General features: G+C 40.3%; 1 protein-coding gene across 3 annotated transcripts; it reads right to left on the minus strand.

The window, feature by feature from the left end:
* Positions 1-2,256: 2,256 nt before the first annotated feature.
* On the minus strand, positions 2,257-36,187 carry LOC124252788 (growth hormone-regulated TBC protein 1-A-like). Of its 3 annotated transcripts, none has more exons than XM_046686444.1 (10): positions 36,072-36,187; positions 19,854-20,008; positions 17,644-17,690; positions 17,049-17,166; positions 12,531-12,658; positions 11,700-11,796; positions 10,141-10,204; positions 9,588-9,696; positions 7,908-8,093; positions 2,257-3,079 (listed from the first exon to the last, which is right to left on the minus strand). In XM_046686444.1, the coding sequence occupies exons 1-10, from the start codon at positions 36,101-36,103 to the stop codon at positions 2,999-3,001; spliced, it is 1,017 nt and encodes a 338-aa protein (XP_046542400.1). In that variant the 5' UTR covers positions 36,104-36,187; the 3' UTR covers positions 2,257-2,998. The 3 variants fall into 3 exon arrangements, with proteins under 3 accessions (XP_046542400.1, XP_046542399.1, XP_046542401.1); XM_046686443.1 differs by lacking the exon at positions 7,908-8,093 and adding an exon at positions 8,853-9,038; XM_046686445.1 differs by lacking the exons at positions 7,908-8,093; positions 19,854-20,008 and adding an exon at positions 8,853-9,038 and having other exon boundaries at positions 36,072-36,159.
* Between the last annotated feature and the right edge of the window lie 27,729 nt (positions 36,188-63,916).

Here is a 63,916-nt window from a genome sequence, read left to right on the forward strand (position 1 = left end):
ACGATTGGTGATTATAAATAAAATCAAAACTGCATCAAATAAAACCTTGGACAAAACACAAGTGAATATATTGCACAAAATAAATCTCAAGTAATATGGGAAATGGACTGAGCAATCAACAATATGTGAAGAAGTACATGTTTCATACAGCTTTGACCAGAGATTTAGCTATTCTGTTTTGTCTGTTTAACACCACACTCAGCAATATTCCAGCTATATGGCGATGGTCTGTAAATATTTGTGTCTGTAAAACAATGTTGACATGACTATATTCACTGAATCTTATTCAGTAGATCACTAGCAGAGTGAGTGAGTTTAGTCTTACGCTGCTTTTAGCAATATTCCAGCAATATCACAGCTGGGGACACCACAAATGGGCTTCACACATTGTACCCATGTGGGGAATCAAGCCCAGATGTCCACCATGATGAGCGGAACCCTTCAATCCCTTTGCTAGCCCAACGCCCAGATCACAAGGATATATCGATGTAAATGTTGCCGCCCACTGGTTAATGCATTTTCATATTTCACCAAGTAAGGACACAAACATTAGATACATTTTCACAATAACCAACAAAATCAATGACACAACCATTTCTGTCTCAACACTCTGGTGAATTCATCAGAAAATGTTGAGAGGAAGTAACCAAAACGAAAAACATGTGAATAATTTCGATCAAATTAATATTCAACACCTTATAAAATAAGATATGCATATGAAATGTACACAGAAACATGTCCTTTGTTCATTGCATATTTCACACCAAAATGATTTGAGTACAGTGAAGAGTGAGTGAGCGAGCGAGCAGTGAGCGAGCGAGCGAGTTGGGTTTTACGTGGCTTTTAGCAATACTCCAGCAATATCATGGCAGGGGACACCACAAATGGGTTTCACACATTGTACCCATGTGGGGAATTGAACCCGGTTCTTCAAGCAAATGAGTCAATGCTTTAACCACTAGCCTCCCCATTACCCGTACATTGCAAGTAAAGTGAATAATTATAACAGATACTGTTGTCTATATACCTGTAACATGAAGAGTCTTGAAATTTGAAAACAATCATGTTCTCATGATCAGTGACTGAATGTTGTTCAAGCTGCCCTCTGCGATATTCAGGCAGTGTCATGATGATATGTAAATATTCAAGTCTGGACTAGCAACTCCAGTGACCAAAATCAATCTGCAGCTGACACATCGATCGGCTAAGATAGAGAGACCTTCATCTGTCTCATTCAGTCTTCATTAACATCCAGGAGCCAGTTGCATCAACGCGTAATTATGTAATCATCAATTAAACACTGCTCATCTATTGAATTCTTAATGTTTACCCTTATTTACACACCCATTAACTAAGTATGCCTCTAATAAAGGTCCCGTCATTAAACCATGATTAACTTAGGGGAATCCCCTAATTATTATCCATAATGCATTGCAGGTAAACACTCAGGACTGAACGTTAAACTAGTTGAGCATCCGGGCTATTCCCTCTTTCACCGCCTTCCAGCGTGTGTCTGTGGGGGGTAGTTTCGAAGCAGGGACTGGCCAGAATACTGGGGTCACCTGATAAATCGCGTGGAGGCGGGGCCTACTTGCCAAACTGTGTCCATTTGCTTGTCAAAAGTTGCGGCTGAAAACCACACTAATTCGGGAGCGCCCACTCCCTAGAGTTTTTGTGCTGTGTAAGCCAAGGGGTTATCTGCAGCAACCCATCACAAGTTGGAGTTAGCATAACGGGGGTTGGTGCTGTCTCCTGGCCTCCTTGTGCTATGCGTCCTCACGGTTGTAGAATAGACAGGGTAATCTGCGGCCCACCTGCCAACCGTACTTATCCTCTCTCACGCGAATGCCCACCCGACCTGCCCCACATCTCGGATTACAGGAAGCTCCAAGACCAGAATGACAGGCACAGGATGTCACGTGATCATCTGAGCGATATGCACGCTTATAGAGATGATTGACAGGTGCCGATGTCAGAGTGGGGGCAGAGGTCAGGTGGTTAGAGGCCAGAAAGATTCAATTCAACTTAGCTATAGCACGTTTCCACACATGGTCGAAGAAGAATAAGAAGATGCATACCGTGAGATAGGATAAGTTTAAAAATCATCATTAATAAACTCCTAAGGACTGACTGAGTTTGGCTTTACGCCGCTTTTAGCAATATTCCAGCAACATCACGGCTGGGGACACCAGAAATGGGCTTCACACGTTGTACCCATGTGGGGATTTGAACCCGGTCTTCGGAGTGACGTGCCAACGCTTTAACCACTAGACTACCCCACCGCCCCAAACTCCTAAGGAAATTACAACTATATCATCAAAAGTAGGCAACACATGGCCTTTACAATGTTATGCTCCAAAGAAACCACAAGCCCCTTTCAAACAACTCAAAGCGAAATTAGCTAAAAAATAACACAACCGATTGATTATTGTTACATTTCATGTTTTCGTCTGAAGTGATATGATGAAAGGGTCTACTAAGGTGATAAATTCATCATAAAATTAAAATTTTAAAAAATATGGTGATCATAAGTTTACCAGTGCAAAAAAACTACAACCTCTTTGGAAATCACTAGAATGTTTCCAATAAATATATAATCAATTTGCTTCTGCCTACATACATTCTCTATGAAAAATACCGTTAGAAAATCTTTTAATATCATTAGCATGTTAATGTTCACCTCCATATTTCAATGGGCAAAATATATTCTTTCACATTCCATTCCATCACATGTGTGTTCCATAAAACAAATACCGGTACTGTTTTCATCATGACTAATTATATGTTACCAGTTGGACAACACATCAAATTTTAATCTTTAAGATTAAAATTTCATAGCTTAATGTACATAATATTGGATACATATGATCAAAATTATATTCTCTTCAGTAAAATAGCTATTATCACATGTAAAATAGTCTATGACATATTTAAATTAATGATTGGAATTTGGTCGTATTGCACATTTTCTGCTCCAGTCAAGAACAAAACGATTTCTTCACTTGACTTTGTTCCGACACTCTTCTCTCATTTGGTCTAGCTTTGAGCGGGGAAATGATCCTGTCAGTTCAAAAATACTCTGAAAAATAAAACATGTTTCATCTAAACTTTGACAGAAAGGTCATACATGAATAGGGATATAAACAAAGCTAAGTTCCTTGCCAAAAATAATATGTTAACTGAGAATGTATTGCTTGCCTTTAACAAATATTTTCTAAAACAAAGAACCACAGTAATATTTGTAAACAAATAAAATTTCCTGGACCCCCCAACATGTTAGGTTTTATATTGCAAACTATTATTTATTCAGTCTTGTATCCTTTGCTACATTTAAGCATATCAGAAAATTTGTTAACTCTGTGAACTCATCACTTAATGACAGTATAAAAAATGACAGTAAAAGTTGATACATTATGATGTGTTTCAGGCCCAGTAATATGTGTTGGAATCTGTAATATGTATCTGATCATGTAATGTGTTGGATTCTGTAACACGTGTCTGACCATGTAATCTGTTGGAATCTGTAACATGTGTCTGACCATGTAATCTGTTAGATTCTGTAACATGTGTCTGACCATGTAATGTGTTGGAATCTGTAACATGTGTCTGACCATGTAATCTGTTGGATTCTGTAACATGTGTCTGACCATGTAATCTGTTGGATTCTGTACCATGTGTCTGACCATGTAATCTGTTGGATTCTGTACCATGTGTTTGACCATGTAATGTGTTGGAATCTGTAACATGTGTCTGACCATGTAATGTGTTGGAATCTGTAACATGTGTCTGACCATGTAATCTGTTGGATTCTGTAACATGTGTCTGACCATGTAATCTGCTGGATTCTGTACCATGTGTTTGACCATGTAATCTTGGATTCTGTAACATGTGTCTGACCATGTAATGTGTTGGAATCTGTAACATGTGTCTGACCATGTAATGTGTTGGAATCTGTAACATGTGTCTGACCATGTAATCTGTTGGATTCTGTAACATGTGTCTGACCATGTAATCTGTTGGATTCTGTACCATGCGTTTGACCATGTAATGTGTTGGAATCTGTAACACGTGTCTGACCATGTAATCTGTTGGATTCTGTAACATGTGTCTGACCATGTAATCTGTTGGATTCTGTAACATGTGTCTGACCATGTAATCTGTTGGATTCTGTACCATGTGTTTGACCATGTAATCTGTTGGATTCTGGAACATGTGTCTGACCATGTAATCTGTTAGATTCTGTACCATGTGTTTGACCATGTAATCTGTTGGATTCTGGAACATGTGTCTGACCATGTAATGTGTTAGATTCTGGAACATGTGTTTGACCATGTAATCTGTTAGATTCTGTAACATGTGTCTGACCATGTAATGTGTTGGAATCTGGAACATGTGTCTGACCATGTAATCTGTTAGATTCTGTAACATGTGTTTGACCATGTAATGTGTTGGATTCTGGAACATGTGTCTGACCATGTAATCTGTTAGATTCTGTACCATGTGTTTGACCATGTAATCTGTTGGATTCTGTAAATATGTGTCTGACCATGTAATCTGTTGGAATCTGTAACATGTGTCAGACCATGTAATTTGTTGGATTCTGTACCATGTGTCTGACCATGTAATCTGTTGGAATCTGTAATAATGATGTCTGACCATGTAATCTGTTAGATTCTTATAACGTGTGATGACCATGTAATGTGTTGGAATCTGTAACATGTGTCTGACCATGTAATCTGTTGGATTCTGTAACATGTGTCTGACCATGTAATCTGTTGGATTCTGTACCATGTGTCTGACCATGCAATCTGTTGGATTCTGTATATGTGTTTGACCATGTAATGTGTTGGAATCTGTAACATGTGTCTGACCATGTAATGTGTTGGAATCTGTAACATGTCTGACCATGTAATCTGTTGGATTCTGTAACATGTGTCTGACCATGTAATCTGCTGGATTCTGTACCATGTGTTTGACCATGTAATCTTGGATTCTGTACCATGTGTTTGACCATGTAATGTGTTGGAATCTGTAACATGTGTCTGACCATGTAATGTGTTGGAATCTGTAACATGTGTCTGACCATGTAATCTGTTGGATTCTGTAACATGTGTCTGACCATGTAATCTGTTGGATTCTGTACCATGCTGACCATGTAATGTGTTGGAATCTGTAACACGTGTCTGACCATGTAATCTGTTGGATTCTGTAACATGTGTCTGACCATGTAATCTGTTGGATTCTGTAACATGTGTCTGACCATGTAATCTGTTGGATTCTGTACCATGTGTTTGACCATGTAATCTGTTGGATTCTGGAACATGTGTCTGACCATGTAATCTGTTAGATTCTGTACCATGTGTTTGACCATGTAATCTGTTGGATTCTGGAACATGTGTCTGACCATGTAATGTGTTAGATTCTGGAACATGTGTTTGACCATGTAATCTGTTAGATTCTGTAACATGTGTCTGACCATGTAATGTGTTGGAATCTGGAACATGTGTCTGACCATGTAATCTGTTAGATTCTGTAACATGTGTTTGACCATGTAATGTGTTGGATTCTGGAACATGTGTCTGACCATGTAATCTGTTAGATTCTGTACCATGTGTTTGACCATGTAATCTGTTGGATTCTGTAACATGTGTCTGACCATGTAATCTGTTGGAATCTGTAACATGTGTCAGACCATGTAATCTGTTGGATTCTGTACCATGTGTCTGACCATGTAATCTGTTGGATTCTGTAACATGTGTCAGACCATGTAATCTGTTGGATTCTGTACCATGTGTTTGACCATGTAATCTGTTGGATTATGTAACATGTGTCTGACCATGTAATCTGTTAGATTCTGTACCATATATTTGACCATGTAATCTGTTGGATTCTGTAACATGTGTCAGACCATGTAATTTGTTGGATTCTGTAACATGTGTTTGACCATGTAATCTGTTGGATTCTGTAACATGTGTCTGACCATGTAATGTGTTGGATACTGTAACATGTGTCTGACCATGTAATCTGTTGGATACTGTAACATGTGTCTGACCATGTAATTTGTTGGATACTGTAACATGTGTCTAACCATGTAATCTGTTAGATACTGTAACATGTGTCTGACCATGTAATCTGTTGGATTCTGTACCATGTGTTTGACCATGTAATCTGTTGGATTCTGTAACATGTGTCAGACCATGTAATTTGTTGGATTCTGTACCATGTGTTTGACCATGTAATCTGTTGGATTCTGTAACATGTGTCTGACCATGTAATGTGTTGGATTCTGTACCATGTGTTTGACCATGTAATCTGTTGGATTCTGTAACATGTGTCTGACCATGTAATTTGTTGGATACTGTAACATGTGTCTGACCATGTAATCTGTTGGATACTGTAACATGTGTCTGACCATGTAATCTGTTGGATTCTGTACCATGCGTTTGACCATGTAATGTGTTGGAATCTGTAACACGTGTCTGACCATGTAATCTGTTGGATTCTGTAACATGTGTCTGACCATGTAATCTGTTGGATTCTGTAACATGTGTCTGACCATGTAATCTGTTGGATTCTGTACCATGTGTTTGACCATGTAATCTGTTGGATTCTGGAACATGTGTCTGACCATGTAATCTGTTAGATTCTGTACCATGTGTTTGACCATGTAATCTGTTGGATTCTGGAACATGTGTCTGACCATGTAATGTGTTGGATTCTGGAACATGTGTTTGACCATGTAATCTGTTAGATTCTGTAACATGTGTCTGACCATGTAATGTGTTGGAATCTGGAACATGTGTCTGACCATGTAATCTGTTAGATTCTGTAACATGTGTTTGACCATGTAATGTGTTGGATTCTGGAACATGTGTCTGACCATGTCATCTGTTAGATTCTGTACCATGTGTTTGACCATGTAATCTGTTGGATTCTGTAACATGTGTCTGACCATGTAATCTGTTGGAATCTGTAACATGTGTCAGACCATGTAATCTGTTGGATTCTGTACCATGTGTTTGACCATGTAATCTGTTGGATTATGTAACATGTGTCTGACCATGTAATCTGTTAGATTCTGTACCATATGTTTGACCATGTAATCTGTTGGATTCTGTAACATGTGTCAGACCATGTAATTTGTTGGATTCTGTAACATGTGTTTGACCATGTAATCTGTTGGATTCTGTAACATGTGTCTGACCATGTAATGTGTTGGATACTGTAACATGTGTCTGACCATGTAATCTGTTGGATACTGTAACATGTGTCTGACCATGTAATTTGTTGGATACTGTAACATGTGTCTGACCATGTAATCTGTTAGATACTGTAACATGTGTCTGACCATGTAATCTGTTGGATTCTGTACCATGTGTTTGACCATGTAATCTGTTGGATTCTGTAACATGTGTCAGACCATGTAATTTGTTGGATTCTGTACCATGTGTTTGACCATGTAATCTGTTGGATTCTGTAACATGTGTCTGACCATGTAATGTGTTGGATTCTGTACCATGTGTTTGACCATGTAATCTGTTGGATTCTGTAACATGTGTCTGACCATGTAATTTGTTGGATACTGTAACATGTGTCTGACCATGTAATCTGTTGGATACTGTAACATGTGTCTGACCATGTAATCTGTAGGATTCTGTAACATGTGTCTGACCATGTAGTCTGTTGGATTTGTCTGGCCCTGTAATGTCTTGGGACCTCAAAAATGTGTGTGGCCATGTAATGTTTTCTGACTGATCCTGTAATGTGTTGGTACCTGTAACGTGTGTCTGCCCATGTAATACATGTCTGGCCCTGTAATGTATTTCGACTCTCTAATTCTGAAGTCCCACAATTCAAATCTCCAAATTCACACAAATTGACGTCTGTCCAAAAGAAGGTCCACTCACCTTCATAAATTTGTGGCAGTCTTGTATGTGTGGTGTGGATACGATCGTTCGAAACAGGTCTACAGCCTCGGGAAATGTCTTGGTGGCCAGAATCTTCTCTTTGTTAGCTATAACTAAGGTCAAGTCCACACGATGCAAAATTTTTGTGCCCTCATAGAACAAGCAGTCCCAGATTCGCAAGACGGTCTGCAAAACAGAAGACAGACCTGGTGAACTGGAACAGACATCGATGGATTCAAGGAATCATCCCAAGGTCACTGCTGTATCGGTGTGCCGACTTCAGGGCTACATACCAGTCAAGCACCTGTCTAGTCACTGCAGTATTAACTTAATGTCTACAGCATGACATCAACAAAATCACTCAAAAATCACAATATTGTTCATTAACTTAAAGATCACAATAGAAAACATTCTCTCAATAATCACAAATTCACCCAAAATACACAATATGAACACATTTATTCATTTTTTTTAAAAACACAACATGAACAAATTCACCTTAAACTAACAGTATGAACACACTCACTAAAATCCCATTTTTAACACATTCACCCAAAACACATGCATTCAAAAATTGCAAAATGAACACATTCACCTAAATATCACAATTGGAAAACATTCTCTCAGAAATCACAATATGAACACATTCACAACAATTAAAGCGAGACAACTCAAATTCAACACTTAGTTTTCTCAGACTGAAATCTATGACAGTGTCTAATCTGTTGGATTTGTCTGGCCCTGTAATGTCTTGGGACCTCAAAAATGTGTCTGGCCATGTAATGTTTTCTGACTGATCCTGTAATGTGTTGGTACCTGTAACGTGTGTCTGCCCATGTAATACATGTCTGGCCCTGTAATGTATTTCGACTCTCTAATTCTGAAGTCCCACAATTCAAATCTCCAAATTCACACAAATTGACGTCTGTAAGAAGGTCCACTCACCTTCATAAATTTGTGGCAGTCTTGTATGTGAGGTGTGGATACGATCATTCGAAACAGGTCTACAGCCTCGGGAAATGTCTTGGTGGCCAGAATCTTCTCTTTGTTAGCTATAACTAAGGTCAAGGCCACACGATGCAAAATTTTTGTGCCTTCATAGAACAAGCAGTCCCAGATTCGCAAGACGGTCTGCAAAACAGAAGACAGACCTGGTGAACTGGAACAGACATCGATGGATTCAAGGAATCATCCCAAGGTCACTGCTGAATCGGTGTGCTACATACCAGTCAAGCACCTGTCTAGTCACTACAGTATTAACTTAATGTCTACAGCATGACATCAACAAAATCACTCAAAAATCACAATATTGTTCATTAACTTAAAGATCACAATAGAAAACATTCTCTCAGAAATCACAAATTCACCAAAAAACCCCAATATGAACACATTTATTCATTTTTTTTGAAAACACAACATGAACAAATTCACCTTAAACAAACAGTAGGAACACACTCACTAAAATCCCATTTTTAACACATTCACCCAAAACACATGCATTCAAAAATTGCAAAATGAACACATTCACCTAAATATCACAATTGGAAAACATTCTCTCAGAAATCACAATATGAACACATTCACAACAATTAAAGCAAGACAACTAAATTCAACACTTAGTTTTCTCAGACTGAAATCTATGACAGTGTCTAATCTGCAGTAGAGTGTGCCTGTCCTCACCTCGACAGGCATGACGTCTGCAAACAGACAGATGAACCACTTCATGCCGACCAGACACCACTGTACCCCGAGAGTCTCCATGTGAGCCGCCACCTCCGGCAGCTTCCACCTGCAACACGCAGTTGGTTGGTTGGTTGTTTAACTCCGCACTCAGCAATATTCCATGTAATACTGACTGACTGAATTTGGTTTTACGCCGCTTTTAGCAATATTCCAGCAACATCACGGCGGATTCCTTGTAATAAGTAACGTCAAATTGTTTCTAAAACATAATTAATTTTGACCTGTATTGATCTTACATTCATATTGCTTTGTGGTTGTTTTTAGGTATAGCTTAACGTCGCACCCTGGGATATTCCAAATAATCGAGTCTAGACCAGACAATCCAGTGATCAACAGCATGAGCATCAATGTACACAATTGGGATACGATGACGTGTGGTATGGTTTTATGCTGCTTGCAGCAATACTCCAGCAATATTACTCATGAGCACACCAGAAATGGGGTTCGCACATTCTACCCATGTGGGGTCAGTAATAAGACAGGTACATACTTGATCACCTCCCCAACAAGTTCTTGTTCTGCTTGTAGGGCCAGCATGTCAGGGTAATAGTAAGCTGGAATACAAAAACATATCAATATATATATATTACCTCTATATTTCTAGAACTGGTAACATGGAGTTGATTAAATGTTTTATGTTCCAATTCGGATTTGATAACATATTGTTTGAAAGTTTATATTTCTCACCTGGTATAGTAAAGTATATCTCACCTGGAAGTATATTATCTCATACTTGGTTGTATCCGTGAAATAGAATTAGTGTATTTCACCTGGTAGTGTACCGTATCTCCCCAGATAGTATGCTGTATCTCACCTAATAGTGTGCTGTATCCCATCTTAGTAGTGTACTTTATCTCACCTGGAAGTGTACCGTATCTCACCTGGTAGTGTACCTTATCTCACCTGGTAGTGTACAATATCTCACCTAGTAGTGTACCATATCTCACCTAGTGGTGTACCATATCTCACCTAGTAGTGTACCATATCTCACCTGGTAGTGTACCATATCTCACCTAGTAGTGTACCGTATCTCACCTAGTAGTGTACCATATCTCACTTAGTAGTGTACCATATCTCACCTAGTGGTGTACCATATCTCACCTAGTAGTGTCCCGTATCTCACCTGGTAGTGTACCATACCTCACCTAGTAGTGTACCGTATCTCACCTGGTAGTGTATCTGTATCTCACCTGGTAGTGTACCGTATCTCACCTAGTAGTGTACAATATCTCACCTAGTAGTGTACCATATCTCACCTGGTAGTGTACCGTATCTCACCTGGTAGTGTACCGTATCTCACCTGGTAGTGTACCGTATCTCACCTGGTAGTGTACCATATCTCACCTGGTAGTGTACTGTATCTCACCTGGTAGTGTACCATATCTCACCTGGTAGTGTACTGTATCTCACCTGGTAGTGTGCTGTATCCATATCTCACCTACTGGTGTGTATCTCACCTAGTAGTCTCACCTGGTAGTGTATCTCACCTGGTAGTAGCCCATTATCTCACCTGGTAGTGTACCCGTTACCTCACCTAGTAGTGTACTCACCTAGTATCTCACCTGGTAGTGTACCGTGTATCTCACCTAGTAGTGTACCGTATCTCACCTAGTAGTGTACCATATCTCACCTAGTAGTGTACCAGTATCTCACCTGGTAGTGTACCGTATCTCACCTAGTAGTGTACCGTATCTCACCTAGTAGTGTACCATATCTCACCTGGTAGTGTACCATATCTCACCTAGTAGTGTACCGTATCTCACCTAGTAGTGTACCATATCTCACCTGGTAGTGTACCATATCTCACCTAGTAGTGTACTGTATCTCACCTAGTAGTGTACCATATCTCACCTGGTAGTGTACTGTATCTCACCTGGTAGTGTACCATATCTCACCTGGTAGTGTACCGTATCTCACCTAGTAGTGTACCGTATCTCACCTAGTAGTGTACCGTATCTGGCCTAGTAGTGTACCATATCTCACGTAGTAGTGTGCCGTATCTCACCTGGTAGTATACTATATATCACCTGGTAGTATGCTGTATCTCACCTGGTAATATATTGTTGATGAGTGTGTCCATCAACCAGAACACCTTGTCTTCATCCTTCACAATAAGAAGCAGGAGGCCCACTATGAAATTCAGACCCTGTTGAAAACCGAAAACTAGCATAATATACACAGCACAGATCTAGTTACCATGAAAGTTCATATTGTAGATCTCAAATATGTTTATAAATATATTTTTCATTATGGTGGTGGGGTAGCTATCGCTCATCACGTCAAACGCCTTGACCATAAAATCAAATATTGAATACTGCACACACAGGCCCTCGTGTCTGTGCAAGGATTAAAGATTTAAAAAATACTGTTTTTGAGATGACCAAAAATTACCGAAAAGGCTGATTGGTAGCTCACAGTTTTGCAATGCACCAACACTTTTCTAATCTTTCAAAGTATGCAAAAGTAAGGATGCAGTGCTTTCAACAATTAGGTACGGAGAATTGTTTTAATTTGGCTATTTATTATTCATTTTTCTCCAAATAGACAGGACCCAAGGTAGTAGAAATATATATATGTGTACAAGAAAAGGAAATGTCTAAGTTCAAAACAGTATCTACAGTGACTGCATGTTGTTTTATGCATCACAGTCAGTGATCTTTCAACTACCTCTCAAGGATGATATCTCATTTAACATACTGATATTCAGATGAAACACATTCTTATTAATATTATGATTATAATTATGATATTTTTTCATGATAATGATGATGACGGTGGGGTGATGCTGATGATGAAAAGAATGATGATGGTGGTGGTGGTGGTTATGATGCTGATGACAATGACGATGATGATGAAAGACTAAGATGATCAGATTTCTACCTGACAGTATCCGACTTTGGTGTTATTCTTGGCTAAAGCCGACAAGACTCGACACAGGGGTTTCCGCAGACCATGGGCATCCTCGGTGTCAGCAAAATGGATGTTTTCTGGGAATGTTCGATGTATATCTACAACAGAGAAGTATAACTCTACACAAATCTGCCAAGCAGCTCAGAATCAGTAACTGCCTTCATGACAGAGCGACTCGGCATATTGAGTAGTGAGCTGTGTTCTCAACACGATTTCGGTTACATAATGGCATGTGATCTTGCAATACCTGGATTGATCTATATCTAAAACATCAACACTCTGGCAAAACTCATGGGTATAAATGGTGCTGACAAACCTAGACACATATATTTAGGTCACACTGAGATTTGAACCCACAAAGGTTTTCGCCCAAACAGCACAACACAGCTTAGAAAACATGGCTGCCAATGCTGTTGCGCAGCCACAATGAAAATTACATGAAAGTAGCCATCAGCGGAGATGGATTTACAATTTTGCTAAAGTGAGTGAGTGAGTATGGTTTTACGCCGCTTTTAGCAATATTCCAGCAATATCACAGCGGGGGACACCAAAAATGGGCTTCACACATTGTACCCATGTGGGGATTCGAACCCTGGTATTCAGCATGACGAGCGGCGCTTTAACCACTTGGCTACCCCACCGCCCCCTTTTGCTAAAGTGGACATAAACCCGAAACAAACCAGTCAATAGAAACATGGACTGACACCGGTGGGATAGAAATGTAATTTTTTTAAAGGTTCCCATCACCTTTTGGGGATCCAGTTAGAATTAAAACTTCAGAACAATTTTGCCATTTCACTTTATTGTTTGATAATCAGTAAACATCATGTAAACTTGCTAACAGGATTTTCCTGTACACTATCATGGCTGCAAGGAGTGTTCAGCTTCCTTTGTCCTGAATCCATAAAACTTACCCACGAACTATCATCCAGAACATGATTTCCTGTCAGTGCACTGGCAATCAAAACAGCCATGCCTATGTTAAGAGTATGAGATAGAGTGTCACCGATAGACAGCTTGATAGGCTGCAAAAGTAGATTTTGAAAAATTTGAGTTGGTCAGATTCATCCCATTTTCTACTAAATGAAAAATGGCATTATTTTTCTAATTTTAGTCATGCCGTCAGGGCAAACTGAAAATATTCCATCTGTGCCATTTCAATATTCTCCGAGCCATTGCACACAAATTAATCACAATTTCGATCCCTGTAATGTTCTTGTGACAGGAGTCTACGGCTGCGCAATATAACCAGTTTACCGGTATTTACCGGTTCAGACATGAAAACGATACGTATTGCGATACGCTGATCGAAAACCGGTATTTTTACATGCATTCGGAAAACTTCGTAACACTCGGAAATCTTCAGATATTGCCTTGTTTCATTTGTGCCAAATATTATTTACATTTTTATTTTGTCAGGATTAAAAGTTTTTATTAAAGCTTAATCAAACATGATGATTTTGTTTTGTTTTGGTTTATAAATCAAGCATTAACTCAAGTATAAGTAGTTTTTTTTGTTGAAAAAACTTCTTTCAATATATTGCAATACATATCACAATATATGTTTTCGCATAGCGCAATATATCGCAATATAAAAATTCTCTGCAATACCCACCCCTACAGGAGTCTGAGAGAAAGACTTGAAGGACTTAGTACAAACGCTGGCAACCCCAAATTAACAATGAGATTTAACATTTAACATTTGTGAATGGGTGTAACTCTGGACTAGAGCAATGTTAGTTTTAACCCAAGTGGCTAATGTTGCCTGTTAGACAGACAGACATTTTATTTCAATAATGTAGGCCATAATGCTGGGTGGGGGGTAGCCTAGTGGTTAAAGCATTTGCTCGTCACGCCGAAGACCCCAAACTGATTCCCCAAATGGGTACAATGTGTGAAGCCCATTTCTGGTATTCCCCGCCGTGATATTGCTGGAATACTGCTAAAAGTGGCGTAAAACTAAACTCCTCACTCACTCACAAACATAATGCAAACATGCTGAATATTGGGTGACGAGTGAAATTCAAGATTAATCATTTCATAGCGGTGGGTTTACTTCTTAGTTTTATATAATTAATGTTGTTACAGGTAATTAAATGCACAAAGGTTTCAATTGTTGGAGGCTGAGTCTGATGGGATGTTGAAACACTTGTTTCTTATGTCAGAATATTTACCACGGATAAGTAGGACATGGAGCTCGACTTCAACATAGTTTTGGCCGACAGAGTGGCAGTAAAGGCAGAGACGTTGATCATAGGGTGTATTTGTGTGTCTGAGCATGCCTTGTTCAAGGGGACCGAGACTGTCGACTCTCTGACAGCAAGTATTTACAACCTGGTGAACAATGGCTGTGGTCTGATCTGTGGCTGTACACATGGACTACTTTCAACACAGGTCACCAACTACAAACCTACTGACCCTTCGGTCATTAAGAACTAATATTTATCTACATGTTTCTATTCCATAAACATATGTGATGATAAATGTTATAGCTGACTGCAACGAATACATTATGAGTTGAATATGATATGTTGTACGAATATAAAGTAAAGAATATGAATATTTATTCATGAATATTTTATGGTTAATATTTAGGAATTAAAATAAGGAACATGTCACGTAAGTTGAAACTTTTAAGTGATATTTTCTATTTTCAGGGATGGCAACAGGAAAATCTACTTTCAGCAGAAAACTTAATATTGTGTCATCGAATGACGGGTTTAGACGATTCACAGAAGTGATCAATTTGAAATAAAATAGGCGGAAATCCGCGGATCAGTGGAACATTACCATCTCTGTACTTAGAAAAAGCAATACATCACGAACAATGCTGCTTATATCCTAATGACAGGATAAAGTGGCCTTATTAAGTACTGAAATAAACATAGACAGGATAAAGTACCACTGGGTACAATTTCTGAAGCTCATTTCTGGTGTCCCCTGACGTGATATAAAAGCAGTGTAAAACTAAACTCTCTCAGTCACTGACATAAGTTGCGCTACAGCATGGCGTGGATACATCTTATTTCGCATATCTTACTTAGATAAACAGAAACCTAGTTCCAAGTAAAGAATACTCTCTGAAACCGATTGACAAATAATTTATTCAAGTGACCACAAACAACTATTCTAATTCATGAAGGATACAGTTCGATTCATATCAGGGCTAGTTATAACCTCACTCTATTAATCTATTCTCAAATTTATAACATTCTTCCACTTTAGGCTTAGGAAGAGTACAGACAAATATTATCTTCATTTTCAACATATTTTATCAACATTCTTTGGGTGTGTACATTTAAACACAAGAAATGCACCTTACATGTTAGTTGGTGGGAATGAAAACAACAATCCTACATTCATGTGTTATTTATTGCATTCTTTATTGCAATCTAAACAGGCTGGCAATTAGTTTTTTAAACTCAGTGTACTTTATTGGTCTGGTTTACAATTGAATCAGCCATGAACTAAAAGTGTGACATCACACACAGAAACGCATGGTTCACAAACAAAGAGAGCTGTCAGTTAACTAACAATGTTAGTTTGGTTTGATTTGTTTGTTGTTTACCTCGGTCTTCGCGAAAGCCGCACTCAGCAATATTCCAGCTATATGGTGGTGGCTGGTAAATAATCAAGTCTGGACCAGGCAATCCAGTGATCAACAGCATGAGCATTGTTTCTACGCATTTGGGATACAATGACAAGTGTCATCCAAGTCAGCGAGCCTGACCCCCCGATCCCGTTAGTCGCCTCTTACGACAAGCATGGGTTCCTGAAGACCAGTTGTTAACCAGTTGTTAACCAGATCTTCACAGGTCTGATCTGACAAGTTACACACATCAGTTGCAACTGCTTCTTTCTGATCAACCAATCAGCTTGGAGGCCTTTAAGTCTCAGTTAAACATACAGAGCAGCATATAGTCTGTCTCACAGTCCCTGAACCACATTATTTTCCCTACAGCCTAGCCTTCCCTGTAGTGCTAAAGCCCTAAACAAAGCAAGTCTAGATTTCCCCAGGTTCTGAATCTCTGGTCTCCCTAGGGCTCCTTTTCAATTTAAATGGGCTTGTTTGTTACTATCAAAATTATATATATTCAGAGACTAAGCCTTAGTCTAAGCAGCATAAAACTTTTGTATCACAATACTGAATGTAAACAGGCAGTTCTGAATGGAGAAAATGAGGTGGTGAGGTGAAATGGGGTTTAACGCTGTACTTGAGAAGATTTTAAGCATTGATCTATGAAATTGGGATACAATGACAAGTGTCATCAAAGTCGGCAAGCCTGACCCCCCGATCCCATTATTCATCTCTTACGACAAGCATGGGTTACTGAAGACCAATTCTAACCCGGATCTTCACGGGTCAACCCTGTAAGTAATTCAGGAATTAATTATGGGGATAAATTTAATCTGAAAATCCAACAAACATATAACATACTTGTGTGCAGACTGCAGCGATGCCGAATGTAAGCACAACAAGTCACGTACCTAGGTTGATGGAACACTGGACGGGGTGCGTGTCGTCGAGCTGGTTTTCAACAAGGCGCTGGTACAGTTCTGGGTCTTCCTTTCTTCTTTGCTCAGCACCACTCACAACCATCCATACCTGTTTCCATGGCAACAAATATGTGAAACAGGGTTTTACATGACGGAGAAATATGCAGACAAAAGGCACAAATGTATGTAAATACGCAGTACCTTTTGTCTTTTTCGTCAAATGCAACATATGCATCAGCGTTATACTCAGTCAAGTATACATTCCAGTACTTTTGGGGTTGAGTCCCATCCAGGATTTGAACCGACAGTCTAAGAGTGAGGCACCTAATCAGCAGCACACACGGTCAGCAGTTTAACCCACTCAGCCACCTCGGTTTCCACAAAAATGGAAGTCTGACGACCGGTAGTCTAACTGTGCACTTTTAATTACTGAGAAGGTGTAATCCTAAATATTATTAAGGTTTAAACAGTGAATAATATTAAGGTTTAAACATTCTTAAACATAGTATGCACTATTAAATAATTTTCTGAGAGACATGAGACTCTAATGTTTTTTTAGATGAATGAAATTTTAAAAACAACTTACATCAGCTCTTATATCTGAGGGTACTCCTTTCCTGCAAAACCTTTTAACTGAAAAGAAAATATATTATCAAATGAACAGATATCTATACCAAACTTTCAGCATGGACAAGTAAGAAGGGAAAGTGATTCGATTCTGTCAAGTTGATATTTTTCTAAAATATCTGAAAAATTGCTGCCAAAAGAACTTAGGATGGAATTGCTGATAATTCTGTGTGAGCAGACCAACTAAATTGTAACATGTATGTCCTAATTAATTTCATGAGTTAGTTAAGTTTCTAAGAAAATCCAGGATTCCTTGACTGACTATTCATGGATTTTAAAATGTTTTTTCTGAAAAAAAAATTTCCCCAAATTTCCTGCCACAGGCATTCAGGAATCCTTGATAAGTTTTTGGTTTTCCTAACTCTGAGGTATTTCAACATTGAAGTTTAACTTTTCATTCAATGCAGTAATGCTAATATGAGAATTAAAATTACTTCTTCTATACTCAGCAGCAAAAAGAAATGTCAGTACGAATTCAAAATTAGATAGGCACTGTAATCAAATAATTACAGAAATGGACATAATAAGCAGATCAAGAATTTTTTTTGTGTACAATATCTTGACTCATCAATGAATAACTCAGCACAATTTCAAGACATTACGTGAACGTTTGCAGTCCATTCAGACTCTTGACTTCAGTATCTAGTGTGACCACCACGAGCGGCAATAATTGCAGCACAGCATCTATGCATGAAGTGCTCCAATCGCTTGACGAAGGCCATTGGCACCTGGAACTACACTCTGAGAAAGGCCTGGCGCAATAAATCGGCTGTGTTTGGCCTTGGTATGACATTATTCAGTCTTGTCGGAATTTCATCCCAAAGATGTCCAATTGGGTTTAAATCAGGACTAAGGGCTGGCCACTGCAAACTGTTGACACCGTTCTGCTGTAGGAAATCCCATGCAGCTCTGGCAGTATGGGCCCGGGCGTTTTCATGTTGGAAAATGTTGTTCCGGTGACGTGCGAAATGTGGTGTGACGTGGGGTCTGAGAGCTTGGTCGATGTAGCGCACCGCTGTGATGCCGCCTCCTCTCCCTGGACCAAGGTTCTGGAACACCACAGGACCCACACTCTGGTTCAGGCCTCTTCCACCCCATACCATGATGCTTGCACCTCCCCATGAGTCTCTTTCCATAACACATTGGTCTGAGTAACGCTGGCTACGTCGTCACCATATTCTTGTTCTGCCATCTGCAGTTGATACGCAGCACCGACTATCATCTGTGAACAGAACAGTTCTCCATTGCCTGTATTGCCAGTTTTGGTGTTGTAGGGCAAACTGTAGACATTCACGCCGATGACGAGGGGTGAGGATAGGTCCACGGTAAGGTCTACGGCACAATGGAGGTTCCCGCTGGAGGTTCCCGTTAAGACGTCAGCGTACTGTATCAGTACTGATTGGTCTTACGTGTGTTTCAACTGTCTGGCGTGCTGTTTCGGATGCCTGCATGAAGGGATTCTGTACATGCTGTCGCACAACATGGTGGGCTTGTCGTCTTGTGGTCACGCTTGGTCTGCCAGTACAGGGGCGATCTTTTGTGGTGTTGGTAGCCCAGCCTGTAGATGGTCTGAACGTTGACCTGGAAGTGATTGGCAACGGCTTGTGCAGTGTGGCCAGCTTCAAGTCTTCCTAGCGCCTGGTTCCTCTGAGCTGTCGCAGCATCCTGAGGACGTTGTAATGTGAATGTTTCAACCAGGTTTGGGGGTGCATTTTATAGGGCTGGTGCTTGTGAACAGCACGTGCAGCATGAGTTGCATGAAAAACATGGAGAACACCGTACCATCTCCGATGATCAGGTTGCGTTTTTGAGACCATTTCCTGGGTTCCATTCTCAGTTTGGGAAGTAATGTCTTTGCTCAGGTAAAGTTTGAGATGTTGTCAATAATATACAATCAAAACATTACATGAGTTTACAGGTATCTGTTTCTGCGAAGGAAAATTCCTAACTGACATTTCTTTTGCTGCCTAGTATATATTGGTCTTGCTGCAAATAGCTGCAACAATACGGATGCGTCGTTAAGCAATATAATTCACTCACTCTGTATTGGTTCTGCTATCAGTTGAATACACATCACATCTCACAGAACTGTAACAGTTGTTATTTGTAAAACTATAGCAGTATTGAATTGGTATGTGTTTAATTCCAGTATTTGACAAAAACACTAACTTTTTCTAGATTTTGAAAGTGTCGACTGATCGCCGACAGTGTTTTTCCATCTCTGCGCCCGGCGAGCCAGCACTGACAGGTAGGAAGCCATGAAATCCTCATATGACTTAAAGTCGAAGTCTTCTGGTCGCTGAAACCCATAGCCGTCAACTTTGCTGAAACACAAAAAGTAAACCAAGGTCCTTACTTAATAGACCCATGAAGATCCGGGTAAGAATTAGTGGTGAGACGATTCATCGTTACGCATTGATGCATAGGTCCATGGGCCGGTGATATAGTGAATCGATACAAAGTTTTACATTGTCGCATATCCCGATATGATAATTCAAAATGGCCACAATACAGCAATGTTCAACTTGGAATATTGCCGAATCTCGATATCTGTCAAGATTAAAGACATACTTTAAAAGATATACATACTTTTTTTCCCTTCATAAGTAAACGTTTTCGCGGAAATTCTTGTCTTCAAGAACTGTGTCAGACATAGCGATCACATGTTATCAACATTCACACATCCTCGATAATCTCCAGGGTATATGCTCCGATAAATCTCCACTATACCCTGGATGCATCTATGGCTCAGCCTGATGATTTTATTACCTCCATTTGCTGGCTCCACATTCTCACAGTAGCCAATCAGATAAGCTGCTGTTACAACCGAGCTTGCCAGTGCCAACAAAGATAGCAGTCGCAGCCGCAAAAGTATGTTCGCAGATTTGACTCAGATTTTGGGGAAAACATACAGACAAATTGACAGGTCTGAAACCATAAAAACATATGTGCAAGAACTCCTTCTACCTCTTTCAGAGTACCTCTGCAACAATATATTATTGTGTTGTCAAGTTTAATGGTTAGATAATTTAAAAGGCAAAAGTGAGTTGTGATTGGTACGCTCAACTTCCCAGCGTAGACACCTGATTGGTTAAAAAGCCAACCAAGGGAGGTAATAAAATCATCGGCTTGAGCCGTAGATGTATCCAGGATATAGTGAAGATTTATCGGAAAGTATACCCTAGAGATTATCAAGGATGACATTAACAAAGTCACTGTATAAACTTAATAAGCTCGTTTCCGAATGAACAACAATGGCTGACTTTGACGAAATACTTTAAAACACTAGCTGCTGTTAATCATCACTTATATTTACTTGAAATTACCGAGAAACTGTATACAAGTTATGTTTATAATAGAATAAACATGTAAATGCACTGAAATTAAAAACCGAAAGTTGATGAAGCACTGCCTTCAACTCCCTGCGCCAGTCAAAATGGTGGATGGTAATGTTTTGTTCGTGGAAGCCCCGGCTGTTCTTAAAGCTACTGTTTGGAAGACATTTGGATTTCTGGCTACTAAAAGCCCAATTTTTTCTGTTTATAACAGTATTATGTTTTATTTATTTTGTACTTGGTTTTAAAAAGTGCTTTATGTGACTTTTTTCAAATTAAAGTTTCTTTTATTTAAACATTGTTTTTGTTTTGATCTTAAGGTGTTTTATTGTTGGTGTTTGAATTAAAGGTTTTAGTAACGTGATACATATCGTATCGCCACCCTTTTATCGGGATTCGTATCGTATCGCAGCTTCAGTGCACAATACTTTGGCAATATATCGTTGTGACAAAAATTGTAGTATCGTGATAGATCGTATCGCAGGTTGTATGTCAATACCAGCACTAGTAAGAATTGGTCTTCAGTAACCTATGCTTGTCGTAAGAGGCGACTAACAGGATCTGGTGGTCAGACTGACTGACTTTGTTGACATATGTAAGAGTATCCCAAATGTGTAGATCGATGCCCATGCTGTTGATCACTGTCTGGTCCAGACTTGATTATTTACAGACCACCGCTACATAGTGTAAAACTAAACTCACTCACTCACTGTAAAACATGATTTTTCCTTATCCTGACTCATGTTCTTTTGCTTATCTCCCTTTCCCTTGCAAATGGTAGTGGAACACTTGAATCCTTTGTAGTTCCCGAAGCGGACGTAAAAATACACTCACCCACGAGTTACCTCCCTTTCCCCACGCAAACAGTCATGTGACCAGCCTTTGTCACTCTCTCCCTTTTCGCCCAAGCGGATGGTTCAACGAGAGCTGGAGTCCCATATACGGCAGATATCCTTTATATTTAGATCCTATTTATCAAATTTACGCTGTGTATGGTATTTGGCTATAACTATCATGTATTAATTGTATTAATTTTGAAGAAATTATTGTAATTTGTGACACATTTTCATCGTAATGTAAATTGTTTACATTTAATGAAATCTTGCATTGTTTGCAGGCACCGGCTATCAGTGGCTGATCCTCACCCCCAATGTCCATCGTGCATTAAGCCATGTTCTTCCACCTCACATTGTATATATTGCAGTGGTTATCAAATTTGCAATTTATCCAATAATTGTCTTATATCTATAGACGTGCCATGGAGCGGTTGAGGAAGTCATCGCAAGTCACGGTTGATAAACCTGGAGATCAAGCCAGTAACTGTAGGTTGTTTACTACTGCAGAAATACATAATTCTGGTGCTATGTTGAGTACGTTGCAGGGGCAGTCGTCTGTTACAGGTCGAAAAAGAGGTCTGCTACGACAGAGACGCCCTCTCAGAGTAAGAAAAAGACTACTGCTTCATCCACAAAGCAGAAAAGGGCATCTATAACTAGGTCAACATCGAAATCAACACGACCTAGCAAGTCAACTCATCAGAGGTCGTTTAATGAGGAGATCATCCTACCACACGAGGCAGACGTGTTTGATGAACCACCGTTACTGCTGCCGGAAGTACCTACTAGATCGGCGACGCTGTCGACCTCCACAACTACTAGATCGTCTCCTGCAACTACAACAGCGGGCCAGCTGTTTAACGACCAACCACCAACTTCTCAATGCAGTGAAGTTGAAGCACACAACAAGTCAGCCTTTGCGAATGCTTCATCAATGCCGAATCAGTTCCAGTCAACGCAGAACTTCGATCCAGGCGACTTTATGAGGCAATTTACTACTCATATGATGGCCATGATGGAACGATGCTTTGATGAGGAAGCGAAGGCACGACAGAACCTCTCATCAACTGACAACGTTCGCAAACCCTCAGACCAACACGAACCTAATACGCCTCACAGATCTACATCTGCAGACAACGTTGGCGAACGTGTACATTCAAGAAGGTCATCACATTCGGACGACTCTGTCATCATAGAACAAGATGGAAGGTTCGCGTAGGCTACTAACTCTACGACAACTTCGTCTGCGAACCCTCAACGTTCGAGAACGCCTAGGAATCCATACCCAAGAGCCAGCCGTTCCAGATCTAGATCAAACAGGAAGTTTCGAGAAGAGGCAACGCAGACATCTACAGGGTTCGTTTACCCTCAGATCAACAGACGATATTAGCAACACAGGCATCTACAAGGTTCGCGAACGCTAGGGTTTCGCGAACACATCAACAAGCAGATATCAGCAACGCAGACATCTACAAGGTTCGGACGTCTATAGGGTTCGCGAACCCTTGGATCAACAGGCAGGATGATGACGTCGACTCTATTAACATACGGCTGAATAAAAACGAAGCAATGATTAAAACATTCAAGAATCTGCAGTCAGAATGAAAACGGATGGTTTTGTCAGCACTTATAACTCAACAATAAAAGATCAACAACATGTGCGATCTCTACAGCTGACAGCCTGCACAACCCTACAGCCTGCACGAACCTTACACCTGTAGTAGGTTCAGTTTCGGACGACAACCTACTTGATGAGGGGAATCCCTTTATCTACACGGATGCTGAGGTCTTATCCTGGGTAGCAGATGGCCTGCTGATATTGTCGTTCACTCACTCACTCCAACCCAATAGAGACATACTGCATATATGCTGATGACTTCGACTCCAATATGATATCACCTATGAAGCTGATATCTCAAGTACTGGAGAACCTCAAGGCGACCTTCGTAAAGGGCTTAAGGTTAACGCCTTCAAGAATCCTTGGACGGACATACAGATGATATTATTAACACTCGTCACTCAGTGTGGGGATTAGGAATCTATATCCTATCACCTAGATTCAACATCAGTATTCTTCAAGATCCATACAGACATACGTCTCGACAGCCTCCTTCGTCATGCTGGCTTATATTATCCACATTGGGAATACGTGATTAATATCACAGAACAATATTTTACACTTGGAGCAACCCTTATTCAAGAGGTTTATATGAGCACGTGCTTTTACTCAACCAACTATTGCACCAGATTTTATGGAGGCCTAGGTGACGTCATGCTTGAAGCTGATTGGTCCAGGACAGACAACGCCTCTTACTGACAGAACAAGCGCCAGCAAGGTTACTGACTTGTAAACAAACCCGTTGTACGGGGGAATACTTCATCTGCAGCCTTGAAAACAGCATACAGCTACGGCCTGTTATCATCATGGGAATCTAATAGATGTGGCAGCAGGATAAACGATGTTTATCTTGGAATTTTTCGCTGATAAAAGCCTGTATGTGTACCTGTCTTCTTCGATACTACACTGGAACCAGTCTTGCTATAAATAGGCAACGCTTCGATGTATGCTGATCAACACAGATCATCTGCGTATATAAGGGGAAGAACGATGTATCATCACTGCAAATTGCCATTCTGGACAAGGTTATTGTCATCGCTGAAGCCTATCTCGAGGATGAGAAGCGCACAAGAAGAAAGAAATGGTAGTGATACCCATCTCTGTGAGTCGCGCAATGTCAAGTTAGAGTTACGTCCCTTGCTTGCCTGTTGCAGAAATGAAGGGTATTTTTCCTTTGGAATTTCCTTGGCCCCGGGACTATTTACATGTGTAACGAAGCCCACTGATGCATCAGCGGAGACTTTGCAGTGCATTCTGCCTAGACAATGCAATCTAGACGCATCAACAAGCAGATCAACTCAGCTGAACTTAACAATCAAGTTGCTCACGCAACTAGGATGGCTAGTGAACCTGATGAAGTCCGAGTTGGAACCAAAACAAGATCTTCAATTTCTGGGGATAAGATTATCACAACACAGAATCGAATTGTGATCCCAGAAGATCGTTGGGTCAAGATACAAGCCATGACTCCTCAAGCAGTCATCTCTCTGTTAACACTACGAAACCAGGCAATGTCTACTCGGTCTACTAACTTCAGCACAGGACTTGACTCGTACAGGAAGGTTACAACTACGTTCGTTGCAACAATTCCTGGCAAAACATCTGGACAGCGTCAACCCTATCTCGCTACCAGACAATCTCAAAACGTACCTATTTTGGTGGACTCACAGGTCGAATGTCTGCGGAGGGACCTATTTACAAGAGCCGGCCTTCGACACGCATCTTTATGTAGATGCATTGCTACAGGGATGGGGTGCGCATCTCAACAACCAAGCTGCATCAGGGAATGAACAGAACAGCATCTTCACATCAATCTGCTGGAAATGAAAGCTGTGATCAACGCCGTACAACTATGGTCGAGCTCGCTGATCAACAGAATGCTGATGGTCCACACGGACAACTCTACAGTGTCATTTTCCATAAATCGGCAAGGATCAACAAGATCGCCAAGCCTACTTCAGCTCACATTCCAGTTGTTCAACATCACAGAGGATGCAAACATCTGGTTAAAGGCGTGTCACATACCGGGAGCCAAGAACGTACTAGCAGACGTTCTTTCCCGAGCACTTCATCCGTCACCCACGGAATGGATGCTCCATCCAGAAACATTCCAGCTCATCACAAGGGAAATAGGATCCCCTTGCATAGACCTGTTCGCCACGAGGTTCAACAAACAACTACAGACGTTTGTCTCACCAGTGCCAGATCCCCAAGCCTGGGCAACAGATGCACTGAGCATATCATGGGAAGGACTAAACGCATACGCGTTTCCACCTCTGATCTTACTACCGAAAGTGCTGTTGAAGATCAAACAGACACAGGCGCTACAACTGACTTGGTCGCGACCTATTGACCAGCGAGAGTCTGGTTCCTAGACCTAATAGAAGATCTCGGAAGTCCAACCCTCAAACTACCAGAATGGTCGAACCTACTCAGACATCCGCACACCAAACAAGTCCACAGGAACCCTACACTGTTCCAGCTACACGTGTGGACCGTATCAAAACCTGTTTGAAGAAAAGAGGATGCTCCACCAGAGCAGCGAAAGCAGTAACGCTAGGGTTACGCAGATCTACTCGCAATTTGTATGACGACAAATGGCAGAAATTTGAGCGATATGTAAGGCAGAAGGGATGAGGTCTCATCCTCAAGTGGCGGAATATCTATGTCACCTTAGATATACAAGACATCTGAAAGGTTCGACATTATCCACATATCTGGCAGCCATCAGTACAGTCATCACTATGAAGTCAGGCATCAAATTGACGAAGTACCAGAATTACTAGCTCTGCTGCGATCTTTTAAACTGGAGGACCAGCAAAAGAAATTCAGAGCACCAGCCTGGGATCTGAATGTAATTCTACGTCATCTCATGAGCGATGCCTCCGAACCTCTAGAACAAACTACCTTCGAGCTACTCACACAGAAAACTCTGTTCCTGCTTGCCCTAGCCACGGCAGCTCATATGTCTGAGATACATGCGCTGGACTTTGGACGAACTAGATTTGACACGGGGCACCGTGCTGCAGTACATCTAGGACTTAGATGGGACTTTATTGCAAAGAATCAACTACCTGGTCAACCAGATAGACAGTTCCATGTGCCAGCGCTATCTACGATCCTCGGACCAGAGGACACCCAGGACTTATCCTTGTGTCCTGTCAGAGCCTTTGAAGATATATCTTCAAAAGACTAAAACAAGGCAAAGAAAATTCAAGCACCTATTCATCCCCTTGTCGACGGAGACAGCAGTGGAAGTCTCAAGAACGACAATATCGTTTTTGATGAGAGCCGTTATATTAAGAGCCTACAAAGCAGCAGGATTAGAACCTCCAAGAGCTTCCAACCCACACGAAGTCAGAGCACTGGTGTCAACACTGGCTCTGCATGGAAACTGCTCTATATCATCGATTATGGAGGGCTGCTTCTGGAAGTCAGATACAGTGTTTGCCAACCACTACCTCCTAAGGGGTCGCAACTCATTTATGATAAAGATCTTATCATAATCTATGGGGTGTTATAGATAACTAGTAAAAAGAAGATACTAGTATCTATTAAGCCACATGAATCTACAAGATTCACTTGTCTGAGAGAGAAGTAAGACAAGATGGTGGTCCTCCCGAGTTACAACGGAAGTTGGAAGAATAGGATCTAGGAAATGTTGTTACGCAGTTCCCATGGGGGAGGACGTATATATGGACAGCTATTGAATCCAGGAAGTGGCTTGACCCACCACCAATCCGTAGGATTCTATAAGCAAAAGATCATGAGTCAGGATAAGGAAATATATGTAAACATGTCAAATCATTCTAGACTTGCATAGACTCCTATTTAATTAATTATTTTAGGGTATGGAAGACAGACTACACAAACAGGTATATCGTGAGGCATACCATGGACATCAGGGAGAATTTAAACTTCAAATGGAAGTACCACAAGCCTTCATTGTGATCTGTTGTGTCAATAGTAACAAAACTCATTATTTTCAGATCATTTATGAGTCATTGAGGATCTACATTCACATACATCTTTAATCTCTGCCTTGTATATAATTTAACACCACTGCAGGTATATATACATCCTTAACATCACTGCCATCTCTGCTTTAACATCACTGCCATCACTGCTTTAACATCACTGCCATCACTGCTTTAACATCACTGCCTTCACTGCTTTAACATCACTGCCATCACTGCTTTAACATCACTGCCATCACTGCTTTAACATCACTGCCTTAACATCACTGCCATCACTGCTTTAACATCACTGCCATCACTGCTTTTACATCACTGCCATCACTGCTTTTAACATCACTGCCATCACTGCTTTAACATCACTGCCATCACTGCTTTAACATCACTGCCATCACTGCTTTAACATCACTGCCATCACTGCTTTAACATCACTGCCATCACTGCTTTAACATCACTGCCATCACTGCTTTAACATCACTGCCATCACTGCTTTAACAACATAACATCACTGCCATCACTGCTTTAACATCACTGCATCACTGCATCACTGCCATCACTGCTTTAACATCACTGCCATCACTGCTTTAACATCACTGCCATCACTGCTTTAACATCACTGCCATCACTGCTTTAACATCACTGCTTTAACATCACTGCCATCACTGCTTTAACATCACTGCCATCACTGCTTTAACATCACTGCCATCACTGCTTTAACATCACTGCCATCACTGCTTTAACATCACTGCCATCACTGCTTTAACATCACTGCTTTAACATCACTGCCATCACTGCTTTAACATCACTGCCTTTAACATCACTGCCATCACTGCTTTTAACATCACTGCCATCACTGCTTTAACATCACTGCCTTAACATCACTGCCATCACTGCTTTAACATCACTGCCTTAACATCACATCACTGCATCACTGCTTTCACTGCTTTTAACATCACTGCCATCACTGCTTTAACATCACTGCCATCACTGCTTGCTTTAACATCACTGCTTTAACATCTGCCATGCTTTAACATCACTGCTTTAACATCACTGCCATCACTGCTTTAACATCACTGCCTTAACATCACTGCCATCACTGCTTTAACATCTTTAACATCACTGCCATCACTGCTTTAACATCACTGCCATCACTGCTTTAACATCACTGCCATCACTGCTTTAACATCACTGCCATCACTGCTTTAACATCACTGCCTTAACATCACTGCCATCACTGCTTTAACATCACTGCCTTTCTCGACACTAATCGACCCTTCTAGAATCTCCTGACCCACCGCAACATATCAAGTGACCTATATAGAATTCTTTGTGAAACTTCCTGACCATGATTGCACATGCATTATGCAAAACCATTTATTCGTTTCCATGGTGAAGTTACTAATCTTTGCCATCAGTAATTGATTTTACAAGGGACAGGTTGAGACCAGGCAGTGAAACATTCTTAAAACAGTTGGAGCATTTGACTGCAGACTACTTAGTGACAGTATAACACTAGATTACTACAGTATTACACTAGTCTACTACAGTATAACATTAGACTACTACAGTTTTACACTAGGCTACTATAGTATTACACTAGTCTACTACAGTACTTCACTAGATTACTACAGTATTACACTATAGGACTACTACAGTACTACACTAGTCTACTACAGTTTTACACTAGGCTACTACAGTACATCACTAGATTACTACAGTATTACACTATAAGACTACTACAGTACTACACTCAGTCTACTACAGTATTACACTAGACTACTACAGTTTTACACTAGGCTACTACAGTTTTACACTAGGACTACTACTACTACAGTCTACTACAGTACACTAGACTACTACAGTTTTACACTATAGTCTACTACAGTACTTACACTAGATCTACTACAGTATTACACTAGGCTACTACAGTTTTACACTAGACTACTACAGTTTTACACTAGGCTACTACAGTACTTCACTAGATTACTACAGTATTACACTATAAGACTACTACAGTACTACACTAGTCTACTACAGTTTTACACTAGGCTACTACAGTACTTCACTAGATTACTACAGTATTACACTATAAGACTACTACAATACTACACTAGTCTACTACAGTTTTACACTAGACTACTACAGTTTTACACTAGGCTACTACAGTACTTCACTAGATTACTACAGTATTACACTATAAGACTACTACAATACTACACTAGTCTACTACAGTTTTACACTAGACTACTACAGTTTTACACTAGGCTACTACAGTACTTCACTAGATTACTACAGTATTACACTATAAGACTACTACAGTACTACACTAAGTCTACTACAGTTTTACACTAGTCTACTACAGTTTTACACTAGGCTACTACAGTACTTCACTAGATTACTACAGTATTACACTATAAGACTACTACAGTTTTACACTAGACTGCTACAGTACTTCACTAGATTACTACAGTACTACACTAAACAGTACTACTACTACTACCTGACATGTGTCGCCGTGACAAGTGGTCCCCTGACAAGTTGGTTCCACTCTATTTCGGTTTTTAAAGTGAGTGAGTTGAGTTTAACGTTACTTTGATGCAGACACTGTTCTTAAGCATTCACCACTTTGCCAAACACCACAAATCCACAAGCCCACAAGCCTAGAGCATAAAACATAAACAGAGCAAGCGAACAGCTTGTGAAGAAACCTGGAAAAGCATGTCAGTTTGATGTCAGACGATAGCGTAAGTGATTTCAGGGGCTCTTAGATGTTGAACTTTGAAGATGGGTATGATGCTGAAAAGCATAATCCGGTCAATTTCAGGATACAAACCCAGTGATGAGTGAAAGTTTGACACCACACCATCAGTACTAGTGAGAATGGTTTTACGCTACCTTTAACTATACTCCAACAGTTCAATAACAAGGGATGTCTCAAACTGGCTTCACACATTGTACCCAAGTGGGGAATCGAACCCACGTCTTCGGCATGAAGAGCGAACAGTTTCAAACCACAAGGCTCACCACCGTCCTCATGCTCTATTTCGACACGCAGCTGACAGTGCTGTGTGAATAGCATCACAATAGTGTTGCCAGTTTCTGCAATATTCACGTGAGCAGTCTCAGATGAAAAACGTTAAAAAGACGTTTACCCAGAACATGCTGAGGAAAGATATTGAACAAGACATGCATCACCAATATTTGATCAGGCCTCATCCTTGACCAGAAATACCAAAGGTTTCCTCCAAGAACACTCTGCTCGTAATAGACATCGCTGTGGAAAACTAGCATGTTGACTGAGCCCCTGACAAAAGTAATTATCCCATACCTCAACTGACACAAAGTTCATTTAGCAACAGATGGGAAGATGCATGCTGACTAATGATAGTGGAATGTGACAGAATTCCTTCCTGTGACTTTCATTGATTCTTACAGCATGTCGCCAGTCAATCGGGAAGCTGAATATTAAATCCGTCTATAAATATGCATCCATTGGGATCTCATCAAATGCTCATGTCCTTGTGATTAGTTGTGCAACAAGTAGTTTTACACTTCAGAAATGAGACAGTGATGTAATGAGGTGTTACATATATATTCAATTACTGATACTACTTTCTCTCATTCATTATTGAGGTCACATTCAAAGCTTGTGATGTTATGATTAGTTGTTCAACATATAGTTTTCATGTCGACGAAAACAAATTGGATGGTTGAGGTATGGTGTTTATTGAATTGCTTATACTGATTTGTTGATTAGATTTTGGTAAATGACCATGTGCTTGATCAGCATGTTTGGTTCTGATTGTTCTCGTCAGTTGTGTTCGGTGTGTAATGGCCAAATGTGGTGGAATGTTTCTGATCACTGGAGAATCAATGACCTCAAAATGTGTGACTGTCAGTACTCCAACAGGTAACAAGGGATGCCACAAATGAGCTACACACATCGCACTCTTATGTAGGGAATCAAAACCCAGCCAGCACAAGCACTATGTATATTCAATGGCTATATCTTGGTTTTTGGCGTTTAACGCCACACTCAGCAATATTCCAGCTATATGATGGTCGTCTGAAATTATCAAGTCTGGATTAGACAATCCAGTGATCAACAGCATGAGCATTGATCTACGCAACTAGGATACAATGACGTGTGTCAACCAAGCCAGTGAGCCTGACCACCCGATCCTGTTAGTCGCCTCTAACAAGCATGGGTTACTGAAGATAAAGTCTAACCCGGATCTTCAGATAGTAATAAATAGGTTGATTTTGTGAAGTTTGATTGATCTCACGCTGGTGGAACAGCATATTAAATAAGAATAAATACACAGAATGATTAACAACATGGTAATGTGTGTGCGTGCATGTGTGTGAATGCATGGATGGAAGTACACACACACAAGCACTCACACATGCACACACAAACACATGCATGCACATGTACACACATACACACACATACGTGCGTGCACACACATACACACGCAAGCGTGCATGCACACACACGTACATCTATCACTGTTTACAGTACAGAATTACTAACTTATCATAACTGACATATTTAACATGCATTCCTGTCAGTTTATGTCAATCCCACATATCCAAAGGTGGGGATAATATCATTGAAGTGCAAATGAATCTGGTAAACATTGATCGGACAACATCTGGCATGTCTGAACAAGCTAACCAGCTGAATGGCCATCAATAACAACGCCAAGTCCTATATGTCCTACAGCTATATTTCCCTCAGCAAATGGAGGTCACATTGGTCTGTTCACTAAGTGCAAGCTGTAGTGATATTAGTTGTTTGTTGACTTAACGCCACAGTCAGCAATATCCCACCTATACAACAACAGTAAACAGTCAAGTCTGACAATCCAGTGATTGATGTTCTGATGACACACAATCCAGCTAGTGCCAGAGTTTGAGCATCAATGTAGGTGCAACCACCACAGGTTGCTAGGATCTATTCAAAATCATGATTCCCAGCTAACAGTGTAAGTGCAACCACCACAAGTTGCTAGGGATCTATTCAAACTGGAATCCCAACCTTCAATGCAAGTGCAACCACCACAGGTTGCTAGGGACCTATTCAAAATCAGGAATCCCAGCCAACAATGTAAGTGCAACCACCACAGGTTACTAGGAATCTATTCAAACCAGGAATCAACAATTCAAACCAGGGAATCCCAGAATCCCAACAACATAAGTGCAACCACCACAGGTTGCTAGGGATCTATTCAAACCAGAATCCCAACCTTCAATGTAGGTGCAACCACCACAGGTTGCTAGGGATCTATTCAAACCAGAATCCCAACCTTCAATGTAAGTGCAACCACCACAGGTTGCTAGGGATCTATTCAAACCAGAATCCCAACCTACAATGTAAGAGCAACCACCACAGGTTGCTAGGGACCTATTCAAACCAGAATCCCAACCAACAATGTAAGTGCAACCACCACAGGTTGCTAGGGATCTATTCAAACCAGAATCCCAACCTTCAATGTAAGTGCAACCACCACAGGTTGCTAGGGATCTATTCAAACCAGAATCCCAACCTTCAATGTAGGTGCAACCACCACAGGTTGCTAGGGATCTATTCAAACCAGAATCCCAACCTACAATGTAAGTGCAACCACCACAGGTTGCTAGGGATCTATTCAAACCAGAATCCCAACCTACAATGTAAGAGCAACCACCACAGGTTGCTAGGGACCTATTCAAACCAGAATCCCAACCTTCAATGTAAGTGCAACCACCAAATGTTGCCAGGGATCTATTCAAACTGGAATCCCAACCTAAAATGTAAGAGAAATCACCACAGGTTGTTAGACCTTTTTCCTTTCATTCGTTGGCCTTTTTATAATTTTCAAACAAAGAAGTTTTAACAGGACAGCATACTGAACCAACCAAAGGAAAATTGATAATTTCATAGAACACATATTTTTGTACTAATTATTCCTCATGCTTTAAGAGCTGTGGTAATAATATTTTTTCTCATTTCATTTAATTTTAGAACAGAGCTGCCAAAATAAGAAAAAATGTCAAATGTCAAATGTCCTTAATTAATTTTCATATTCATCAGTCAGTCTTACTAGGTCTTGTAAATCAAGGCCCTACATATAATAATTCCTTTAGTGCTGTAATAAACTGTGATCTTCTTCATGCACACTGTGTGTCAGAACGACATTGAAGAGAAATAGGATGTTTGCTGTCCAAGGATATCACTTGACAAACATACAAAAATAACAATGATTAAACAGAGTGTTGTTTGCAGGTCCACAGTGCTGTAAGCTAATGATGAACTAATTAGCAAAGCAGGATCACTGTTCTCAAACCCCAGCTGGTCTTATCATGGCACAGGAACAACTCACCAGACGTTTTGATGAAGATCCTAGAAAAACATCTTGGGGTTATACTTTTTCAAATGTCATTCGGACTTAGAGCCCACACTTCCTGAGTAAGGCACCTGGTTGCTGGCTCACAAAGAATTTTTACATAAAAACAATGTAATCCGAAATTATTACATGTTCCATTCGACTATTCAATCAAGGTAGCAGTGCCAATTTGAACTTATCAGAGGGCGGGTACACAAAATACTGGTACTGCTCCAGACAAACAGATTCCAAGACAAAATTGGTCCCTATGGTGGATGTACTAACAGCCCAGTACGTATTCTAAGCTGCGCTGGAGAGTGGGTTATGTCGCCTTTATCTGAGTGAGTAAGTTTGAATCCCTGAACAATAACACATGTTACATTTGAGTGAGTGAGTGAGTATGTTTTTTACGCCGCTTTTAGCAATATTCCAGCAATATCAGGGCGGGGAACAGCAGAAATTGGCTTCACACATTGTACCCATGTGGGGAATCGAACTGGGTCTTTGGCATGACGAGCGAATGCTTTAACCACTCGGCTACCCCACCGCCTCTGTTACATCTGACCACTTTCTGAAAGGTCTTATCTCCATGATCAAATGTGCTAGAAGTTTTAGTTCTTTGGAAACATCAATAATATATTTACCTCACTCTCTCTCTTTCTCTGTGTTAGTGTCTGTGTGGATATAGGAGAATGTGAAAGACTCTGACAGGAATGGTACACTGATGTGTTTCATGGAGAAACAAAATTTGTGATTCCCTAAGTGAGTTTGACTTGAGCCATTCTTTTTTGCCTCAGGAGCAGTTTTAAGGAGAATGGTATCTGAAGCTGACAGGCTCCCTAAAGACAACTGTGGGTACAAGATCAATGAGAAAATAATGTGGGGTGATATTGATCACAGGCATGAAGGCGTGTGCATATTACAGGGTTGTGTGATAAGTCAGCGCTAGACAGTCAACCAGAAAGAAACCCACAAAGATCATTCACCTATGATTCATGACACTTGTCATTATTCATGAACTGCTTGTGAGAATTCAAAAACTCTAGGTTGTAAAGAGTTGCTGCTTGAGATAACTATATATTCCACCACAAGCACACACAAAGACCAGGGACCTTGCATACCTATAGCTAGAGTGCCCCCAACTCCTTCCCCACTCAAGTACCCCCCCACACCTTGTCCTTGTGGTTAAAGCGTTGCGCTCATCACGCCGAAGACACGGGTTCGATTCCCCTCATGGGTACAATGTGAGAAGCCCATTTCTGGTGTTTTTAAATTGTTATATCTAGCAAAGAAAGATCTATCAAATAAAGACAAAAATATCTGATAAATGATGATGCTGTTCTAAGGACACACACTTTCAGTTTATATTAGAACTGGACATTGATTGGAATGTATTTCATGTAGATTTACAGACTGATGTGACTCAAATACCATAACACAAATGATGCATACATATGACAATCACATCTAAATACATACTACCGTGAAGGTCCGGTTAGAATATTGGCCTTCAGTAACCTCATATGCTTGTCATAAGCGGCAACTAACGAGGATCGGGTGGTCATCTTCGCTGGCTTGGTTGACACATGTCATCATTTCCCAATTGCGCAGATCGATGCTCATGCTGTTGATCACTGGATTGTTTGGTCCAGACTCAATTATTTACAGACCGCTGCCATATAGCTGGAATATTGTTGAGTGTGGCGTAAAACTAAACTCACTCACTCACTCTAAATACATAAGAACAAAATTAATTTTACAAAAAACCCACCAAAGTATTTACATGACACAAATTCTCAAAAAAGTGTAATTTATGTATCTCCAAATAAAACATAAAAACGACAAAAATTATGATAATGATGATGATAATCTTTAAAAAAACATCACCATGGTCATTGTCAACAACGGTATAGATCTACTGATAGTCACGATTATCATAAAGTTAATAAATTCCAGACACTTGGTTTCAATATACCAATTCAACAGATCATGAAATAAGATATTATTGTCACAAACATCCACCGTAGAACACGAGTTGAGTACGCCCTACAACGTATGAGTGATTCAAACAAATCGATCGGCAGAACTCCACTCGCATCACGACTCATTACAAGTACTCACGTAAGTAGTACCAGTTTAGGGAGGCAGGGCGAAGATACCGCAGAATACCGATCTACCTCACTGACATACGACAGGTTATGGCTAGACATTTTTACACTTTCAATTCATATTACAAAAATAACAAGCCTTTACCTTTTCTGAAACGATTGCGAGCCTCCAGCCATTCTCTCATTCGCCGCCGCCGCTCGAACGACACTCGAATGCTATTCGGAAACCTGACTAGCTCAACACGCGTTTTATGTGACTTCTGATGGAGGAAAATATACAAAGGGGAAGTAACTGCAGTACCAAGTGAAATTTTCTGCATTTGTGACAGAAACACCGAAAGCTCCACACACTGCAAGTCCCTGTAAGGAGCGTGTTTACAATATTAATCAGAGGTCGGACTCTTCACCTGAGTTGCGATAATAACAGTGAATATTTGCCAGCCCGTAATACCTATTATTAGAGGATTATTAGTTGTACGGACATATACCGTCGTCCGATAGTCGACATAACACTTTTCTATAGGGAAACACGTAAGATTGTATACAAATTAATATAGGCAACAACAGTTTCTTTTGCCATTAAATTTAGAGACACACGAAGGCACACTTCGTGTATTCAATATAAGCCTGGCGAGAATACTAAATTGTGACGTCATTTTGAATGTAGTCATGAATAGGTAAGATAATTGTATCTAGAAAACAAAAATGTAACATCAGTGATCGAATACTGTCTACTCGGTGTAACAATGGATGGCAATATAAGTTTATTAATTGCTGAAATTTGTAAATGATATGTACGATATGATTTGATGCATTGAGCAGTTTTGTAACTCTAAACAACGATTGCGGCAGGTGCACGATGTTGTTTTAATAGGAGGTTGGGTAAGTAAGTGAGTGAGTTTGGTTTCACGCCCCTTTAGCAATATTCCAGCAATATCACGGCGGGGGACACCAGAAATGGGTTTCACACATATATACATTGTACCCATGTGGAGAATCGAACCCGGGCCTTCGGCGTGATGAGCGAACGCTTTAACCACTAGGCTACCCCACCGCCCGGTTCAAACAGAAGGATCCAATGTTTTCACACCTTATTTCAAAATACTGATAAGTTCGATGATGGTAATGATGGTGATGGTAATGATGATGGTTTAGATAGTGGTGGAGATGATGATGATGATGATGATGATGATGATGGCGAGTTTCTAACACATTATCATCTGCAGCTGATCAGTGGGAACGCTGGTGCATCAATTGTTTCTGGTTATTTTATCCACCCGCCTCGTTACCAATGATACGTTTAGCAATTCCAGTTTTATTATTACATAATATTATATATAATTTTCAAATAATCATGTCGCACCTTAAACTGGTTCAGTATGGAGGCATTGATGGAATATAAATTTTTTCTTTTTTTAAATATTGTTGTTTGTGTGTATGTGTGTGTGTGTGTGTGTGTGTGTGTGTGTGTGTGTGTGTGTGTGTGTGTGTGTGTGTGTGTTGTTTTTTTATTGAAATTGTTAAACGTCACACAAAGCGATACTCCAGCTAGATCTGTAATTGGCGGCCTGTGAATGGCGGAACGATACAGTCAAGAGATTAACACCATGAGCATTGGTGTACGCAAATTTGAAACGGTGACGTGCATCAACCGAGCCAGCCTATAAACTCCTGATCCTGTTAGTCGCGCCTTACAAGCAGGAGTTGTTGCATCTTATCCCGGATTTGCATGGACAGTGATTAGATCGCCATCGTTATCATAACTTTATATAGAAACACACACGCTGGATGTCCTATAAATGTTTTGTAAACATTTTCGGGTCCACCTTTCTTTAAAAAAATTGCATGTTTTGAAACTCGTCTTTGAATAACAACCATCATAAATTGAGTTAGCCGAGTGGTTAAGGCGTTCGTTCGTTACGCCAAAGACCCGAGTTCGATTCCCAATATTGGTACAATGTGTGAAGCCCATTTCTGGTGTCCCCCGCCGTGATATTGCTGGAATATTGCTAAAAGTGGCGTAAAACTAAACTCAGTCAGTCAGTCACTACAATGTCAACGTGACAAAGGTCCGTGCAAATCCGGGTTAGAATCGCGATCTTAACAAACCAATGCTTCTCGTAAGCTGTCAGACTCGCCGACTTGGTTGACACATGTCATCGTATCCCAATAGCGTATGTCTATGTTCATGCTTTTGATCACTGGATTGTCTGGACCAGACTCGATTTTCACAGACCATAATATAGCTGGACTATTCCTGAGTGCGGCCAAACTTAACCAACGTGACAAAGTATTCTCTGACGTCAATACACGTCACGTCAATTTAGAATACTACATGGACGAGTTCTCGTTAGATGCCAGTTTTACGAAAACGAACTTTCCATGATAGATAAGATAGAAAGTTCACGAGTTCCGTTAAATTGGTAACTAACGACAACGTGTATCGTATTCTATTTATTGCCCATGTTTTAAATAAATTAGAGTTGATATTTTGGGGGGGTATTATTTTGACGTTTTGTATTGACGAACCGAAACCGGTTTAGAGAGAGGTTGTCGAGCAATAAACATAACAAAAACCTTGTGCACTAGAGCCTAAAATTCTAGAATTTGGGTAGAAAAACAATTGGTTGATATGTGTGTGTTTATTTCGTAACGGGGCCATAGGCCGATGCTACAGATATTGTGGTACAGATATTTGTTGTATACAGAGAAATGATGGCTAACAATTATAATAAATGTATTTAAACATGAGTAACAGCTTTTACAAAATAAATGCTTTAGAAAGACTGACTGAGTTTGGTTTTACGCCGCTTTTAACAATATTCCAGCAATATCACGGCGGGGGACACCAGAAATGGGCTTCACTCATTGTACCCATGTGGGGATTCGAACCCGGGTCTTCGGCGTGACGAGCCAACGCTTTAACCACTAGACTACCCCCACCGCCCCGCATTAGAAAGAGGCATCTATAAAAAAAAAACATTTTTCTTTTCTTGGCTGCTAAAAATTTTACAGAGTTTCTTAAGATGACACCTTCTGAGAGAAACAATGCTGGCATTGATATATAGTGTAGAAACATTGAAGAATGTTTAATGAGAGGATACATAACGTTAAGTTTGATCTATGAGAAAGAGACTGAAACTTCAGCAATCAAGGTTCTCGAATCCGCCACTTCGAGATTATATTTAACCATCACCCTGCGTGGTCATCAACGGCTGTGTTGCGGACAGGCCACGTTTTGCCTTACTGGTCAGAGACCATATACCGTTACTGGTGCAGTGATTTGTGTGGAAGTTCATGTTAAGGATTCCACCATATGTGACACCACAGGGGTTCGAATCACTGTTTGGACAATAATTTTTAAAAATAAAAATCTAGAGTTTTGCAAACGTATATGTTATGAATAACATATATTTCAAATTTGAACGAAATCGGTGAAGAAATGGCTTTTTAAGAAAAAAAATTGTAATGAGTGCATCGGGAGAATTTTCTTAAAAATCCATTTCTTCACCGATTGCGTTCAAATTTGAAATATAAGTTACTCATACCATATATAAACGATACATATAGCTGGAATACTGCTGAGTGCGGCGTTAAAGAACAAATAATCAAACAACTGAATGTATCGGTAAATGTTTCATGTTTCACATTACTGATGACTGGTTATGAAACGTTGTGCATTACGGGAACTGCCGAGTATGGCCGAATGAGCGGAATTGAGCGGTTTAGTGTTCAACGGAAGGCAGTCATTGAGAACCTCTCAACGCCAGAAGGGAATGACCGTTATTTTCCGATATGGTTTTCCTGTTGGTAGTTGCTGATATGCTTGATAGGGATATTATACTGACCACTTACCCGGCGTTCAGTTGATTGCTTCTACGTGGGTGTCCGGGTGAAACTTGACCCGAGTAACCGGAAATCCGCCACCAAACTTTTGGCACTGTATTTTATTCGTGATTTAATTGTGTATGATCGTATAAGATGAGGGGCGGTGAGGTAGCCTGGTGGCTTAGGCGTTCGCTCATCACGCCTAAGACCCGAGTTCGATTCCCGTCATGGGTACCATGTGTGAAGCCCATTCAGGGGCGGATACAGCTTTTGAGAAAGGTGTGTGTGTGTGTGGGTGCACACTATTGAGAAAAGGGAGGGTGAACACTTCATTTTCACTTGAGTTTCAATGGTCTTTTAATAAACTTTCAGGACAAAAGGGGGGTGCGCACCCCTGCACCCCCCTACCCCCTCTGGATCCGCCTATGTCATTTCTGGTGTCCCCCTCCATACTCACTCACTCACTCCAATAATATCCGTTTACAGGCCGGTCAACATGGCTGGAACATTTTTGACAGGGTAATACTGAGGTTGGTTTGATGATTAAGCAGTGTCAGTGAGTGTGAGCGAAGTTAGTTTTACTCCGCTTTTAGCAATATTCCAACAATATTACGACAGGAGACACCAGAAATGGGCTTCTCATATTGTACCCATGTTGGGAATTGAACCCGGATCTTCGGCTAGAGAAGCGGGCGCTTTAACCACCAGGCTACCCCGCCGAAAGCATTATGAGATACTATGTATGTGGCGTCGAAGATGGAGAACAGTGAGTGAGTATGGTTTTACGCCGCTTATAGCAGTATTCCAGCAATATCACGGCGGAGGACATTAGAAATGGACCTCACACATTATACACATGTGGGGAATCGAACCCAGATTTTCGGCGGGACGAGCGAACGCTATAACCACTATGCTGCCCCGCCAGCCCCAATTCGAGAATAGTATTCCAAAAATATGCTGTTTGGAGCAGACTGTTTTATGTTGTGAAGGAAACCAAGAAAGCTTCACACACTGCTCGATTTCGTTCTATTTTAATCAGATATACCCGTGAAGGTCCGGGTTAGTATTGATCTTCAGTAACCCATGCTTGTCGTAAGAGGCGACTAACGGGATCGGGGGGGTCAGGCTCGCTGACTTGGTTGACACATGTCAACGTATCCTAATTGCAATGCTCATGATGTTAGTCACTGCATTGTCTGGTCCAGTCACGATTATCTGCCATATAGCTTCAACACTGCTTAGCGAGGCATTAAACAACACGTCAACAAGCATGTCCGACCTGGGCTTCCTTCCCCTGAGAGGTCGTAGCGCTACAACTGCCATAAGTATATTCAAGTATGGGAGTTACTATAGTCTTTCCTCCACGATCGCTTTGTATTGTAGAACAAGGCCTCGCCGAGAAATAGCCCGCCGTCCTCATTTCTAGGCCAACTGAAACTGACACCCTTAATCGTCGAGTGACATGAAGCTGATTGAAGGACAATGCAGTTTGTTTGTTTTGTTACTGTAATGGGACACGTGTGTAGGTTTAGAGTTGCAATAATCAAGCCGTATGGCGGCGGTCTGTAAATAATCGAGTGTGGACCAGACAATCCAGTGATGAACACCAAGAGCATCGATCTGCGCGAATCGGAATACGATGACGTGTCAACCAAGTCAACGAGGCTGACCACCCGATCCCGTTAGTCGCCTCTTACGACAAGCAGGGGTTGCTGAAGACCAATTCTAACCCGGATCGATCCGCCGCTTAATGAGGGAGGCATTTTGAAGCTCATAGTGATGGGGTCTCCTCGTTTTGCCACCAACATATTGTTAAGGGTGGCGAAGCAGTCATGCGTGTTGATTGGAAGAACAATAGGAGGTGGCAAGGGTCGTCTCAAGTATTATAAACAGTATTATTAAACTTTGCACAATATTTACATTACAGTGTCTTGAGTATTATTCATGAAATTGCACAAGATTAATGCATTTACACAATAACATAAAATTTTAATACAGTACAAAATAAGAATATTAAGAAATTTATTACATAGGTTACACACTTTTACAATCATAAACAATTATAATAAACAAGTCAAATGAGGTGAGATACAGAATGGGCATACTCCACTGGCATCTTGATGTTGGCTACTAAAAAAAAAGTACTGTCGGAAATAGGAAAAAAAAAGTTTTTAGGCTGTTACTCTGTATCCCTAAAATTTACACAACTGCAATTAGCATATGTCGAAATAACCCACTTCGGTCTAACTAGGCATTCAGTGGGATGCGTAAGAGGATATCCAGAAAAGCATGTTTACTCGTAAAATCGGGCAAAACAATAGATCAGACTATAGATGGCAATTAGGTCGCTCAGCCAGGTATATGACGACGGGCCGTCGACTCACCTGGCATGAAATGCATGTGCTGCCTACAGGCACAAGGGGTCATCTCAAGATATTTTGTGCTTTTTCATGTGTCTCATCTATTGATTAACATCTTACGTGTCTTTCCTTCATAAAGTTAATGTTGAGTTATGTAAAAGAGTATGATACCTGATAACCGTTTTAAAGCATCGTATTAAATGTCTCAAAATATATAGGTGGCATGACCACCCGAAGATCGACAGGACTGGATGTTATTTGTAAATTGTTATGACATGCCGTGTACTTCCCCAGTATAATTGCCCTAAAGGATTATCTTATCTTATAGTTTGGCATAAAGGTCAACGTTCGTCAATGTAGGTCAGCTATGTACGTTTCATGTAATCCGACAGCTTATAAATCGGTTTGCTACGTTTGCTCTCTTTTAAAAATAAAATTCAACAAATTTCTAATTAAACGTTTAGCATCATCTGAATAAGCTTTCATGATGACAGCTAGAAGCAGTCAATGTGAATGATCCAAACGGTCTATCACTGTGCAGTGCACAGGTAACTATCATGAACTGCACGTGCATTTACCTTTATGACCCAACACTGCCGCTGTTACCGGTCATTGGCTCCCCACCTCTGCAATCAGTCTGCGGTCTGCTGTTTATTTTGTTGACAGTTACATAGACAGCCTTTTTAATACAAATGCATAAAATCGGTGATTTACAATGTGATTAGGTTGTCTGACAAAACATCCACTTGCACAGTTTGAGATCGATTGGGTCATTGGATTAAGAGATATTTACACAAAAAATGGGTCCACATGCATTTCATGCCAAACTATAGCTGATATCTCTATCCCCCAGCCCGGCCCCAACCATCGTCTGCGACACTCGTCCTGGTTTTGCTTATGAGACGACCCCTCCTATCTGTTTCTTTTTATAGTGACAGTGGTGTAAAAAAGATTTGGTTCCCCCATAGAAAAAGTTCCGGCGGAACTTTTCATTCCAACATTTGTTCCTGTAATAGTGCATGCGGAACAATTATTTCGTTCCGCACACACAGAATTTATTCCGGGTAAAGAGGAACTTCCACACACATCATAAAGTGTCTAAAAGAGGGTTTTGTTTGTTGGGGTGGTCTTAAAAATTGGGGCGTGGGGGGAACGGAAAGGAAAAAAAGATTTTCCTACGGTATTTGTTCCATATGGAACAAATCATGTGGCCATCAAGAAGCAATTATCATGTGTGAAAGTTACTTAATTTTTTTTAATGAAAATACATTGTAGATTCCCCAGAATGCGAACTGATGATTCTAAATGAATCTTGTGTTAAAAAGAGTTCAGTTATTATGTAACCAAGTTACCTTTATTAATCAGGTTAGAGTCATTATCCCGGTTACAGTCGAAATGTAACCAAGTTACAGTCTGTAGCCAGGTTACAGTCAACATGTAACCAAGTTACAGTCAGTCAGTAGCCAGGTTACAGTCAACATGTCACCAAGTTACAGTTAGTCTGTAGCCAGATTACAGTCATTATGTGACCAAGTTACAGTCTGTCAGTAGCCAGGTAACAGTCAACATGTCACCAAGTTACAGTCAGTCAGTAGCCAGATTACAGTCAACATGTAACCAAGTTACAGTCAGTCAGTAGCCAGGTTACAGTCAACATGTAACCAAGTTACAGTCAGTCAGTAGCCAGGTTACAGTCAACATGTAACCAAGTTACAGTCAGTCAGTAGCCAGGTTACAGTCAACATTTTACCAAGTTAGTCAGTAGCCAGGTTACAGTCTACATGTAACCAAGTTACAGTCAGTCAGTAGCCAGGTTACAGTCAACATGTAACCAAGTTACAGTCAGTCAGTAGCCAGGTTACAGTCAACATGTAACCAATTAACAATCAGTCAGTAGCCAGATTACAGTCAACATGTAACCAAGTTACAGTTAGTCTGTAGCCAGATTACAGTCAATATGTAACCAAGTTACAGTCAGTCAGTAGCCAGGTTAGTGAACATGTAGCCAAGTTACAGTTAGTCTGTAGCCAGATTACAGTCAACATGTAACCAAGTTACAGTTAGTCAGTAGTCAGGTTACAGTCGACATGTAACCAAGTTACAGTCAGTAGCCAGGTTACAGTCGACATGTAACCAAGTTACAGTTAGTCAGTAGCCAGGTTACAGCCGACATGTAACCAAGTTACAGTTAGTCAGTAGCCAGGTTACAGTCAACATGTAACCAAGTTGAAGTTAGCAGACATTCCGATGTTGACTAGTTGGATGAGTCCATTTTGCATTCAATAATCACTGGAATAGGTTAGGCCTACGGTATTTGTTCCTGTTCGATGGAATATTTGCCGTATGTGCGGAATTTTTATTCGTGTCATCCATTCTCAATTTCACGGCATTTATTCCGAACCGGAACATTTACTACTCGGAACTAAATCATGTTTACAGTGGGACGCCATGGTAACTACATCCTTAATAGTTTCAACATGAAAGTTATTATTTTTTACGTCAGCTATCGTTTATAATGAAGCTAAGTCTAATTTCAAAATGGGCATTTAAAAAGTGTCCTTTGTAATGCAATATCATCGCACACTAATTTGCATAAAGCCATGGTCTGTTCCAAATAAGTCGCTTTGGACTTAGAAAAAACCGCATTGATCATTTCTGCACTAATCTCTCCTCACTAAAGTCCTTTTTCGCCGTTTCCTATCTCCCTATCACTGAGACTGTAGTTAGGCCAAACTTAGTTTAACAGATATTATACACTTTCACATATCAACTACATAAATTGTAGGGATAAATGTGAAAAAACAGTTTTTTTCTATTTCCGACAGTACTTTTTTCTTTTAGTTGTATGTACTTCACTGTCCCCAGGAAGGCGGCGATGATCTTCTAGTTGGAGGATGGCTTCATGTTGTCCTCACGTTGAAGGCGGTCTTCTAGTTGTCTGTACTTCACTGTCCCCAGGAACTTGAAGGCGGTCTTCTAGTTGTCTGTACTTCACTGTCCCCAGGAACTTGAAGGCGGTCTTCTAGTTGTCTGTACTTCACTGTCCCCAGGAACTTGTTCACGATGATCTTGGCCTGGGTTGGAGGATGGTTGTCTCCAAGGTTCTGGGTTGTGATGAGGTCGTTCGAAGTGTTGATGGTGGCTGAGCATGTAGCAATACAGCATTTCCAGTGAATGCTGGCACCTCGCGTTCTCTTAACTCTATACTTAAAACCTTGAAATACTAGACTACGGCCACCACGACTGCTAGGAAGGAACTCGACATTCACAAGTGCACTTGCCATTTCGCAATGAAGCTGTTTGGTGTTCCCAATACTTATATACACCATCTCACTGATTATGTGGTAACTTGTCACTGCAAGTGTCTTAAAGTGATGCGGTTCTTAGCTGTTACGGGGCGACCAGGACAAAGCGCACCTTAGTGGCAAAGCGACAAAGCATTATTTACCCTTAACGGTCGACAGATGGCGTGATCTTTCATTATCAACAAATGAAAGCAAACGTTTTGAAGCGTCTTGACCCACGCTTGCGCCATTTGCAGGAGTTGAAGAGATACGATTGCAAATATACCATTAAAAAAAGTAGGGGATATTCCATTTTGCGAGCATACCACTAGCCAATGCCAGTGCATATGAAAAAGTAATATATATCCATACAGATGAAACATTTCCAAAGGAATGGAATAAATTGTCACATTTTCCCTTAATTTGTCTTTATGATCTGTTTCCTCCTTGGCTTCATCATTTGCATTTTATCAATCTTGTACATCCAATATCCCTTACTTTTCTTTAATGGTATATGTAAGAAAGTGGGATTTTGCTCCTACCACAAACAAAGTTGCTGTCACACTAACAAGTAACATCGTGCAAATCTGGAATCACATACATGTATTACATTTTCGTGTCTTTTAAGAAAACTATATTGTGTGCGTAAAAGAAACGAGAATATTTTTTTATGTGGCCTGAACGAGTGGTCTATGGCGCTTTAATGGTGTCAAATATGGCTTTCTGTTATCGTTGCGTCGATTCGAAACGCAAGGATCCACAGAAAGTGGATTAAAATCCTAAATACACTTGGGGCATAAAATATAATGTAAACATGAATCCGCCGTTAGTCGCCTCTATACGACAAGCATGGGCTGCTGAAGACCACTTTCGATTACGCAAGGATCCACAGAAAGTGGATTTTCTCGGGTTGCATCATGTATTAATAAGTAACAAATTTGCTATTTCTCTCTTGAGGCACGGGGCTTTGGGGGTAGCCCAGTGGTTAGAGCGTTCGCTCGTCACTCCGAAGGCCCCACATCGATACAATGTGTGAAGTCCATTTCTGGTGTCCCCCGCCGTGATAGTGCTGGAATTTGCTAAAAGCCGCGTAAAATCCAACTCACTCACTCTTGAGACACCAATATTCCAGCTACATGACATCCTCCTGTAAACAATCGGGTCTAGAATAATACAATCCGGTCATATATACTCAGCAGCAAAAAAACCGTCAGTACAAATTCAAAATTAGATAGGCACTGTAATCAAATCATTACAGAAATGGACATAATAAGCAGATCAAAAACATTTTTGTGTACAATATCTTGACACATCAATGGATAACTCAGCACACACAGTTCAAGACATTACGTGAACGTTTGCAGTCCATTCAGACTCTTGACTTCAGTATCTAGTGTGACCACCACGAGCGGCAATAACTGCAGCACAGCGTCTATGCATTGAGTGCACCAATCGATTGATGAAGGCCACTGGCAACTGGAACCACACTCTGAGAAAGGTCTGGCGCAAAAAACGGCTGTGTTCGGCCTTGGTATGACATTATTCAGTCTCCTCTGAATTTCATCCCAAAGATGTCCAGTTGGGTTTAAATCAGGACTAAGGGCTGACCATTGCATAATGTTGACACCGTTGTGCTGTAGGAAGTCCCATGTGGCTCTGGCAGTAGAGACCCGGGCGTTATCATGCTGGACATGTTGTTCCGGTGACGTGCGAAATGTGGTATGACGTGGGGTCTGAGAGCTTGGTCGATGTAGCGCACCGCTGTGATGCCGCCTCCTCTCCCTGGACCAAGGTTCTGGAACACCACAGGACCCACTCTCTGGTTCAGGCCTATTCCACCCAATACCATGATGCTTGCACCTCCCCATGAGTCTCTTTCCATAACACATTGGTCTGAGTAACGCTGGCCACGTCGTCGCCATATTCTTGTTCTGCCATCTGCAGTTGATACGCAGTATCGACTCTCATCTGTGAACAGAACAGTTCTCCATTGCCTGTGTCTCCAGTTTTGGTGTTGTAGGGCAAACTGTAGACGTTCACGCCGATGACGAGGGGTGAGGATAGGTCCACGGTAAGGTCTACGGCAATGGAGGTTCACGCTGTTAAGACGTCGGCGTACTGTATCAGTACTGATTGGTCTTCCGTGTGTTCCCACTGTCTGGCGTGCTGTTCCGGATGCCTGCATGAAGGGATTCTGTACATGCTGTCGTAGAACATGGCGGTCTTGTCGTCTTGTGGTCGCCCTTGGTCTGCCAGTACGGAGGCGATCATTTGTGGTGTTGGTGGCCCGGAAACGTTGCTGCAGCCTGCAGATGGTCCGAACGTTGACCTGGAAGTGATTGGCAACGGCTTGTGCAGTGTGGCCAGCTTCAAGTCTTCCTAGCGCCTGGTTCCTCTGAGCTGTCGTGAGAAGGGGCATCCTGCTGACGTTGTAATGTGAATGTTTCAACCTGGTTTAAGGGTGCATTTTCTAGGGCTGGTCCTTGTGAACAGCACGTGCAGCATGATGTGCATGAAAAACATGGAGAACACCATACCATCTCCGAGATCAGGTTGCGTTTTTGAGATCATTTCCTGGCTTTCATTCTGAGTTTGGGAAGGAATGTCTTTGCTCAGGTAAAGTTGGAGATGTTGTAAAAATTATACAATCAAAACATTAAATGAGTTTACAGTTATCCGTTTCTGCGAAGGAAAATTCCAAACTGACATTTCTTTTGCTGCTTAGTATATTTTGTGAGCATGGCTGTGTTGCCATGACACGCTATCAACCAAGTTACTAGAGCTCACTACCTAGTTTGACCTATGCCCTTTAACAGGAAAACGCAACCAGGCACAACTATAAACTTTCATTCTTTCCGCACGAGTTTCACATGTATTCACTTCTCTAAACATTAACAGATGGTGATAATTGGTTGTATCCTGCCGGGCGCTCGAACTTACAGGGATAAAGCTGGTCTAGGTTCGTATCCAGCGTCTGGGTGTGACTTTCATGTGAAACTGTATCATGTAAGTCTGGCTTAGAGCATCTACACGCACGTAAAGCAAACAATTACACCTTATCTCACCATTAGAATAGAAAATTTTGGCTTTTATGTGAATCGCGAATATTATTCACATTTCTAGCTATTAATTAACACTTTACTGACCTACTCTTTGCAGTACAATATCCTTAAGCCATTGTTTGAAATCTCTATCAGAGAGACCATAGGAATCTAACATTCGTGAGTGAAAACTGAATTTGTACGCAATTTTGGTACCATCAAACACCATTCTCTATGCTCAAAATATATTCTTATTTTTGTTCCGATTGCAATGATGAAATTATATACCATTTTTCAAAACACCCAGCTCATTGGCATTTCGTCATTTCATCAATGTATATCCAAATTACTGGAAACGGTGTTGATCCTTTTCACATTCCTCTTTTACTTCAGACCCGTGAAGATCCGGGTCAGAATTGGTCTTCAGCAACCCATACTTGTCAGGCTCGCTGACTTGGTTGACACATGTCATTGTATCCCAGTTGCGTAGATCGATGCTCATGCTGTTGATCACTGGTCCAGATTCGATTATTTACAGACCGCTGCCATATAGCTGGAATATTGCTGAGTGCGGTGTAAAACTAAATACACTTACTCACGCAAACTAGAAGATTATTGAACACATTCCCAAAGGGGCACAACTCAGCCATGCTTGTATCTGAAGTTGTGCTACGCAAATGGAGAAGGTTCCGCCTCCACGGTAAACAGCCAGGACACGTGCAATCAAGTCCAAACACTTTATTGTCGAAGCCAAGGCGACAAACAGACAACCCGAACAACCGAACATAAAACCGGGAAAGCGAGTCATTGTGTTTACTCGCTAATAACTAACGGCCAAATGGCGCTGCACATAATAGACCTGTATGCTATTCTCTCCACATACACTTGCGAAAAATGGTCCTGTGCACTACTGAAAAAGCATGACATAAACTGACGTGAGCATTACGCATGGTAATCACATATGCTAACACTTTGTGATGATTACCCATGATTACCCATGATTACCCGTGGTTACCCTGAATTCTACCATTGAATGCACAGGGTAATGCCTCTCAATATACAGGATAGTGCCACTCAGTACAGATGATAATACCACTCTATACACAGGATAATGCCACTCAATACGCAGTATAATGCAACTCAATACGAGGGATTCTACCCCTTAATACACAAGATAATGTCACTAGATACACAGGATAATGCTGCTCAATACACAGGGTAATGCCACTCAATACACGGGATAGGGCACTCAATACACCGGATAATTTCACTAAATACACAGGATAAAGCCTCTCAATACAGAGGATACTGCACGCATATACAGGATGATTTTACTGCTCTTCAATCAATGATAAACTTCAATGAATACACACAAAGAAATCAGATAAGTTGTCTCACTCTGTGAGATTATCAGGATGTATTTCAATATCAATTTGAAAACATCAGTGTACATTTATAAAATGGTCAAACGGACCACACACAGAGTTGTACTGTGTATCTATGTCCTTTAAACTCTACATGGTACAACCATCCCACATTATATATAAAAACGTGGCATTACATTTCTACATAAACATCTTTTACATATCCTATCTCATACTGAAGAAGAGGTGATACCATTCTTCGGCGGAGATGTGAATGCTCGCACTGGGACTGATTCAGATTATGTTGAAAATGGAATGGAAGGGACATTCGCATTGTCGCGTTGTCGCCCTCTTACAAGAAAATTATACAACGCGGGTCGCCCATTTGTCGCATCGCGTGTCGCGGAATTTTTTCATTCTTCCAAAGGGCGAACGACATAGCGACAATTTTCAAGGTCATTGTCGCGTTGTTGTCGCATGTGTCGCGTTATTTCGCGACATTTTTTTGGTTTATCGCGTCGCGTTTTGGTTTATTTTGCCTCACTTTACTTGTTTTTGACAACGCGACAATGCGACATAGCAACAATGTCCCTTCTAGGATTCCATAGTAATGAGGACAATCTTACTGATTTTCTTTTCGATATCTTTCGTGTATCACATACATTACTTCGTCTGATAAGATTGTTAATAATTTTGGTAAATGGTTATGGTTCATTTGTTCAATACTTAATATCCATATAATAATAAATAAATGGTAGATGTGGTTCTGACTTGGATGTAGGTGATTTTACTTTCGTTTGTCACAAGGACCGCCTCCGTGGTGTAGTGGTAAGAGCGTCCGCCCAGAGAGCGGAAGGTCGCAGGTTCGATCCCCGACCGCGTCATACCAAGAGACGTTAAAATATGGTACTTGTTGGTCCCTGCATGGCGCTCGACATTAATTCGTACAACAAGGACTGGTCGGCTCTAAGTCAGTATAATGTGTCTGAGTGGGATATTCATGCTTCACTTCGGCATGGTATCTCAGTGAGCTAGCACTATAAACCAGCTTAAGTCTGGACTAGTACAAGCAGCCGCACATACACATACACACGCATGAACATCTTCATATGAGCGAAATATTTTCAAGCACGACGTTAAACCCAATTTCACCTCATCTCACCTCACCTCGTTTGTCACAACGGTACAAGTGAAATAGGTCATGTCATTTGTTCTGACGTATTATTTAACCATTGTACAGTGAGTAAGTGAGTGAGTTTAGTTTTACGCCGCACTCAGCAATAATTATTCCAGCTATATGGCGGCAATCTGTAAATAATCGAGTCTGGACCAGACAATCCAGTGATCAACAGCATGAGCATCGATCTGCGCAATTGGGAACCGATGACATGTGTCAACCAAGTCAGCGAGCCTGACCACCCGATCCCGTTAGTCGCCTCTTACGACAAGCATAGTCGCCTTTTGTGTCAAGCATGGGTTGCTGAAGACCTATTCTACCCTGGATCTTCACTGGTAACCACTGTATATTTCACTATTGTGAGCACATCTGCATCTTCACACCTACCGCTTGCAGTTAACCAGTAAACCAGATATTGCATATAACAGCAAATCTTACCAATTTGTGTGGGAATACAATGAGACGGACTAATTTCAAGAGATTTTATCTGAAAATCTACAGAGTTTATTAACACAAGCTACGGATAGGGTCCCTTTCTGATATTGTTGAGAGTGTTAATTGTCTTGCTGAAGCATATGTTCATGCTGGTATAGATATGAAAAGAACGACGAATGAAGCTATGATGGACAAAAAGTGGTTTGATCTTCAAAAAGAAACGTGAAGGTTTGCGATTTTTATCGCTAATCAAAAGACCCAATTTCTTAAGAACACAAAATGCCAGTAAAACTTATATTTGTAAGGGTAGATATCAAAAAGAAATATTTAGGTGTGTTAATATGTTTTCGCAAACCAATTTCGATCCAATTTCTGTAGAAAACAGTTGCTAAACCCCCACCCCCCCCCCAGAAAATCCTATAATAGTAAGTGTTGATCTAAAACATGTGTAGGTGTGTAAACATGTTTTGCAAAACAAAAGATCAAACATCTTTAGAAAACTGAGAAAAGACCAAAAAACCTATATGTCTTGTTTAAAAAACAAGACTAACAGGCAACGTGAGTGAGTTAATATTTAGCGTCACCAACAGGCAACCTGATAAACTTGAAAGCTCTATTTCTTTTGCAAACTGCTTTTGGTCAACAACCTAAAGAGAATAAAGCGTGTTTGTAGCACTACAGATAAGGTAACATGGTATGATCTTTGTAAGGAAATGTTTGTATTCGATAACAACAAAGGAGATAGACAAGTCACACTGTAGTCAGAGTGGTATTTTGAAATATATTTTAGACACTCCTATCTCAATGAAGAAGTCATTGAGAGCATTTTAAGTGTAAATAGTGTATGTCTTCTAGAATTAATGACGTCATTGCAGAATTCTTTAAACATTCACCTGGTAGTGTTGCTCCACAGTAGTGTATTAGTGGAAGACAATAGGGACAACAACCTCGAACAATAGAGAACAATAGTAGTAGGTCAGCCCTCAACCCCCAACCCTCATGAGCCTGTACACAGTGACCTTTTCTTTTACGGATCCATTGTTCGATTGAACAATGCGAAGTAATGAATATCCATCAATCATCTATGGTAGTTCTTTACTACGACGGGATACAAGTTTGGATATGGGTCATGCGGAATTGAATGTCTTTCAGAGTATCTTGAGCTGACAAACAAACTTGAACCCGAGTAGGACTATAGACGTTGCTGAAGACTATCTAAAGCTTTTATTACAAAAGAGAGTTGCACCCGACGAACTGCTCGTGCCTTTTTCAATAGAATCATCTTGCCTGATCATCTCTGATACAGCGTGGGGAACCATACCCGGGCCTTCGGCATGACGAGCGAACGCATTAACCATTAGGCTACCCCAGCGCCCTTCGCACCCTTATAATTTAGATATAGGTCAGCCAGTTTTGTAAGATGAAATATTTGCATTATTCAAAATGTTGTTTTACTACATGATACAAAACTGATACCATAAATACCCAACCTGAAGGGTAAACAAATTGTAAACATCATGGAAAGTTTGCATGCGTCGTTGTCATTGAATCAGCCTGGACAAGTCTGCTCAAAAAGCAAATAACAAAAACAAAAAAACAAAACAACAACAACAACAAAAAGAAAACCAAAACAAACAAACAAGCAAGAGTGAAATATATCTATTTACATAAAAAAGTAAAGCTTTAAGAGGCCCACCAGGACATAAATCTTGGAAACATTTCAGAAAGACACTGGTGTATTCTTGAACAGAAACGTTACTTCAATCATATGCCCAAATAGTGAACAAACCGAATGTCAGTTGTTGTTCATACACAAACATGATTTATCTTATGCTTTCTTTCTTTGTGTGATAATGTCTTGAGAAGCATGTTTTTTCTGCAATCATAAAACACATAGTGTTGTTTTTGTCGTCTTGCTTCTTCTTCTTCGAGACCCGTGAAGATCCGGGGTAGAATAGGTCTTCAGCAACCTATGCTTGTCACAGAAGGCGACTATTGTTGTCGTAAGAGGCGACTAACGGGATCGGGTGGTCAGGCTCGCTGACTTGGTTGACACATGTCATCGGTTCCCAATTGCGCAGATCGATGTCCATGATGTTGATCACTGGATTGTCTGGTCCAGACTCGATTATTTACAGACCGCCGCCATATAGCTGGAATAATTATTGCTGAGTGCGGCGTAAAACTAAACTCACTCACTCTTCTTCTTCGAGGATGATTCCAACGCTTAAACTGAATTCCGGAAATGAAGGTGTTGTTGCTGTGCCATGTTGTCCACTCGTGAACAGGATTCAAGCTTTACTGTCTCTGAAGTCGAACACTTTTTTGTGGATAGACAACTTCTCTATTGCAATGGATGTGACGTTTCGGCGTAGATAACGGTGTTAGGCTCCACACCGAAACGTAACATCCATTGCAAAATAGAAGTTGTCTAACTCTAAAAGTATTCATCTTCATCATACCAGCTTCTAAATAAAGAGGTTCAGTGTTGCTGTTGATGTTGTGGCATCTTCAAACTTTGTTGTTGCTGTGCATGTTGTCCATGCGTGATCAGGATTCAAGCTTTACTGTTGCTGTTGATGTTGTACATCTTGTTCACGAGTGATCAGGATTCAAGCTCTACTGTTGCTGTTGATGTTGTACATCTTGTTCACGAGTGATCAGGATTCAAGCTTTACTGTTACCGTTGATGTTGTACATCTTGTTCACGAGTGATCAGGATTCAAGCTTTACTGTTACCGTTGATGTTGTACATCTTGTTCACGAGTGATCAGGATTCAAGCTTTACTGTTACCGTTGATGTTGTACATCTTGTTCACGAGTGATCAGGATTGAAGCTTTACTGTTACCGTTGATGTTGTACATCTTGTTCACGAGTGATCAGGATCACGATGTGACATCTTGTTCACGAGTGATCAGGATTCAAGCTTTACTGTTACCGTTGATGTTGTACATCTTGTTCACGAGTGATCAGGATTCAAGCTTTACTGTTGCTGTTGATGTTGTACATCTTGTTCACGAGTGATCAGGATTCAAGCTTTACTGTTACCGTTGATGTTGTACATCTTGTTCACGAGTGATGCTTTTGAACGAATTTCACTTTCAAACGGGCCTCAATATTTCTGATGTCTAACTAAATTTCGTTTCGTACTCACAGGTGAACAACACCAAAAACAACAAAAACAACAACAAAAACAACACGTTGGACTCGAAACCTGATCTTTAAAGATATACATAACAAATATAAACCGACTTACAAAAATAGATTAGTTACTTGCTTAATGTCTTGACAAATCATCTTGTTCTAGGGACGGTATCAAAAGGAAAATGAACTGCTTATCTTAGAGAACGAGTTATAACATACCGTCAATGAGTGGCAAGGTCACGTGACATTTAAACCTTTTTGAATCAAAGACCTATTTAGAACACGACTGAGAGAAAAAACCAAGCGCTCTCACTCCATTGTTCATATTTGGGTTACCATGTATGCCTGGGTCACTAGCTATTGACAATTCAATTTATTTCTCGGAACACCACCAACGGTGGTACATGAGAAAACAAAATTACTATATTCATATAAATTCACATGTCAAGATGGCAGATAAAAGCAAAAAGAAAAACCCAACAAAAACAAAAGTTAATATATCTTTGTGGACTTAAATATTACATTAATATACATAGCAAGGTTTTAAGATTACGCGTTTATTTAGACGAGAACAGTTTGACGACTTTCCAAGGTAATTGAATTCGGGTAAGAAGGTAAATATGTTTGTCTACAGTGGTAAAGCTTCGCATTTGAACAGATAATGGAGTTGGCGGACATAGGGCGGTGGGTAAACCACCAGTAATGTCGGAGTAGGTCTGCACAGGTACAACTCCCTTTCATATGTAATGATTTTAGATCAACTCCAGCAACGTATATAGAAGCGACATAACCCTTTCCACATCCATAAAAATATCTGTTAAAAGCAGTCGATTTTACGTTTGTGACTATATCATGCGCATAGATTTGTTTCAACAGTATTACAGCTGTACGATGTCATTGTCACCATGCTATACGATGACAGAGCATGTGTTTACTAATCACAATGAAATAGTGATGATACCAGGTGTTCGCGAAAAGGTGAGCGTATCCTCCCGTCATGAACATATGCAAAGGCTAGTCAATTGTTCACCTGAAATAATCCGGGAATGTGTGGTACAAGTCAATACAAGGAATTGCATCGGACATAAAACTTGTCACTGATGCATCACACTTCGAAATGTCCTCCACATGTCTACCATAAGTCTTTTAAAGCTATACTTGAATGTTGTAACCTTGATCGAGGGCTTGATATAGCCCTATCCGGGTTTGTTTGCTAGCTTGAGATACACTGCAAGACAATCCACTCCGCGTGACTCATATCTATCCAGGCGTAGTAAAGATATACCATATATGGACATACATTACTATGCAGGATCGCAACAGAACAATGTATCAGTAAAAGACAGGATCATTGGGTTAAAGTTAATGAGGGTTGGGTGTTCGGGGTTGAGGGTGTGTGTGTTCGGGGTTGAGGGTTGGGGGTTGTGTGTTCGGGGTTGAGGGTTGGGTGTTCGGGGTTGAGGGTTGAGGGTTGAGGGTTGGGTGTTCGGGGTTGAAGGTTGAGGGTTGAAGGTTGACCTACTTCTATTGTTCGCTTTTGTTCGAGGCTGTTGTTCCTGTTGTCAAATTCTCTACTATCTATGTATTGAAACGCTATTTAATACCTTTTGAAAATATTGTTTAATGCTACTTTTAAAAATTAATAACTGGTCAGTCGGCGTAATTATCCCACTTCATAAGCAAGGTTCGAGTAATGATACAAACAACTATCGGGACATCACATAACTTAGTATTTTTAGCAAAATGTTCTAGCATATTGTTAATAAATGCCTTGGTATTTTTTGTTGACCCTCATGGTAAAATAGCAGTATCCGAAGCTCTATTCAGACCAAGAGACAATATTTGGTATTTCATACGCAAATACAACCATATCTTTCAAGCAAGGGAGGCAAATTGTATAAACTTTTTTATTCAGGCGTTCAACTCTGTACAAAAGGATAAATGGTGGTGTATATTTGCGAATCGTGGTATCAGCCACAAATGTCAAAATTATTGCCATGTATTTATGCAGACGTAAAAGCTTTGGTGAGATGAAACATTAATTTCAGCAATAGATTTGAATGCAATTTAGGAGTGAAACATGGATGCATATTAAGCCCTTACCTCTTTTCATTCTTTATTATCGAATTATCCATGGAAATATAGGATAAATGCGACTTGCCTCTGTGTACATGTATACTACTTGTAATGTTTAATACTCAATTTAAAACTGAAGAATATCTTTTGCAACAATACAGAATACCCTTTTCTCGAATTACCCCTGAAGATTCGGGTTAGAATTGATCTTCAGTAACCCATGCTTGTAACCAATGCTAAGAGGTGTCTAATGGGATCTGGTGGTCAGGCTCGCTGACTTGCTTGACACAAGTTATCGAATCCCAATTGCGTAGATCGATGTTCACGCTGTCAGTCACTGGATTGTCTGGTCCAGACTCGATTATTTACAGACCACCGTCATATAGCTGGAATATTGCTGAGTGCGGTGTAAAACTAACTCACTCACTCATTTGTCTCGAATAATATGTTCTTCGCATACCACTAACATTGACAGGGTTTTGACACATATATAAAACCCCAGAGAGTTTGTTAATTGTGCATAAAACAGACAGCAGAAGAAGAGTACATCATCTCTTTGTATGTCCTGTGTTTGAGCACTTGCATAGTGAATATGTATTGACATATATGTATCAGTCACCTATCACAGTTAAGTTACACCAATATCTTCCGAAAATAGCTTCTTAAATTGTGTGACATCGTGTATTAGAGAATTACAGAAAATCCTATGTTAAGTGAAGATGGACTAATAGTATGTACATAATGTATATATAAAGGTGTTATAAGGCGATAAAGTACACATTTTGTATTACGTCACAATGAATTGACGTCACTGCGCCAGTCTAGTCTGCCCCCTCGTAATCAGACGTACCCTTTGTAACCGACGCCACGATTCACAGTTGTCATGCCTAGTACAGTTTCCTACAGTGCCAATAAACTCCCGGTTTCGCTTTTTGCTGTTGCTACAGTACTCTAACAACACTCAGATGAATATTTTGGATTCCGGTGTAACAGACCAAAGTATACCCCTGTACCTGACTATACCCGGGGTTAAACTGGGCTAGCTGGAATATACCCAGTATATACCCAATAGAGTAACCCCCCTTACAGCCCTAATTAGACTGTTCCAATGAGTAGAGTGTGTCCGTAGTTAATCTGTTCATGTTGTTGTTGACTTTCTATTATAAAGTAATGTGTTTTAGCATGTGGTTTAAGCTTTCTCACTTCATGTTTGATTTGTTTAACACTTGTCAAAATGTTTTGTTTAATTTTTTTAACTTATATCTTTTCTCTCTAAAAGTCAAGCAAACTAATTTGTGTGAGCACTTTGTCACAACCAGAAGGTAGGTATAAAATAATTCCACAGACAGCTTGATGATACAATATAGAACAAACTTTATGGATAACAACTTCTTTTTATTATACGTTTCGATACAGATTCTTGTACCGTTGTCAAGCATAATGACAAGGGACAAGAATCTGTATCGAAACGTCGCACTCACGAATAAAAAGAAGTTGTTATCCATAAAGTTTGTTCTATATTGTACTTCCCAACTTCTAAAATGCCACTCAAAGAAGTTAGCTTGATGATATATCAGCATGGCTGGGTTACGCAAAGTCGAAAATGTCACATCGCAGAGGTACTCAACAAATACTTCATAAATTTAGTATTATGCAGTAAATTAAATGAAATGCACCTACAAATACCTTCAAATTACACCGAGACCATTGCCCGGAGTCACACACTCATATTGAATGAATTGTCAACATAATGTTTTAGGGGTGTTGTCTGGACTGGAGGGGTATACTTTGGCTTGGTTCAGAATATACCCTTGGGTATAAACTGGGCCAGCCTATAGTTTACCCCGGGGTATATTCTGGTGTGGGGTTATTCTGGGCTGCTGCCCGCAAATATATATGGCTCAGCTTGACTCACAGCGACATGGCAATGTTTGCTAACTTAGGTTATCTCCACTGTCCCACAATGCACCCGTTGAATGTCACGTGACTCGCCAGCCTGCTCGAGATGTACTCACGTAAACTCATACTTGAAGTAACAATGCCACGTTCATTTCGTTCCCTGTAGTTTACTATAATCACAAATTTAACTGTCAGACTAAAGAGAGCATGCTTATCCTGCGCGTACACCATCTTGAAACGTTTTATCGTTTGCTTTATTGATAACGTGTATCTTAATGTAGGTGTGCAGACATATCAATAGAACAGCACGTCAGCTTACCCTGAACGACGATTGGTAATTCAGGTCACCGACAAAAACCTCGTTTTATTTGTTTTGTGTCCTAGATTAAACGTCGGTAAGTATTTGAGTGGACATCTAGGAAAATAATCTGTTCGCTCTACCACCATGTATAGTGTATAAAAGTACAGTTTTGCCCATTGTACCTTTATAGCGTTAAAGAAATCGGACGCAAGCATTCTCGTGTTTTAACTATAATAGTTCACATCAAAACTGTCCTTATTACACCACACATGGGGAAGAGCGTATTTCTTGACTAAGTGACCCACTAACTGCCTCCCAATATCACTAGATTAACACATATATCCTGGTTCGTCTTTGCTGCGGGGCGGTGGTGTAGCCTAGTGGTTAAAGCGTTGGCCTGTCGCGCCGAAGACCCGGATTCGATCCCCCACATGGGTACAATGTGTGACGCCTATTTCTGGTGTCCCCTTGCGTTATATTGCAGGAATATTGCTGAGTGCTAAAACTCTCCATTCCTCAGTATAACTTTCTCTTTAATTTATTTTTATTATTATTATAGGATATTTATATAGCGCACATATCCACGCACTGGTGCATGCTCAAGGCGCTGGTTCATATGATCCCTGTCCTAGGGGCGGTGAAGTAGCCTTGTGGTTACAGCGTCCGTTCTTCACGTTGAAGACCCGGGTTCGATCCACCACATGGGGATAATGTGTGACGCCTATTTCTGGTGTCCCCTTGCGTGATATTGCAGGAATATTGCTGAGTGCTAAAACTCTCCATTCCTCAGTATAACATTCTCTTTAATTCAGTCCTGGCAAATTTGACTTAAAACTGACTATGTTGAAAATTAGCACCTGGCTGATAACACACCTGTAATACGCATCAGATTAAGAGCAGCAGATACGGCGGACTTGTTTATTCAGTCTTCTGTTGCAGGGAGGGCCGTGTTTTCATTAAACCTTTATATGTATAATCTGGAGGTTAAATCTAGTTCTTGGTATAGAAACGGGCAGATTCACCGTTACATGACACATTGCTTAGTAATAAACATAGTCAAAAACTGGAACGTTGGAAACTACTATACCCCACTCAGAGAAATATACTTGCAGCGTCATTGTGTTCAGGTATAGTAGTCATCCTAGTCTCCATATACACATCACTGGGAATTTATTGATTACTGTTCCAACAAGATTCATTATCGTGGTCAGGTATATGTCAATAGCATTTTAAATCCATTAGGTTATGTTAAAGAGACAGGAAAGCGGCCTTGAAGCATGTCCCTGTTTACCTTAGAAAAGCATAGGGTGTCCTTTATAAATCCCCCTAGCGCACAACCTGCCACCCATTTACATTTAATCTATCTGTACATTTGTCTGTTATATATACCTTGAAAAAACCCTAAGCACTCTTAAATACGTTAACCGCTGATAGAACTATGTTCAAGTTCAGTTTGTGTATGATGATACGTAAGACCTGGAATTCATCTTTAATACAGTCGCCCAAATCCACTTTTTACAGTACGTTTAAATCTTTTTTTCACACAGAGCAATATCTCCACGATATTAATCTTAGAAAATTCCACATTTCGTTATCCAGATTAAGATGTTCTTCACATGATCTTATGATCGAGAAGGGCAGATATTATAATATTCCAAGAGAACACAGATTGTGCAAATTTTGTGCACTAAATGTAATTGAAGATGACTTCCACTTTTTTGCTGGTATGTCCTTTCTTTACTGATTTAAGGACAAAATATCTACCAGAATATTACTATTCATATCCTACCATGTTTGAATTTAATTTGTTAATGAACTCTAATAATACACCTTATATTCGCAAACTTGGTATGTATATCCACCATGCTTTTGAACATAGAAAACAACGTTTGCATACATTGTGATTGTATGCCATTATTGTTCTCATACTTTGTACTATAGGCCTGTGGCCTCTTCAGTAATGGAATAAAGACCATAATGGTAATTTAAAAAAATTATGGCAAGTGTACTCCGTGGAAGCTTAGAAAGGTGACAGTTTCTTCTGCAACAGATACAACGACTGACGGAGGGTATGCGACGTAGGGTACAAGCATTTATCCAAGCACGTGGGGATTTATCCAAGCAAGTTCCGAGGTTTTGTCTCATAACATATACATCCCACGTGTCCTTATTCCCTCTCCAGCTCCAAACTTGTAACAGGAATCATTCTGAGCCCAAACAGATAATTTGTGTATTGTGTCATGTTCATTATTAAGACTTTGAAGGAAACTGTCCTTCTTGTATTTTCTTGCGGTCCAGCCATGATCTTACAGAAAAACACGCAGCTTTACCAACGTTCTGTGCCTGAACGCCACTGATGATAACCGAAACAACTTTGTAATAATTACCGGGGGTAGTTAACATTTTTCCAAATGCTTTTTTAGAGAATAGATAATTTTCATGATGACCGAAGTGTATAACTTTGTTACAGTATACAATGTGTGAAGCCCATTTCTGGTGTCCCCTGCCGTGATGTTGCTGGAATATTGCTAAAAGCGGCGTAAGACCAAACTCAGTCAGTCAGTTGTAACAGTAACATGTCATTTTATCTGTTTGGATGTTCTCTGCTGCTTTTCTATGTTGTTCTCTGCTTTGGTTTGCTCTGCAATCTGTGTTATGCAAACATGTGTATCTGCAACTTTGACAACAAATGATTTTGCTGTACATACTTTTTTAATTCCCTGAGTACCAAAGAATAAACTATTTTTTTAAAGACATTATTGTCTTCTTTTCCCAAAGCAGATTTCCGATAGCTTGATGGTAGCTTGTGGTAAGTGGAAAAACATGTGTCTCAACATAAATACTTGAATGTAGTAACAGCATCTAAAGCTTTGCTTTTGTAAAACCATTTTTCCCGCAATGGTGGAACTAGAATACCTATCTGTAACCCATACTTTCCATTTGAAAGGAAAAACATGTACATCTTTATAAGTATGCTGGTATTATCTATGTACACAGCTGGATGACTTAGAATACTTAGAAAAAACATGTATATCTATATATATATATGACTGTATTATCTGTGTGTACGACTGACAGAATTTAGAATACCTATCTGCAACCCATACCTTCCAATTGAAAGGGGAAATATGTACTTCTTTATATATATGACTGTATTATCTGTGTGTACGACTGACAGAATTTAGAATACCTATCTGCAACCCACACCTTCCAACTGAAAGGGGAAATATGTACATCTTTATATATATATATATAAGACTGTATTATATGCACGATTGGACGAAGTTAGAATAGGTATACTTAAAATTAAAGGGCAAAGCATGTACATCTATCTATCTATGTATTATATATATGTATTTACATATGACTGTATCATATACATGTTGTAGAGTGGGAACGAAAATGGAAATGAAAAAAAAAATCCCGCAATGACAGTATACCCCCGTTTTTTTAAACAATTACCTTAGTTTTCGCAATGTTGTCCGTTATGCATGACGTTTCGCTAAACTCCTTACAATATCATCAGCAAAGAGCAGTAAAGAGATTCGTAGAATACCGGGATGTAATTGTATACAACCTTGGCATTTATCGTATATTACCATGGATAATTAATTAAAAAAGAATAAAAAGAGGTAAGGTCTTAATATGCATCCTTGTCTTACTCCTAAATTGCATTCACATGTATTACTGAAATTACGGCTTTATCTCATCAAAGCTTATACGTCTGCCTAGATACTCACTCACTTACATCTGCCTGAATACAGGACAATAGTTTTGACATGTCATATCTACACCCAGAATATTATAATTAAGGACACTTAAGGAGTGAACCTGCCCTGTCTCTGAACATACACGCACGTAATTTACGGACGTGTTTTCCTGATGCTCGACGTCTGTCCTGAACCATCCGTTTCTTCACATTTTGTTTAATGTGACGGCGTTCTGTCGATAAGACACGTCCTAGTGATTGATATCATGAGCACCGTCGGGTACGACTGCATACCCTTTACCAAGTCAGCGAGCCTGACCACCCGATCCCATTTAGTCATCCACTACGTCAAGCATGGGAACTGTTTCAAAAATGAAATCCCCCAAGGAAAGTTCCACTGGTTGAATTTTGTTGAACGCCGCACTTAATTCATTAATTCATCTTAGTCCGACGGTCTGTGGAATGGAATCTGAGTCACAGTTACATCTACACCCGACATTCTGTTCTCAATGGTATATGTACACCCGACTTTCTGTTATCCACACCCGACATTCTCTTATCAATAGTATATCTACACCCGATTCTCTGTGCTCAATATTATATCTACACCCGATTTTCTGTTCTCAATTGTATATGTACACCAGACTTTCTGTTATCCATGGAATATCTACACCCGACATTCTGTTCTCAATGGTACATCTACACCCGACATTCTGTTCTCAATGGTACATCTACACCCGACTCTCTATTATGCATGGTATATCTACCAGAGTTATAGCAACAATATGTCGTGGATAACTAAAAGGGGAGGTTAATCGGGACGAATCTAATTCATCATAGAGAGGGAATATCTACACCTGACTTTCTGTTCTCAATGGTACATCTACACCCGACATTCTGTTCTCAATGGTATACGTACACCCGACTTTATGTTATCCATGGTATATCTACACCGATATTCTGATCTCAATAGTATATCTACACCCGATTCTCTATTATGCATGGTATATCTACACCTGATACTCCGTTATCAATGGTATATCTACACCCGACATTCTGTTATCAATGGTATATCTACACCCGATTCTTTATTATGCATGGTATATCTGCATCGGACATTCTGTTATCAATGGTATTTTTGCACCCGACATTCTGTCATCAAATTTGGATCTGATTTGCATTACCGATATTAAGCAGCTCAGTAATCTTTTTTTTCATATATACGTCCTGATCATTTGCTTAATATTTGAAAAGGAAAAATTAATATTGTTTCACTATTGGACATTGCTATATGAAAAAGGTTGTAATTCGACATTGCTTAATCATTGAACACAAAGTTACAACTCAACATTCCATGGAAAATAAATGCAA

The sequence above is a fragment of the Haliotis rubra genome, unplaced genomic scaffold (genome assembly GCF_003918875.1).
Source record: "Haliotis rubra isolate DU_JTF1 unplaced genomic scaffold, ASM391887v1 Scf524, whole genome shotgun sequence".
Lineage (NCBI taxonomy): Eukaryota > Metazoa > Mollusca > Gastropoda > Lepetellida > Haliotidae > Haliotis > Haliotis rubra.

Excerpts from the sequence above, each read along its gene's own strand:
- LOC124252788 (XM_046686444.1), bottom strand. The coding sequence starts at position 36,103 with ATGGCTGGAGGCTCGCAATCGTTTCAGAAAAG. Across the intron at positions 17,691-19,853 it reads ACTTTCAAAATCTAGAAAAA|TTAAAAGGTTTTGCAGGAAA; the intron begins GTTAGTGTTTTT and ends TTTTCTTTTCAG. Across the intron at positions 9,697-10,140 it reads CTTGTTGGGGAGGTGATCAA|GTGGAAGCTGCCGGAGGTGG; the intron begins GTATGTACCTGT and ends TGCGTGTTGCAG.